Here is a 72,089-nt window from a genome sequence, read left to right as displayed (position 1 = left end):
TAAATAATTATATGCATGTTTATGTGAATTATATTATATTATGATGTTAAATGCATGCATGCGGGTCCACATTTTATCATAGGGGCATTTTGGTAATTTGGCCCGTTGAGGGCGTAATTGTGTATTTTATGCATGTTGATGAACTATTGTTGAGGCCACATAATAATGTGGATTTTTTCGAGTCATTCGGCATGAGACGATCTTTGAGTGCAAGTTAGCGGTTTAGTCATAACAAGATTAAGTTCGAGGCTCGGGTTGAGTCTCGGGGTAATTTGGTGATTAGAAAGTTACCGGGAATTAAAGGGTAATGGGATATAAATTATTGGTATTTGAGAATTTCAAGAAAACGAGAATTGGAGGGTGTTAATTATGATTAACGAAATACGCAGAAAAGGACGGTTTTACCCTTGGGAGCCTTTAGAAAACTTTATTTGACCTAGGGGCAAAAAGGTCTTTTACCTTAAGTCATATTTAAGCCATTGAAGGGTGTAGAAGTTGGCCAAAACAGAGCATCAACACTTTTTTCTTCCGTACATCTTTCCTTCTCTTTTCTTGAGGATTCAAGCTAGGGAAGTGGATCTTAAGTGTAACGCCCTACTGCCTTAGAGCCGTTACTAAGTGAGTTTAAAATGTGCAATTAACTCACTAATCGAGGGTTTAAGTCAAAAGTGTAATTAAACCATAAACAGAGTCTTATACATTGAAAATAATTCCATTCATTGGAAATCATAAAGCGTTTAACATTTGGGATCCCAAAATATTGTTTAGAAATATTTACAACTCAAAAATATAACTAAAGTCGGCTAAACGACAAAATCTAGGTTTGGTACAATCATCTACTAAAAATACCCATGGCCATGGCAGCCAGGCAGGCGAAACATGTACGCGCCGCTTCAAGCTCTCCGTACTCATGGTTGATCGACTTTCCCCTTGCCCTTACCTGCACCATAGAGCACCCGTGAGCCGAAGCCCAGCAAGAAAGTAATATCTCATAGCTACCGATAATTCATCTTCATCATCTATCGTCTCCCATATGTCTTCTAAGGCTGCAATTACAGTAGGATAATCTTTAAAAAGTATACTTACTTAAACATATTGATCCGTAGCTCTCATCATGATTTGCTTAGTTTCTAGGAGGTGACCTATCTCCCTGTAGAATTAGAGTAGTCTCCGAGTGATTCTTTCTAGCACTCCTACGGTGTTTCTTGGTTCTCTAATTCTTTTTAAGGTCTTAATGGCTCGGATATCCTCATAAGTTAATGCTCCATTCATTCTTAACTGAAAACATAGGGCTAAAATGTTAGCAATACATATAAACATAATAACTATAACATAAACACTTACTTGGCAGTTAGATTTTGAGCTTGAGCGTGTGTATCAAGGAGAACTTCATGCGAATGAACCGTTGCTTTGATACCAACTGTAATGACCCACTAATTCTAAGACTTTGGACCATTAAAACTACTTATACATAGATACTACTTTTGAGAAAACATACATAGGAAACATTCAAAAACTTTATTAAAAACACTAAAGTAAATGTTGAAATACATAAATTCGGGGTATGGGATCCCATTGTTTAAAATAAAACATAGTTTTAAACTTTAAATGAATTTGTTTACAAACTAACTGCGGAAAATACATAGAAACATAGTAAAAAGACTAAAAATAACGTCGTTCTCAAATCGTTAACGCAGTCCATTGAATACATTCTTCCTCAATACACAGGCCAAGCTACCATGAATCCTTCTGCCGCCATATCTATTTTCCTGCATACATAAAAATAAAGGAATGAGTCTAATGCCCAGCAAGGAAAAATCTACTAAAAACATAAAAATATACATAAGCTATTTCATAAACATATCCTATAAACATATGTCATATACTACATGGCCATTATACTACATGGGGCTTGTTGACTAAACAAGTTGTATGCCCAATAGATTGATGGGGCTTGCTAACCAAGCAAGTCATATGCCCATAATTTACTGGGGTTTGTTAGCTAGACAAGTCTTATGCCCAAGGTCTTTAAATATACTATACATAATGTAACATAAGATAACATAACATAAGATAACATAACATATCATATAAACATAAAAAATTATATCCTATTTCCTTACCAAAACCGGGATTTATGAGAACAAGGATGGGATTTGGAACATTCCTAAAACCAACAATAAAAATGTGGTATTTCTAAAGAAAGTGATGATAAAGAAATGAACTAAACCACCAAGATGAAACTTATCGAAAAGAATACCTAACCAAGAATGGAAAACAAGGAGTTAGGATTTGAGTAAATAAACAAAAGGAAACTAAAGAAACATACAGAAATGAACTTAAGATTAGGAATACCTTTGGATGTATTAGAATCGAACTACACCTCGATATTGCAAAACACACTATTTATCTTACTTCCCAAGTGTTTAAAAAGCTTAAAATGATTAAGCTTATACCCCAACCCAAGTGTTTATCACTCTATAGTAACCCTAGCAGCTTGAAGGCTCTGAACACAGCTTGAAGAATGAGAGAAATGGCTGGGTACTAGGTCCTATTTATAGAGTTCAAGGAGTGAACTACCTCCTGTTAGCTTGAATAAAATAATAAATATTAATTGAAAAATATTTGAAAATTCGTTCAACAGAGGCTGAAGACTCGGTCAAAACGTTCAGAGGCTAGTCAACAGGTTAAGGAATGAATTGAGCTTGGTTTCAAAATTGTTTGAAAACATAACCCTAGGGCCGATATATCACCCACTATAGGTGATATATCACTTGGGCTTATGCCTCGAGTGCTCGTCAATTTGTTTATGCGAAGTTCACATGTTTTTCGTATTCCCTGTGTGGGGATACATCGGCTCCTAGGCTGCGATATATCAGCATACGTGAATATATTAAACATGTAATTGCTTATTTTCAGCATAATTGAATTGATTAATTAGGTTTGACTGAGTAATACGAGATTCCAGCAAGTTCTGGAAGGGTCTAGAGCTTCTATAAACTTCTATTTTTGAATTATCCACTTAAAAATGCTTAATTCCTCAAATAACAAGACTGTGACAAATGTCATGCTCTTAATGGTCTTGGAAGGTTTTATAGTTTTCTAGAACTTTCTTTTACTTAAACTATAATTAAATCCTTAAATAAACCTGCACACGACAAGTGTCATGATCTTATTAATTCTATTTAAACCTTATAGTATAATAAATAACATCATTATAATCAGTTATATTAATCAAACCTTATGTTATAATTAATATTCTTAAACTATAGGTTAAACTTATAAAATCTATATAAGTGTTGCTACGAGTGTTCAACTAAGTCCCGGCTTGAACTAAAATCCACACTAATAAACATACTACTATCTAGCTAAGTAAACATTCTGGGACTCTACACCCTTCTTCCTGGCCTCCAACCTGTTCTAGAGGGCTACAGCTCAGCAAGAACAATGCCGCGGCCCGACCCTTCGAACCCAGAAAAATCTTCAATTTTTACCATTAAAACCCGACCAATTTACCCCAAAATCAACCTAACAATCCAACTCAATCATCACAACAGTTCTAGAGTGATCCTAGTAGCAAACCCAATAGAAACTAACCCCAAAACTCACCTAAATAATCAAGAGCAATTCTCAACTTAGCTCACATGCAAAACTCTAAAATATCAGTAGAAACTCAAACACAATTCAGATAATCAAGTGCTAGAATCCTTACCTTAACTGATAACTTGGCCCTGAGCTAATCCCCAATCACAGCCAGCTTCAATTCCAAGCCAAAACTCTCCTATGGATCAAAGTCTCCAAGCTTCCAAAGGGAGAAAACTCCAAGAGAGAGAGAGAAAGAAAGAGGGTCGGTTTCCTTAGCTTTTGAATACTTCTCCAACTTTGTTTAATTTGACTTAAGTTTCTAACGTTACCTCAAAGGCTCGAGGTGCAAAAACGTCATCGAGGGCAAAACGGTAGATTTCCCCAATATTCCCCCCTAAGCATTCTAACTTCAAATATATCTCCAAATATTTATTTCCATAACCCGATAACCTAATAAAACATCCAATTACAAAAATACCTCTCGACTCGCCCTAAGTCGGGTATTCGACCCCGTTGTGACTTTCTAGCTAACCGCTCCCTAGGACTGTCTCGGATCGTGCAACACAGATATATAACAAATATATCATAATAATCACGTTTATGCCCTCAACGGGTTAAAATTACAAACATACCCCTAATAACCAAATGGGGCCCACATGCATATTTAATTCACCTAAACATGCATTTCTAATCACATATTCATCAGATTCACACATTAACACATTAAATCACTTATTGCCCTCCAGGCACGCTAATCAAGGACCTAAGCCTTATTTGCAAATTTGGGACGCTACATTGAGGGCTTAGGATTGTGTTCCACCATTGAAGAGGGTTCTAAACTGAGCTTGAGGTAAGGTTATAGCCCTTAAAACTCTGGTTTACTCTGTTTTTATTTTGAAATTCGGCTTGGATTTCTAGGTTGGTTAAAGGGAATTGATGGGAGTTTTTGGCTAGGGTTACTTGGATTGTGATGCCTAGGAAATATGTAGATGGTTTTTGGGTTCATTTGGGAATTAAAATGAGGTTTGGAAGCTTTTGGTTCAGGTTGGAAATGGTGGTGTCGAAGGGGGAAACACCCAGGGCATTTCTGCCTGGTCATAGCGCTACAGCACCCACAAGGGGGTGCTACATCGCTAGTCAGGAGGTTTATTTTCTGCTTAGAGTGCTAGGGGGGTAGCGCTACCCTGCCTTTTCAGAATCCTATTTTGGGCATTTTTAAGGGTTTTTGGCTCGGGCTTTCAATTCCTAAGGCTCGGGATCAAATCTACTCACCGTTAGGGTACAATTCGGGGTCCTGGGAGTGAGGTTTAAGTCAAGACCATTTTATTGTTGATTTTCATTAATGGAAGTTATAATTGGTTATGACTAGGTAACCGCTAAGTAATGAAAAGATCGATCATTCTCAAGAGTCGTTCTTTTACTATTTCTTGCTCGAACCAGAGGTAAGAAAACTGCACCCCATATGTGACATGCATGGATATTATTGATGCATGTTGAGTGTTTAAATGTGGACATTGATTGCATATCAAATCCTTAGCCAATCTTGCTTACTTGTGAATGGTACTGACTTATTAGTCAGAATTGGCAATGGTGTCTGAACTGACTGTGAAGCCATGACATACTAGTCAAGTTCGGCAGTAGTGTTGAGCACTGGTCATAAGATATTGACCTATGAGTCAGAAGCGTCATAAGTGTCATGAACACAGAGCCAAAAAGATGAGATCTAATCAACATCTACATTGAATGACTCATCATGAGCATTAATGCCGAACCGACCTCATGTTCGATGAAAACTAAAAGCGCTTGTCTAGTTCCATGACTAGTCACTCAGAGCCAGGGCCAGAAGGCCCAGGTGACTCCATGTGACATGGCTAAGGGTATGGAACCCACACTAGTGACTCCATGGTTACTCACTTGGTTTACAATAGTGAATCACTCATTAGTCACTCATTTGGTTTAAGCTAGTGACTTCATAGTCACTCATTTACGAAGGGTGCGGAACCCACATTAGTGACTTACAACATCAGTTACTCATTTGTTTGGGGCTATAAGCTCTGGATGATTATCATGATCATCATTTGATATTATATACATGCAGTAATGAATTTTCTTGTTGGGCTTTGGCTCATGGGTGTTATGTGGTGCAGGCAAAGGGAAAGAAAAGCTCACCGAGTCTTGAGTGGAGATCTTAGTTGGTGATGTGTACATATGCGACCGCTTAACCACCATGGCCAAGGATTTTCTTGGAAGAACTAGGGGTTAACCCAATTTTTGTCGCTTTGGTCGGCGGGTTGTAAATTTTACACTGTAATGACCATTTTGGATTGTAAATAACTTGTAAACGTTTTTATGGGCCCGTGAACAGTTTTATGTTTTAAATAAAATATATCCTTTCCTTTTGATTGGTTTTTTCACCTTAACCTATTAATAACACCTAGATGCATGTTTATAACCAAAAAACTCGATTAACAAGTTAAGCACGGTTCAAAGTTCACAGTAACAGTCTTGGAGTAACCAGGGTGTTACAACTTGGTATCAGAGCGTGCCAAGATTTAGGGTTCCCATAGACTGGCTGGGCATGTACACTCACCACTGAAGACACGCTCGACTCATGGCTTGGTAACTATTTATGTAGTTATATATTTAACTGCTTAAATATAGTATAAATGCTTTACCTATTTACATGAGATATCTTGATAAGGTTGTGCCTTGAATACTGCATCATCAGCAAGAACATGCTTATTAGGACTGATATTGCTAGAACATGCTTATTAGTATTGTTCACTGTGAATTATTATTTGATACATGTTAAATGATAAATGCTATGATCATGTATCCATTTTTATACTTGTATTACTATGGAATGTGATAATTATATGCTTGTTCTTGGACTGTGAGGCGGCAAGAGGTTTAGTTATCACTGCCTAACTGGTCGTATTTACTATTGCAGTAAGGTTTAAGTTGATAAGAATGATTCCAAGGTAGATAGATTCATCAGCTGGCCAGGGTGATCAAGGCCAGAATAATAGTCAGGGTCAAGAGAATGACCAGAATCAGATTCCAACGCCAGCTCCTGAGCACTGGCAGCAATTATTTAATGATCTACTGGCCACAGTATTGAGGCAGAGAGAAGAACTCCGCCTCCTGAGACAACAGCAGGTTCCTGCAGTAGCCAGTGTATTTGAGGCACCTCCTGTATTGGTGCCAGCAGTTGAGCAGCTGCCTAAGACTGGAAATAAATGGGAGCCTCTCTATGAAAGGTTCACGAAGCAGCAACCTCCAGTTTTTTTATGGCAGTGCATATTCTACTAAAGTTGAGCAATGGATGAGCATGATTACCACCATCCTGGATTTCATGAGGATGATTGGTAATTAAAGGGTGGGCTATGCCACGTATATGTTTCAGGAGGATGCCCGAATTTTGTGGGAGGTTATATCCCATACCAGAAACATCAATGCCCTGAGTTGGGAAAAGTTTCAAACTCTATTCAATGAGAAGTACTACAATGATGCCATTAGGGCGGCAAAATCTGAAGAGTTTATCAGGTTACTTCAGGGGAGTTTATCAGCGACTGAGTATGCCCTAAAGTTTGATGGATTGGCAAAGTTTTCCTTGGAGCTGGTACCCACTGACGGGACCAGAAGGGAGAGGTTTCTCTAGGGGCTACAACCTAGATTAGCCCGAGATGTTCGCATTACCACTGTGGCTGGGGTTACTACCTATGCACAGGTGGTTGAGAAGGCACTCACAGATGAAAGTGTAGAAAACAAGATATGGCAAGACAATGCAGCCAGAAAAGAGTTTAGGGGGACAGGTTCTCCATTTGTGGGTTCTGGTAGGGGTGGAGGCCCCAATGATCAGAAGAGGAAGGAACTTGACACCTTCCCTGCTCAAGGTCCTAACAGGCGACCCCGTGGTATTTCAATGGGCTGCCAGAGTGGTAGTGATGCCTGGAAGACTTATCCCGAATGCCCTAGGTGCAAGAGGCGTCATTTGGGAGAGTGTAGGGCAAGGGCCTCCTTTTTATGTGGAGTAGTGGGTCATCTCAAGAAATATTTCCCTAAGGCAAAAAATGAAGAACCCAAAAAATCGTATAGCTCGACTCCAGCTCGAGTGTTCGCATTGACACAAGCAGAAGCTGAGGCTTCACCCTCAGTAGTTACAGGTCAGCTTCTTAGTGTTGGAACCCCTTATAATGTTTTGATTGATTCTGGTGCTACACATTCTTTTGTTGCTAGGAGAATTATTGATAGACTGTGTAGACCTTATGATTATTATGTTGTGGGTTTTGGAACTTTATTACCCACTAGGGAGTTAGTAGTATCCAGGAGATGGGTCAGATCTTTGCCAGTGACAGTTGAGGGCAGAGAGTTGTCAGTTGATTTGATTTGATAGAGTTAATTATGACTGACTTCAATATGATTCTTGGTATGGATTGGTTAGTGAAGTATGGGGAAACCATTGATTGCAGAAGGAAAATGGTCACCTTTGAGTCTAAAGGTGAGGATCCTTTTGTGTTTGTTGGCACTGTGCATGGACCCCGTATACCTATGATTTCTGTTTTAAGGTCTAGAGATCTATTGCAAGGAGGTTGCATTGGATTCTTAGCCAGTGTGGTTGACACCACTCAGGTCATGCTAGTGAGACCAGAAGAGAAAAGACTAGTATGTGAATTCCTGGATGTGTTTCCACAAGATTTTCCAGGGTTGCCACTGCACAGAGAAATAGAGTTCGTGATAGAATTGGCACCAGGGACGAAGCCAGTGTCTAAAGCACCTTACAAAATGGGCCCGGCTGAGTTGAAAGAATTGAAGGTACAATTTCAAGAGATGTTGGATTTGGGTTTTATCAGACCTAGTATCTCACCTTGGGGTGCACCAGTTCTGTTTGTGAAGAAGAAGGATGGTTCTCCGAGGATGTGCATTGATTACCGAGAACTGAATAAGTTAACAATCAAGAAAAAGATCCCCTGCCAAGGATAGATGATCTGTTTGATTAGTTGCAAGGTAAAAAAGTATTCTCAAAGATAGACCTTTGTTCTGGTTATCATCAGTTGATGGTCAAGGAGGGAGACATACCAAAGACTGCTTTTCGCACTTATGAGTTCTTAGTCATGTCTTTTGGATTGAATAATGCCCCAGCTGCTTTTATGGATCTGATGAACAGACTATTCAAGGATTATCTGGACTAGTTTTTGATCGTCTTCATCGATGATGTCCTGGTTTATTCTCAATCAGAGTCAGAGCATGAGCAATATCTGAGATTGGTTCTACAGAGATTGAGCGAACACAGATTGTTTGTGAAGTTCAAGAAATGCGAGTGAGTTTGGTTATCTCAAGTATCTTTTCTTGGGCACATTGTCAGTAAGGAGGGGATTAAGGTAGATCCAGCCAAGATCGAGGCAGTCAGAGATTGGCCAAGGCCAAAGAATGCTTTCGAGGTTAGAAATTTCCTTGGATTGGCAGGTTATTACAGGCATTCCGTGGAAGGGTTCTCAAAGATTGCTACTTTATTGACTGAGTTGACACGTAAGAATCAGAAGTTTGTGTGGTCAGACAGGTGTAAGAACAGCTTCTAGGAACTGAAGCAGAGATTGATTACAGCTCCGGTTCTGAGTCTTCCAATAGAACAGGAGAAGTTTGTGATTTACTGCGATGCTTCACATCAAGGTTTGGGATGTGTTCTAATGCAGTCAGGCAAGGTGATTGCTTATGCCTTACGTCAGCTAAAGGAGTATGAACAGAGATATCCTACTCGTGATTTAGAGTTGGCGACTGTGGTCTTTGCTTTAAAGGTATGGAGGCATTATCTTTATGGGGAGAAGTGTGAGATCTATACAGACCACAAGAGCCTGAAATACTTCTTCACGCAGAAATATTTGAATATCAGACAAAGGCGTTCGCTGGAGTTAGTAAAAGATTATGATTGTGAGATTTTGTATCTTCCAAAAAATGGCAATGTGGTAGCTGATGCTTTAAGCCAGAAAGGTCCAGGGAAGATTTATAGTGCGAGGCTGATAGCCAGAGAGTTAGCAGAGGATAGGACCAGAGCTGGTGTAGAGTTGCTGGCGGGCCAGTTGGCCAATATTATGCTACAGTCTATATTGTTGGAAAGAATCAAGGAGGGTCAATTGGGTGATCCACAGCTGATCAAGATAAGAGAGGATGTTTTGGCTGGAGCATCCAGAGATTATACAGTGTCTGATTTAGGCTTGTTGAGATACAAGGGTGGGATATGTGTTCCGTTAGACACTGCTTTGAGGTGAGAGATTCTAGATGAATCTCACACTACACCTTATTCTTTGCATCCAGGCACCATGAAGATGTATCAGGATGTGAGGTCGTTGTATTGGTGGCCGGTGATGAAGAGGGATGTAGTAGAGTATGTGGCTAAGTGCTTGACATGTCAACAGGTCAAGGCTGAGCATCAGAGGCCGGCAGGGTTATTGCAACGTCTGGATATCCCAGAGTGGAAATGGGAGGACATCATAATGGATTTCATGGTGGGGTTACCCAGGACTGTTGGTCAACATGATGCTATTTGGGTTATAGTGGATCGCTATACCAAGTCAGCTCACTTCTTGCCAGTAGGGACTACTTATATAGTTGATCAGTATGCAGATCTCTATGTGAGAGAGATCGCGCGCCTCAACGGAGCACCGAGGTCGATCGTGTCAGATCGAGACCCCACTTTCACTTCCAAGTTCTGGGGGAGTTTACAGAAAGCGATGGGAACGCAATTGAAGTTCAGTACTACTTATCATCCTCAGACAGATGGACAATCTGAGAGGATGACCCAGACATTGGAAGACATTCTGCGAGCATGTGTGCTGGACTTTGGTGGATCCTGGAGTAAGTATCTACCTTTAATAGATTTTCCTACAGCAACAGTTATCAGTCTACCATTGGGGTGGCACCTTATGAAATGTTGTATGGTAGAAAATGCAGATCTCCCATTCATTGGGATGAGACAGGTGAAAGGAGATACTTGGGTCCTGAGGCAGTTCAGAAGACCAGTGAGGCCATTGAGAAGATTAGAGCTCGGATGCTCACTTCTCAAAGTAGGCAGAAAAGTTATGCAGATTCCAAGCGCAGGAACGTGGAGTTCTAGGTGGGAGACTATGTTTTCCTTAGAAACTCGCCATGGAAAGGGTGAGAAGATTTGGGAAGAAGGGCAAGCTGAGCCCTAGATTTGTAGGTCCATTTGATATTCTGGAGAGGATTGGTCAGGTGGCTTACTGGTTGGCCTTACCTCCGGCATTGTCAGCCATGCATAACGTGTTTCACATTTCAACTCTTCGAAGGTATGTATCGGATGTGACTCATGTTTTGAGCTATGAAGATCTGGTGCTTGAGGCAGATCTCTCCTATGAAGAACAGCCAGTCCAGATACTTGACAGAAAGGACAAGGTCCTTAGAAATAAGACGATACCTTTGGTTAAGGTACTATGGAGGAATAGCAAGGTCGAGGAAGCGACCTGGGAGCTAGAGTCAGATATGCAGAATCAGTATCCCGAGCTGTTCAGGTGAATTTCGATGACGAAATTTCTGTAAGGAGGGTATAGTTGTAATGCCCCAAAATCCCTAATGCGGTTGATTGGTTGGATTAGTAGGCCGGGAGGGCCATAATTGATTTATTATGCCATTAAATGATTATGTGCATGTTTATGTGAATTATATTATAATATGATGTTAAATGCACGCATGCGGGTCCACATTTTATCATAGGGGTATTTTTTAAATTTGGCCCATTGAGAGCGTAATTGCGTATTTTATGCATGTTGATGAACTATTGTTGAGGCCACATAATAATGTGGATTTTTCAAGCCATTCGACATGAGACGATCTTTGAGTGCAAGTTAGTGGTTTGGTCATAACGGGATTAAGTTCGAGGCTCGAGGTAAGTCTCGGGGTAATTTGGTGATTAGAGTGTTGCCGGGAATTAAAGGGTAACAAGATATGAATTATTGGTATTTGAGAATTTCGAGAATAACAATAATTGGAGGGTGTTAATTATGATTAACGAAATAGGAGAAAAAGGATGGTTTTATCCTTGGGAGCCTTTAGAAATCTTTATTTGACATAGGGGAGAAAAGGTCTTTTCACCTTAAGTCATATTTAAGCCATTGAAGGTTGTATAAGTTGGCCAAAACAGAGCATAAGCACTTCTTTCTCCTGTACATCTTTCCTTCTCTTTTTCCTTTGGATTTTGAGCTTTTCTTGAGGATTCAAGCTAGGAAAGTGGATCTTGAGGGCTTAGGATTGTGTTCCACCATTGAAGAGGGTTCTAAAATGAGCTTGAGGTAAGGTTCTAACCATTAAAACTCTGTTTTTCTCTGTTTTTGTTTTGAAATTCAGCTTGGATTTCTAGGTTGGTTAAATGGAATTGATGGGAGTTTTTGGCTAGGGTTACTTGGGTTGTGATGCCTAGGACATATGTAGATGGTTTTTGGGTTCATTTGGGACTTAAAATGAGGTCTGGAAGCTTTTGGTTCAAGTTGGAAATGGTGGTGTCGAAGGGGGAAAGAACCAAGGCATTTCTGCCTGGTCCTAGTGCTACAGCGCCCACAAGGGGGTGCTACAGCACTAGTCAAGAGGTTTCTTTTCTGCTTAGAGCGCTGGGGCGCTAGGGGGGTAGCGCTACCCTGGTTTTTCATAATCCTGTTTTGGGCATTTTTAAGGGTTTTTGGCTCGGGTTTTCAATTCCTAAGGCTCGAGATCGAATCTACTCATCGTTTGGGTACAATTCGGGGTCCCGGGAGTGAGTTTTAGGTCAAGACCCTTTTATTGTTGATTTTCATTAATGAAAGTTATAAATGGTTATGACTAGGTAACCGCTAAGGAATCAAAAGGTCGATCGTTCTCAAGGGTCGTTCTTTTACTATTTCTCGCTCGAACCAGAGGTAAGAAAACTGCACCCCATATGTGACATGCATGGATATTATTGATGCATGTTGAGTGTTTAAATGTGGACATTGATTGCATATCAAATGCTTAGAAAATCTTGCTTACTTGTGAATGGTACTGACTTATTAGTCCAAATCGACAATGGTGTCAGAACTAACTGTGAAGCTGTGACTTACTAGTCAAGTTCGACAGTAGTACTGAGCACTGGTCGTAAGATATTGACCTATGAGTCAGAAGCGACATAAGTGTCATGAACGCAGAGCTAAAAAGATTAGATCTAATCGACATCTGCATTGAATGACTCATCATGAGCATTAATGCTAAAATGACCTCAAGTTCAAAGAAAACTAAAAGCGCTTCTCTAGTTCGATGACTAGTCACTCAGAGCCAGGGCCAGAAGGCACAGATGACTGTATCGTCACATGGCTAAGGGTACGGAACCCGCACTAGTGACTCCATGGTCACTCACTCGGTTTACATTAGTGACTTGCTCATTAGTCACTCATTTGGTTTAAGCTAGTGACTTCATAGTCACTCATTTACAAAGGGTGCGGAACCCACATTAGTGACTTACAACATCAGTCACTCATTTGTTTGGAGCTATAAGCTCTGGATGATTATCATGATCATCATTTGATATTATATACATGCAGTAATGAATTTTCTTGCTGGGCTTTGGCTCAGGGGTGCTATGTGGAGCAGGTTGAGGGAAAGAAAATCTCACCCAACCTTGAGTGGAGAGCTTAGGTGGTGATTTGTACATATGCGGTCGCTTGAACACCACAGCCAAGGAGTTTCTCGGAGCAACTAAGGGCTTAACCTTATTTTTTCCGCTTAGGTCAGCGGGTTGTAAATTTTAACTGTAATGACCATTTTGGATTGTAAATAACTTGTAAACGTTTTTATGGGCCCATGAACAGTTTTATGTTTTAAATAAAATATATCATTTCCTTTTGATTGGTTTTTCCACCTTAACCAATTAATAACACCTAGATGCATGTTTATAACCAAAGAACCCGATTAACGAGTTATGAACGGTTCAAAGTTCACAGTAACGGTCTTGGAGTAACCAGGGTGTTACATTTATACTCGCAAGAGCTTGGGATGGAAGAAACCTTACCCCGACCGTTGGATTACCTATGACATAGGTACTCGAGAACAATCCAATGGCCAGAATCTAAAAGACATGGATCATGATCATTTACTTTGCAAAAGGATGCCTTGGGTATGGAGAGAAAGGACACATAGGGTACAAAGTGGAGGTTTTGAGTAGTGGAATAGAGTCATCATTAATTGCACAGAATTATGGGCCCAGCAATGTGGAGTCAACACGTGGCGCTAATTTTCAGAACGAAGTAAGAGGAAGCCCAAGCGTCTCCCCCCAAAGACCTTTTTGAATTACTCCTCAGACTAAGTCTCCACTGTCCGAGGACAAGTGAAGACTTGGGGGGGAAATGTTGTTCATTTTTTGACACTCGAAACGTGGAAATTAGGAGTAATTAACAATAATTTATGAAGTTCTTGGAGTGTGAACTCCTCTAGGAAGTCTAGTCCGACCAAGACATAGGTGTCTCTCAGTGAGGCTACGCCCCGAGGTCTATCTTCGAGGAGAGAATGTCTCCGAGCGTGGCCACATCCCGAGAAATGTTCTCGAGGCGGAGATTTCTCCGTATGAAACTACATCCCGAGAAGTTCTCCTTACTCGCCCATCTTCCAAGTTTATGAATCTAGTCCTCGGCCCAAGAGTGGCTACCATATGTCAGTCACTGCGGGCATGGGCCATCAAAAGATAATCTGACAACTTTTGGTGGACCTCGATTAGTGGTGTCGAGTCCGTACACTCGACAATCGGCATTTCCCACAACCCCGCCTGACATAGGCAAACATGTGCTGCACCCTGACAGTCACAAATATGTTCCCCATAAAGTTGGTGCGTGATTTTCTGCAACAGGCCCTTTAGAATCTGTGTGGGTCGTAGTCTTTGTTTTAGTGCAACCTTTTTTTGTATTAACTCAATATTAATACCCCAGGATGGGGGATCTTGTATTAGTAATAGATGATTAACATTGATGACCCCATCCTCTATAAATAGGGCTAGGGTATCTCATTATAAGGGTTCTAATTTTTAGAGAGAGAAACTATGTAACTCAATGCAATATATACGCTGCCTGAGAACTACCATTAAAGCTTGTAAAAACAAGCTTCAAGATCACTAAATACCATAGACTCGTGGACTATGGCTCTTTTTTAGCATGAACCACGTAAAAACCCTTGTGTTCTCTTATATTGTTTTCTTTATACTCTCAAATTTAGTTGATAGCGAAAAAGGTAGTCAACAACTTATTTTAATTGTTCTAGCAATTAATTGAATAATATATATATTTATATATAGCTTTTATTCACTTTTAAAAAGTTTAAATTAAACAATTAAAATTTGATCAAATAATTTTTTTTAAAATTCATAGTTTTAATTTAGAGTTTCTTAATATTTTATTACATTGAATATTTTTTCTAAAAGAAAATTAGAAAAAAAGTATTTAATTTTAAAACTAGAATAACCATATATAATATATAAATAAAAACATAAAAATACCAAAATTTAAATTATGAACACTAAATTTCAAACTAATTAAAAATATCAAATAATTTACTTTAAAACTAGAATACATCATATTTTTATATGTAAAAATGTGTATCTAACGTATTCTTTGTTTAATTATTTTATTTAAATAAAAAATAAAAAATAAAAATTATCATTTTTTTTTTTTTAAATTATAGACAATATTTTGGTTAAAGTTTTTTTAATATGTTTGTGTCATTGTTTTATAATATATTATATTTTGCTTATTTAGAATTTAAATGATAATTAAAAAATATAATAAAAATAAATTAATACATTTTCTAAATAAAACTAAAGAAACGTGCATTGCACGTTATTTTTACTAGTATATATTATAAATGTGAGTTTAATGGAAATTGTTGTTTTTAATTAGATTTTTTTTATTGTTATCTAACACCGTTAGTTTTAAAGTCGTCTAAATAAGATAAATAAATTTTAAAAATAAATAAAAAGTAATAAAGTCATCTAATAAAGTAAATAAATTGAAAAAAAAGTAAATAAATTGAAAAAATTAAAAAATAATAAATGAGCCATAATAATTTCTCATCGCATATTTTAAAATTTTATATTAAAGTATTTAAATTACTCTAGCAATCAAGTTTTCAAAATTATAACCGAAAAATATTTATGTGCTCAATTTTATTATTTTCTTTCTTTTATTAATTATTTATTTTATCATTAAATGTATTTTGTTTACCCAAACATACATCTAATAGTTAAATAAGACATAAATATACATATTTTCTTTTTTGAAGTTTAGCTCTTTTTAATGAGTGATTACTTTTTTTAATTGCTCTAGTCATTAATTAAATAATAGAATAGAAGCAAGGTATGAACGAATGAGATGCACTAGCATCGAAAATTACACTCATTCCTGAGTGTGAGATAAATAACATGTCTACCACATCCTCATTAGCAATAGCATAGGATTGAACAAAAAACACTTATTTTCTTATAGCCTGGCTAACGACAACCAAAACAACCATGTTGGAAAATAGGAGTCATCCTAGAAGGCCAATAATTATACCATTTCCTTTTCCAGTTTGTTGACTTTAACCATATTATCGTCCTTAAATCTCTTTAGTCCTCTTGCAATTTATTCTCCATTAAGCATCAATTTAGTATTCTTGAAACTCATATTCACGAGTTTCAATATGAAGGGCTGACAACACATAGTCCTTCAAGTTAAGATGACATATTAATTTGGTTAAAATCCACAACTTTTGGTGACTTAGAAACTTGCCGATAAAAAGAATTGGTCCACGTCAACATCACGAACATAAATGATAATTTCTCCATACCTTATGTACAACCATTCACCTATTTGGTATCCCACCATTTCACTACATTCGTAGGTCATTGCTAATCAACAAAAATAACTCGATACCCAACTTGCATTCCAATACTAACAATGTTTTATTGGCATAGGCATCTGCAAGCCACTAGGATCCTATCCCTAATGAATGTATGACATCTGAAGTTGTAGTGATCCAAATTTTTTTATTATTATTTTTTATGTTTTATTTACTTTTTTTTTATTAGAACATAATTTGAATAGGTTTTTTATGGGAATTAGGATTTAATTGATTTATTTGGAATAATTGTGTAACTTGTTTGATTTATTATTAGTGTTACATTTTATGTTTTTATTTAAATGTGTGTGTGTGTTGGGGGAGGGGGGAATAAATGGAAAAATGAAATGGGTTGTCATCTTTTGGGATAAGATGACAAGGCTTATCTTTTGAGTTGGTTCACATTGGGATAAGGGTTAGATGAGGTGTAAGGAGAGGGAATGGTGGGATTTAGATTAATTTGTGGGATAGTAATTGAGCTTTTCACACTTGAGTTCTTTTCTTAGGGTTAGGTCACTAGGAGTTATAAATAGAAGAGAATGTGAACCTTGGAGACCCATTTGGTGGTTGTCGGAGCTTGGAGAGAAAGAGAGAGAGAGGAGAGCATGAGAAAAGAAAGAAAAAGAGAGAAAGAAGACGAAGAGGAAGGGGATTCAAAATCTCTAGGTATGTGTTCTTGTCTTGATTTTGGGTTTGGTTTTTTATCCTCTAATATTAGGTTCCTCCTTCACAATTCTAAGAAAATTGTTTCTCTTTTCTTTGGTGGTGTATTTCGAAATCCCTAGGTGCTTGAGGATTGATTCGCTTTGTGTTCTTGAACACTACCAAGGAGGTAATGGAATTCCCTACCCTTTTGATGATTGGATGTTGATTTGATTCTTGTTTATGGTCATGGATTATTGTCTGATGTCTTGAGAAAATATGTCTATGTTTGACCTTATAGTTTTGAGGAATATGTTAATGGTAATGATCTCTTGATTAGAAGCATTATTAGGTTTAATTAAAATATTAGAAACAAGTGTACATTTTTAGGGTATAAGTTTCGGCCATAGGTTGTATATGGGTTTTGGTATTTTTCTTTTATGTGATTATGTGTGTAAGATGAATCATGAGGATAAATGATTATTATATAGTTTGTTAAATATTTTCATAGTTTTTGTTTTGAGATATGTTGGTGCATGCTAGGTTTGGTAATAATAAGTGGATAATTGTTGCCTTGCTTTGGTGTTTGTGTAGCAACATGCTAAGAATATATTTGTGATGTCTAATATTGTAATTTTGATAAGTATGAATGAAAGAAATGTAGGCAACTCTTGTGTTTGTTCTCCTTGAGGTTTTGGCCATGACATTGGTTTAGGCATGATGAATATTTATGTACTAAAAGCATGCTAGGTTTTGTGTATTATTATTTATTTTTACAAGCATGTTGTACTATGATTCTTGTCTTGAAGATTTGAATAAAGAAACATGATGTAATTTTGTAGTAAACTTGGTTGTTAAGTCCTATGTATATTTTGGCCTAGGTATGACATTGCTGTAAATGTTAAATAAGATTGAGGATTATTAGGGACTTGCATAAGATGTTAAAAAGCATGTTAGACCTATCCATGTATTGTTGGTATATTATTACAGTTTTATTGGTCATTTTATAATTCTATGTTACTTGCTGAATTTTATTGTTTATATATTTATTTAGCAAGCATGAGTAAACTAGGAGTGAGTTTGATGCTATGATTTCATGATATATATTAAAGATGAAAATGAGTAGTTTCATATATTTTGCTCTTTCATTTCATTAAGAAACCCTATGATTTTATGTGAACTTATATGCTTAAAAGATAGAAGCAAATAAATGAATGACATGCTTAATTTTATTTTTAGGTTTATGAGATTAGTAAGCATGTGTATCTAAGAGTGGTTTTTGTGCCATGATGATATTGTATTTATAACTATGAATTTTAAACAAATTTGAATAATTGTTAATGCCATGATTTTATGTGATTAGGCGTTCTAGAAAGAGAATTAAAAATAATTACATTTTTATTTAGAAAAAGTGTTATTTCTTATTTTGTGGTTGAATTTGAAAGCATTTTTTTTTAGGAAATTTTGAAAGCATGTTAGAACTTGATTAATTATTTTAGTAATATTATTTTTAAAAATAAATTATGAATATTAGGCAAGTTGGTATATATATATTTGGATTAAAGTTTGGTATCATTTGCCTATTGATGATTTAGAGCATGATTAGTTTGTGAGTTTTGGCTTTGATTTTTGGGATTAAGTCTTGATGCATGATTTCCAATGGTTTTAAGATGTCACAATGGTAGTAAGTGTGCTAGGAAAATCACTAAGTTATTCATTAAGTATTAATAATGTTTGCTGAATTCTTGTTAAATTGTTAAGAAATAAGTGTATGATATCATAAACTTTGGCATAGTTTTCAAGAATGGTCATATGTATACATGTTACATGCAAATGCATTTTTACGCATAATTATATGTTAATTGAGTAAGTCTAAGGTCCTTTAAGTTTGATATGTGTATCGGCATTATTTTTCATGATGTTATGTGTCACATGCAATCATGATTTTGTGTATGATTTATGCTAGAATCTAGAAAGTGGTACAACTTGCTATGAGATAAATGTCACGAGTGCATGACCCATGCACACGTGAAATATATTTAGACGCGTTCATGTGTGTTTTACATGATATTATGATAAGTGTTTTGACTATTATTCTAGGCTCATTGTGAAGTATTCCTGCTCTTATTTTGCTTGGACCTGAGTAAAGGAAGTTAGCTAGATTTCTGCTTCTTTTGAATGGACTCTAATTATGCGTTATGTATGGATTTGTTGTGTTTGATTAACCTAGTGTTGTAGACGTGCCTAAGATTTCTAGTTCTATCAGGTCTCCTTCTAGTTCTACGTCCTCAATTTTGATCGGTACTCCTCGTACTATCCGTGATTGTAGGACTCCTTCGCCTGAAGGCAATTCTATCACAAACCTAGTTCTAAATCTTTCACAAGGTTTGTCTAATTTCTCTTTCATTCCTAACGAGATATACGAGTGTGTGGCTCCCGAATCAAATAATATTGAACATACATTATCGAGGACAGGAATATGACCTGTGACCACTTTATTACTAGCTTTAGCTTCTCCCTGGCTCAAGGCAAAGACTCTGGCAAGAACCATCTTGTTGTCCCTTTTCTCGTCTTGCTTGAGTTGTGGACATTCTTTCTTCTGGTGACCCTCCTGACCACAATTGTAACATCCTTTGGTGTTTGCATGGCACTCACCAGGATGTTTATTTTGGCACATAGAGCACTGCGGGTATTCTACATAACCCGACCTACTACCTCCATTGTTTGTCCGTGCTCTTTTATCGTTGTCAGATTGCTTGTTATCAGGATGCCTTCTCTTCTGACTATTATTGTTGCTATGTTGATGGCTGTTTTTGTGGTGGTTGTTCCGACCATTATGAGGTTCACTCTGCTATTCAGGCTCAGGCTTGCTGGCCTCCTCCTTACTAACATTCGCCTGAAGCCTTTCTACTTCTATAGTCGTTTCTAGAGCATCGGCATAAGTAGTAGTTCAAGGGTTTTCTAGCTTAACCCCTAGCTCAATCTTTGGTCTAAGTCCTCTTACAAACTTGGTAACCCTCAGAAAATCAGTTGGGACCAGCTTTGGAGCAAACTTGGCTAGTCGATCAAACTGTCGAGCATACTCTGCTACCGATAAGTTACCCTGTTTCAGACTGGTGAACTCCTCAACCCTTGTAGTGATGACTGGCGAGTTGTAGTACTTCTTTTGGAACAACTCCACAAATCTTTTCCTTGTCATGGTGGCGATGTCATGAGTCTGTTGAACTAGGTCCCATCATATTCTAGCATCTTTCTTTAAAAAATACGAAACGGAGGATATGCAATCTGCGTTGCCGAGGTTCATGTGCGCTAGGATCGGCTCTACATTTCTGAGCAATTCTTCCACCTCGAAGGGGTCCGTTGTCCCTACAAATTTTGGAGCGTGTTGCTTACAAAATCGCTCGTAGATTGGCTCCATGTACTAAGCTGGGTAGGGCGCATAGTTCGCCATTGGCCAACCCCCATAAGGACCTACTTGTTGGGGTGCTTGAGCCATTTGCTGAGGCTGAGGCTGAGTCTGAGTCGGTGGCTGTGGCTGGGCCTACTGTCACTGTTGCTACAAAAATTCTTCCTCTTGTTGTCGTAGCCTGACAATTTCTGCTTTGTTGTCAACCGGAGGTGGCGGTGCACTTTGATTAGAAGCAGCAGTGGTATCATGCGCTCCCCTTCTGCGAATTCATTAGTCTCGTGAGCGGCGCTGGAGGCATTAGCGTTTGTGCATGCAAACCTTCTGAGTGACATCTTTAGTAGAGTTCTAACAGTCGATAACAACATGTTAGAACTTACCCTAATAGGCTCTAAGGCAAAACTTAGTCTAAGCAAACATAACTCGAACCTATTAGTTATGATTTCTTATGAAAAATTATGTAAGCCCTCTTTTATAATTAGGGTGTGTTTCTATACTTAGAAAATCAGCCATCTTTATTATTTTCTAAGTCTGTTTCTAATCATCCTATGTGACTTAATTCTTAGGCTCGAAACTCGTCGCTGTTCCAAAGTTAACCATATTGAGGGAGGGTTGGGATCAGTAAAATCATTCCCACGACTATGGCTATAATGACCCAAAATCACTAACATGGCTTAGGGGCCTTGATTAGTGTGTCGGGAGGGCATAAGTGGCTCATGTGTGTGTGTGTTTATTAATTTAATGCACGATTATATGATAAGCATGCTTGTATGGTTATATGAATGTAAATGTGATTATATGCTATAATTGTGAGAACCACATTATCATGTGGGTAAATCTGCAGCATGCGACTTGAGGCGATCCTAGGGAGCTGGTTAGCAGGAAAGTCACAACGGGGATTAATACTTGACTTTGGGCAAGTCAAGGGGTAATTTAAGTACTGGAAGGTTATTTAGATTGGCGGGTTATGGAAATAAATAATTGGAGATATATTTGAGGTTAGGAAGCTTAGGCGGGAATACTGAGGAATTTTACCATCTTGCCCTCGGGGATGTTTCGGCACCCCGAGCCTTGGGATTAACTTAATCACCTAGGGATAGACTAAGTAAAAATCTCATGACATAGTGGAACACAAGCAACCGACCCTCCCTCTTTCTCCCTTTCTCTCTCAAAGAAAAAAACCACAGAAAACTTAAGGAATTCAGCTGGGAATTCAGTGGTTTGGGCTGGAATCTTGAAGGGTTAGTCCAGTGTTTAGATAAGAAGTTCAATCAAGAACTGAGGTAAGATATAAGCTTTGTGCATGGTGATTAATTCTGTGTTTTGGCTGGGTTTTAAAGTGTTTATGGTTTTGAAATTTAAGGATTGAATTGAAGTTAGAAAGCTTGGGTTTTAGCTCGGGAATCGTTAAGGGAGTTGGTTCTGCAGTGGAGGTAAGCATGAATCTATGATCTAATGGTTGAATTCTAGTGTTTCATAGCTGGTTTTTATGTTCTTGAGCTTCTGGGTTTCAGAAATTAAAATGGGATTTTAATGAGATTCTAAGTTAGGTTTTTCCTGGATTATGTTGCTAGAATCATGTTAAAAGTTTTGTGATCAATGGATTTTGGAATTAGGATGGTTTATGGTGGTTTTGAGCAAGGTTGGGATGTTAAAAATGGTGGATTTTCTAGGCACGAGGGGCTGGGCCGCAGCTCTGTTCTAGAGTGTCGCGGCCCTGCGAAGCAAAGAAGAGCCAAGGAGGCTCTACAATATGGAAGCACCGCGGCGCCACAGGGCAGGGCCGCGGTGCGTGTCTGTCTTCGGAGAGGCCTAGCCTCTGTTTCAGGGGCGGGCCGCGGCATGGGTTTCAAGGGTCGCGGCCCTTAAGGGCATTTTTGGTTATTTCAAGGTTTTAAGCACGGGAACCTAGCCTAAGGTTCTCGGGATCGATTCCACCATCGTGCTTGTTGGAATTCGATGTCCCAGAAGCTAGAACTTCACCCAGAAACCTTTATTCGAATATTAATGGAATCCCTTATCTTGGTTGTGACTAGGTAAAAGCAAGGGCTCGGGAGACGGATCGTGCTCAAGGGGCATTTCTGGTAATTGAAGCGGTTGGAAATTAAAGGTAAGAAAACTGCACCCGGTTGTGAATTCATAATGGGACTAAGGGTTCCCTGTTTTGTATGCCTTATAGAGGATGGTATTATGCCATGTAAAAGGTAGACAGATGGCCTAAGAGTGCTGATGTTTAGATTAGCGCACAAGGCGCAGCTCGGCCACTAGTAGCTGAGGACAGCTTAATATGCACTGAGCTCGGTTTAAGAGGGTCGGAGTCAGTGGGGTAAACAGAGGGTGGGACCTAAGGGTGTCGACCCTATTTGTTGTGTAATCTAGTTGTTGTGGTTGATTGTTGAATATGATATGTTGAATGGCTAATTGTTAACTTGTGAGTCCATGTTTATGTCAAAAAGTTATATGTTTATTAGGGATTGCTAAATGTTTAAACATGCTTAAAGAGTTTATGATTATTATCAGTACTTGTGTTTTGATATTGCGCTTTCTTGCTGGGCCTTGGCTCACGGGTGCTTCATGGTGCAGGTAAAGGCAAGGGCAAGCTTGACCAGCCTTAATTTGGAGAGCTCTGGGAGCGGAATGTACATGAACAGCTTCTCAGTTACCACGGTTAAGGGGAGACAGGGGCAGGAGAACCATAACCATCTGTTTTGCCTTTAGAATGGCTAGTGGGTGTCTGTACACCAGAAATTTTGTAAACAGACTTTGAAATGCTGTCTCTTTTGGGATCCCATGTATAAAATGTTTAATTGTATGAAAAGTATCTTTTGAGACCAAAACCTTTTAACCCTAGCACATTAATGACTTTAGCAAACACGTTGTTAACTAAATGACTTGATTAGCAAGTCCTGCACCTTTATAAATACACAGTGTAACGGTCTTGGCTATCCAGGGCTTTACAACTTGGTATTAGAGCGTCCTAGGTTTAAGGGTTTCATGAAGATCGGCTGGACATGTACATTCGCTGCCAGAGGCAAGCTCGATTCAGGGTTTAGTAATGTTTATATATGCTTATATGCTTGTATGCTTGGAATGAATTGTGAATGTTGTTATTTGTTGGATTAATAGGAAGCATGAGATACTGATAGGGCTTGGCCCTTGACTGTTGTGTGAAGATATGGAGGCATGCTTATTAGCATTGTTGTGCATGTAAATGAATATTTTAATGATTAATTTTATATTGTGTATGGATGGGTGTTTATATCTTAGCTGCTGTGTGGAAATGTTGGAGCATGCTTATTAGCAATGCCGGTGCATGTGAATAAATGCTTATATTTTGATTGTTTGTGATTGGTTATGTTCCTTTGGTGGATTTTGGAGAAACTTTTACCCTGTCATCATGGTCTGATTGCCGAGTCGTTGATTGCATATTAACTTGGATAGCTATGTGTCCAAGAAAATCTATGCGACTAGCCAGCACTAGGTCTAGGACCAGAGGTGATAACCAGGGCCAGATTCCTCCGCCAGTCCCTGAGAACTGGCAGCAACTTATGGCAGATATGCAAGCGCGATTACAGAGTCAAGATGAACAGACTCGTCTACTACGACAGCACGCTCCATCAGGGAGTGCTGCCCTTATTGTACCACCTACAGTGGTACCAGTTGTACAGCAGAGGTTGGGAATAGGTGGGAGCCATTATATGAGTGGTTCAGGAAGCAGATGCCCCCAATCTTTGAGGGAGGACTTGATCCATTGAAGGTCGAGCAATGGCTGATTATGATTACCATTATTCTGGATTTTATGAGGATAGAGGGACATGATAGAGTGGCCTGTGCCACATATATGTTGAGAGAGGATGCCCGCATTTGGTGGGAAGTGGCATCAAAGACCAGGGACATCACTGCTTTGAGTTGGGAAGGATTTAAAGACTTGTTCAGCCAGAAGTATTATAATGTTTCCATCAGGGCAGCAAAGGTTAATGAGTTTGTGGGGTTGGTTCAGGGCAGTATGATCGTTACTGAGTATGCCCCAAAATTTGACAGGCTTGCAAAATTTGCACCAGGCCTTGTGCCTACTGATGTAGCCAGGCAAGACAGGTTCATTAGGATGCTTAATTCTATGATAGCCCGAGATGTTAGGATCACAACGGTACTTGGGGGAACAACTTATGCCTAGGCCGTTGAGAAGGCTCTTACCGCGGAGGAAGCGGAGAACAAGATTTGGAAGGAAAGTGCAGTGAGGCGCGAGGGTCGCAAGGTGGTGCCTCCTTATTCTAGGCCAGGTAGGGGCGAAGGCCTCAGTGATTTTAAGAGAAAGACCCCTGACACTTCGACCGCTGCTAGTCCTGATAGGAGGGGTCGGAGTGGTCAGGGCGGCCGTCAAGGCAGCAGTGAACCATGGAGGAGTTATCCGGAGTGCCTGAGGTGCAGAAGACGCCATCAGGGTGAATTTCGAGCCAAGGCTTGCTATGTGTGTGGAGCGGTGGGGCACCTTAAGAAATACTACCCACCAGTGAAGAAGGGGGAAGCAGGAAAGGTGGACAGCTTGACTTCAGCTCGAGTGTTCACTTTGACACAGGCAGAGGCCGAGGCTAGTCCCTTGGTAGTGATAGGTCAACTTTCTAGCGCTGGCTCTCCTTTTACTGTATTGATTGACTCTGGTGCTACACATTCCTTTCTTTCTAGCAAAGTGATTGATAGATTGTGTAGACCTAGTGAGTATCAGACTGTGGGGTTTGGGACCTTATTGCTTACTGGGAAACTGGTAGTTTCTAATAGATGGATTAGGGCACTGCCAATGATGGTTGATGGTAGGAAACTTTCAGTTGACTTGATTGAGTTAGATATGGAGGATTTTGAAATGATCCTAGAAATGGATTGGCCGGTCAGGTATGGGCTACCATTAACTGTAGGAAGAAGATGGTGACTTTTGAGCCTGAGGGCGAGGATCCTTTTGTCTTCGTGGGTGCATTATGTGGACCCCGCGTACCCATGATATCAGCATTGAGAGCCAGAGACTTGTTGCAGGAAGGATGCATAGGTTTTCTGGCCAGTGTAGTGGACACTACCAGGGTTACGCCAGCAGAGCCGCGGGAGACCAGATTGGTGTGTGAGTTCTTGGATGTGTTTCCTAAGGATCTACCAGGGTTGCCACCGTGCAGGGAGATTCAGTTCGCTATTGAGTTAGCATCGAGGACAGAACCAGTATCAAGAGCACCATATAAGATGGCACCGGCAAAGTTGAAGGAGTTGAAGATACAATTTTGGGATTCATCAAGCCGAGTTACTCTCCATGGGGCGCTCTAGTTTTGTTTGTTAAGAAGAAGGATGGGACTTTGAGGATGTGTATAGACTACAGGGAATTGAACAAGTTGACCATTAAGAATAAGTACCCTCTACCAAGGATTGATGACTTATTCGATTAGCTGCAGGGAAAGATAGTGTTCTCAAAGATTGATCTTCGAGCTAGTTATCACCAGCTGAGAATCAAGGATGAGGACATACCGAAGACAGCCTTTCGGACGCGGTATGGGCACTATGAGTTCTTGGTCATGTCTTTTGGTTTGACCAATGCTCCGGCAGCTTTCATGGATCTGATGAACAGGGTGTTCAAGGACTTCTTAGATCAGTTCGTCATTGTCTTCATCGACGACATCTTAGTGTACTCCAGTTCAGGGGCAGAGCATGAGCAACATCTTTGACATATTTTACATAGGTTAAGGGAGCATCGGTTATATGCCAAGTTTAATAAGTGTGAGTTCTGGTTGCCAGAGGTGACTTTTCTTGGGCATATAGTTGGTGCAGAGGGGATTAAGGTGGATCCATCCAGGGTGGAAGCAGTGAGAGATTGGCCGAGGCCAAGGAATGCCTCGGAGGTGCGAAGTTTCCTCGGGCTAGCAAGTTATTACAGGCGGTTTGTAGAAGGATTCTCGAAGATTGCTTCACCAATGACAGAGTTGACACGGAAGAACCAGAAGTTTGTTTGGTCAGAGAAGTGTGAGGACAGTTTCCAAGAATTAAAGTGACGGCTTATTACTTCGCCTATACTAATTCTTTTTTTGGAGGAAAGAAAGTTTGTAGTATAATGTGATGCATCGAGAATGGGTTTGGGCTGTGTGTTGATGCAAAATGAGAGGGTTATAGCTTATGCATCACAGCAGCTGGAGGAGTATGAACAGCACTATCCTACCCATGATTTGGAGCTGGCAGCAGTGGTATTTGCACTGAAGGTTTGGCGGCATTATCTGTATGGGGAGAAGTGCGAGATATACACTGACCATAAGAGTTTAAGTATTTCTTCATCCAGAATGATCTGAACATGAGACAAAGGCATTAGTTAGAGTTGGTTAAGGATTATAATTGTGATATCCTTTACCACCCAGGGAAAGCCAATGTTTTGGCAGATGCATTGAGCCGGAGGGGCTCTAGGCAGTTATTTAGTTCTGTTCAGATCTCTAGATAGTTAGCAGATGAGATGGCCAGGGCAAAGATAGAGCTGGTGGTAGGCTGATTGGCCAATATTACCTTGCAGTCGACCCTGCTAGAGCGAATCAAGGAGGGTCAATTGGTAGATGCACAGCTACAAGAAGTTTGACAGAATTTCTTAGTGGGGATAGCTAAGGATTATTCTATTTTTGAGACTGGTATGCTTCGATATCAGGGGCGGATTTTTGTTCCGGCAGATGAAGGGATCAGACGAGAGATACTAGAAGAGTCTCACACTACGCCATACTCGCTTCATCTGGGTACCATGAAGATGTATCAGGATCTACGGACATTATATTGGTGGCCCGGGATGAAGAAGGATGTGGTAGAGTATGTGGCCAGATGTTTGACATGTCAACAGGTGAAAGCTAAGAATCAGCGACCAGCAGGGTTGCATCAGCCTTTGGGTATTCCTAAGTGGAAGTGGGAAGACATTACGATGTACTATGTGGGAGTTCTACCTAGGACAGTGGGACTTTGTGACTTGGTGTCGGTAATAGTGGACAGATACACCAAGTCAGCTCATTTTCTGCCAGTGAAGTCAACTTACACAGTGGAACAATATGCAGAGTTGTATGTGAGGGAGATAGTTCGTCTCCATGGGGTTCCTAGGTCTATTGTATCTGATCGAGACCCTATCTTTACCTCCAAGTTCTGGGGAGCTCTGTAGAGAGCTATGGGGACTCAGTTGAAGTTTAGCACAGCTTTTCATCCTCAGACTGATGGACAGTATGAGAGAACGATCAAGGTGTTGGAGGATATGGTTAGGGAATGTGATTGATTTCGAGGGATCTTGGAATAAGTATCTCCTGTTGATCAAATTTTCGTATAACAATAGTTATCAGTCCACGATTGGAGTGGCTCCTTATGGGATGTTATATGGGAGAAAATGTAGATCACCCATTCATTGGGATGAGATGGGTGAGAGGAAATACTTGGGGCCAGATATGGTTCAAAAAATAAGTGAAGCTCTTGAAAAGATTCGAGCCAGAATGCTTGCTTCACAGAGTAGACAGAAAAGTTACGCTGATCCCAAGCGTAGAGATGTGGAGTTCCAGGTTGGGGACCACGTGTTTCTGCGAGTTTCACCACTGCGAGGGGTAAGGAGATTTTGAGTAAAGGGCAAGCGGAGCCCTCGGTTTGTTGGACCTTTCGAGATTCTAGAAAGGATTGGACAGGTTGCTTATAGGTTGGCTTTGCCACCGTCATTGTCAGGAGTGCACGATGTACTTCATGTTTCTATACTGCGAAAGTATGTTTAAGATACAACGCATGTATTGTAGTATAAGGATTTAGAGTTGCAGACAGACGTTCCCTATGAGGAGCGACCGGTTCAGATTTTAGATCAGAAGGATAAAGTTTTACGGAATAAGACGATTCCATTAGTTAAAGTATTATGGAGAAATAGCAGGGTCAAGGAAGCAACCTGGGAGCTTGAAACAGTGATGCGGGATCAGTATCCTGAGTTATTCAGGTAAATTTCGAAGATGAAATTCTCAGTAGGAAGGGATAGTTGTAACGACCCAAAATCACTAATATGGCTTAAGGGCCTTGATTAGTGTGCCGGGAGGGCATAAGTGGCTCATGTGTGTGTGTGTGTGTTTATTAATTTAATGCATGATTATATGATAAGCATGCTTGTATGGTTATATGAATGTAAATGTGATTATATGCTATAATTGTGAGAACCACATCATCATGTGGGTAAATCTGCAGCATGTGACTTGAGGCGATCCTAGGGAGCTGGTTAGAAGGAAAGTCACAACGGGGCTTAATACTTGACTTTGGGCAAGTCAAGGGGTAATTTAAGTAGTGGAAGGTTATTTAGATTAGCGGGTTATGGAAATAAATAATTGGAGGTATATTTGAGGTTAGGAAGTTAGGCGGGAATACTGGGGAATTTTACCATTTTGCCCTCGGGGACGTATCCGGCACCCCGAGCCTTGGGATTAACTTAATCACCTAGGGATAGACTAAGTAAAAATCTCATAACATAGTGGAACACAAGCAACCGACCCTCCCTCTTTCTCCCTTTCTCTCTCAAAGAAAAAAACCACAGAAAACTTAAGGAATTCAGCTGGGAATTCAGTGGTTTGGGCTGGAATCTTGAAGGGTTAGTCCAGTGTTCAGGTAAGGAGTTCAATCAAAAACTGAGGTAAGATATAAGCTTTGTGCATGGTCATTAATTCTGTGTTTTGGCTGGGTTTTAAAGTGTTTATGGTTTTGAAATTTAAGGATTGAATTGAAGCTAGAAAGCTTGGGTTTTAGCTCGGGAATCGTTAAGGGAGTTGGTTCTGCAGTGGAGGTAAGCTTGAATCTATGATCTAATGGTTGAATTCCGGTGTTTCATAGCGGTTTCTTATGTTCTTGAGCTTCAGGGTTTCAGAAATTAAAATGGGATTTTAATGAGATTCCAAGTTAGATTTTGCTGGATTATGTTGCTAGAATCATGTTAGAAGTTTTGTGATCAATGGGTTTTGGAATTAGGATGGTTTGGGGTGATTTTGAGCAAGGTTGGGATGTTAAAAATGGTGGATTTTCTAGGCACAAGGGGCTGGGCCGCAGCTCTATTCTAGAGTGTCGCGGCCCTGTGAAGCAAAGAAGAGTCAAGGAGGCTCTGCAGTAGGGAAGCGTCGCAGCGCCACAGGGCAGGGCTGCGACACTTGTCTGTCTTCAGTGAGGCCTAGCCTCTGTTTCAGGGGCGGGCCGCGGCATGGGTTTCAAGGGTCGCGGCTTTTAAGGGCATTTTTGGTTATTTCAAGGTTTTAAGCACGGGAACCTAACCTAAGGTTCTCGGGATCGATTCCACCACCGTGCTTGGTGGAATTCGATGTCCCAGAAGCTAGAACTTGATCCAGAAACCTTTATTCGAATATTAATTGAATCCCTTATCTTGGTTGTGACTAGGTAAAAGCAAGGGCTCGGGAGACGGATCGTGCTCAAGGGGCATTTCTCGTAATTGAAGCGGTTGTAAATTAAAGGTAAGAAAACTGCACCTGGTTGTGAATGCATAATGGGACTAAGGGTTCCCTATTTTGTATGCCTTATAGAGGATGGTATTATGCCATGTAAAAGGTAGACAGATGGCCTAAGAGTGTCGATGTTTACATTAGCGCACAGGGCGCGGCTCGGCCACTAGTAGCTGAGGACAGATTAATATGCAGTGAGCTCGGTTTAAGAGGGCCGGAGTCAGTGGAGTAAACAGAGGGTGTGACCTAAGGGTGTTGACCCTATTTGTTGTGTAATCTGGTTGTTGTGGTTAATTGTTGAATATGATATGCTGAATGGCTAATTGTTAACTTGTGAGTCCATGTTTATGTCAAAAAGTTATATGTTTATTAGGGATTGCTAAATGTTTAAACATGCTTAAAGAGTTTATGATTATTATCAGTACTTGTGTTTTGATATTGCGCTTTCTTGTTGGGCCTTGGCTCACGAGTGCTTCGTAGTGCAGGTAAAGGCAAGGGGAAGCTTGACCAGCCTTGATTTGGAGAGCTCTGGGAGCGGAATGTACATGAACAGCAGGTCAACCACCATGGTTGAGGGGAGATAGGGACAGGAGAACTATAACCATCTGTTTTTCCTTTAGAATGGCTAGTGGGTGTCTATACACCGGAAATTTTGTAAACAGACTTTGAAATTCTGTCTCTTTTGGGATCTCATGTATAAAATGTTTAATTGTATGAAAAGTATCTTTTGAGACCAAAACCTTTTAACCCTAGCACATTAATGACTTTAGCAAACATGTTGTTAACTAAATGACTTGATTAGCAAGTCCTGCACCTTTATAAATACACAGTGTAACGGTCTTGGCTAACCAGGGCATTACAATGGCCCCCTAACTCTCAATATAGAACCCGATCCATTGATTTGTATCCACCCTCACCGAACTCAGTCATTATTTATTAAATTTATTATTTATTATGATTGTAAAAGAAAATCAAACTCATGCATGTCATTCAAAAATAACAATAATATTTATTTGGAAAAAGGTTTTCACTAAATACAATCATAAATGCAAAAATAAATAAATAAATAATTAAACTAATCTAAAAATCAGGATCTTCTACATCTGACCCTTCATCTAACATATCATTATCTATGTCCTCATAATCATCATTCTCTTGAGCCTCAAAATTTCCTCAGGGAAGATTCATAATGATTCTATGTTTTTGCCATTGGCCATCCCCCATAAGGACCTACTTGATGGGGTGCTGGAGCCATTTGCTGAGGTTGTGGTTGCGGTGGAGGTGGAGGCTAAGTTTGAGTCTGTTGTTGTTGCTGCATTAATTCCTCCATTTGCAATCGAAGTCTGACAATTTCTGCGGTGTTGTCAACCTGAGGCGCACTTTCAGTAGCAGCAGCATTGGTTGCACACCTTTCCCTTCTTCGAACTGGAGGGGCTTCATTAGTCTCAGGAGCAACGCTGAAGGCATTGGCATTGGTGCGTGCAGACCTTCTGAGTGACATCTTCAGCAAAGTTCTAACAGTCGAGAAAACATGTTAGAACTTACCCTAATAGGCTCTAAGGAAAAAACTTAATCTAAGCAAACATAACTCGAACCTATTAATTATGACTTCTTCTGAAAAGAATTATATAAGCCTTCTTTATAATTAGGGTGTGTTTCTAAACTTCAAAAATAAGTCATCTTTATTGTTTTCTAAGTCTGTTTCTAGTCATCCTATATGACTTAATTCTCAGGCTCGAAACTCGTCGTTGTTCCAAAATTTACCATATTGAGGGAGGGCTAGGATCAGTAAAATCGTTCCCACTGCTATGGCCCCCTAACTCTCAATATAGAACCTGGTTCATTGATTTGTATCCACCCTCACCGAACTTGGTCATTATTCATTAAATTTATTATTTATTATGATTGTAAAAGAAAATCAAACTCATACATGTCATTCAAAAATAACAATAATATTCATTTGGAAAAAAAACTGTTTTCACCAAGTACAATCATAAATACAAAGATAATAAATAAAATAAATAAAGAAACTAATCTAATCTAATCTAAAAATCAGGATTTTCTACATCTGACCCTTCATCTAACATATCATCATCTATCTCCTCATAATTATCATTTTCTTGAGCCTCAAAATTTCCTCAGGGAAGATTCGTAAAAATTCTATTCTTTTGTTCATTGGTGAATTGGAATCCCATCTTAGAGGTGAACCTAATTTTGATAAAATAATATCTCATAACTAATGGTATTTTCCCTTCATCATCTATTGTCTCCCACATTTCTTCTAAAGCAGCAATTACAATAGGATAATCTTTAAAAAGCCTAATTACTAAAACATATTGTTATGTAGCTCTCATCATTATTTGCTTAGTTGTTTGGAGGTGAACTATTTGATTATGGAATAAAAGAAATCTTTGAGTGATTCTTTAGAACACTCCTACTGTATTCATTGGCTCTCTAATCCTTTTTAAGGCCCTAATGACTCGGATATCGTCATAGGTTAAGGCTCCATCCATTCTTAACTGAAACACATAAGGCTAAAACGTTAGCTAATAACATAAACATAATAGCTATAACATAAACACTTACATTGGCGGTTAGATTCGGAGCTTGAGCGTGTGTATCAAGGAGAACTTCATGGATATGGATCATTGCTCTGATACCAACTGTAATGACCCAACTATTTCTAAGACATTGGACCATTAAAACTACTAGACATAGCTACTATTTTGGGAAAGATACATAAGAAATAATATAACTTTATTAAAACTCAAAATATTGTATCAAATACATAATAATAGAAAATATGACATGGGTACCCATTGTTTAAAAGAAAAACATAAAACATAACTTTAATTCAATTGTTCAAAAAAAAACTAAATGCGGAAATGATATATTTTATTAAATACATAAAACTGTTCATGGGCCCACAAGAACATTTACAAGATATTTACAACTCAAAATGGTCATTACTGTTTCAAATTTACAAACCTGTCGACCTAAGCGGCAAAAATAGGATAAACCCCCTAGTTCCTCTGAGAACTCCTTGGCTGTGGTGGTCAAGCGGCCACATAAGTACACATCACCACCTAAGCTCTCTACTCAAGGCTGGTTGAGCTTTTCTTTCCCTTTACCTGCACCACAAAGCACCCATGAGCCAAGGCCCAGCAAGAAAACACAATATAGCATGATATAATATCAACAATGATCATAATAATCATTCATGACTTTCAGTCCAAAACATGTAAGTGACAGAGGAAAAGTCACTAAGGTGGGTACAGCTCCCATAAGTCATGTGACGATAGGGTCACCGGGCTTAACAGATAAGTGAACCTTTCACTAGCTTAAACAGGTTATAGGTGCATGATGACTAGTCACCAACATAACCTACCTCATGACCATAGAGTCATAACCATGGAACTATGTTCCCTAGCCATGTGACAAGCAGTCACCTAGGCCTTAGGCCCTAGCTCTGAGTAACTAGTCTTAGACTAGCCAAGCGCTTATAAGTTTCAACGACCTTAGGGTCGGTCCAGCATTAATGCCTTAGGGTCGGTCCAGCGCTTATAAGTCATTCAATGCTGATATCGATTAGATCTAATCTTCATTCAGCCCTACGTTCAGGACGCTTATGCCGTTTTTTACTCTTAGGTCAGTGTCCCTGACTAGTCATTGCCATATACAAGTAAACAATATTCACTAGCATTTAATATGCAATCAATGTCCACATTTATCAACCAACATGCCTCAACAACAATCATGCATGTCACATACACAGGGTGCAGTTTTCTTACCTCTGGTTCGAGCGAGAAATATAATAAGAACGACTCCTGAGAACGATCAACCTTTTGATTCCTTAGCGGTTACCTAATCACAACCAATTATAACCTTCATTAATGAAAATCCACAATGAAAGGGTCTTAACCTAAACCCCACTCTCGGGACCTTGAAACATGCCCACACGGTGGGTAGATTCGATCCTGGGCCTTAAGGATTGAGACCCCGAGCCAAAAACCCTTAAAAACACTCAAAACGGGATTATGATGGAACAGAGTAACGCCACAGCGCTGCTCCCTAGCACCCCAGCACTATACTCAGAACCCCCAACCGCCTAGAAACCATTCTGTGTAGCGCTATAGCGCCCTCTGATGGGCGCTGTAGCGCTACCCCCAGACCAGTTTCCCCCTGAAACTTCCTTCTTCGACTCCTTCAATTCTAACCTATTTCCAATGCTTCCAAATCCCATTTTTAATACCAAATGAACCCAAAAAAACATCCCCACATACCCCAAACATCAAAACCATAAGAACCCTAGCCAAAACTCCCAACAAAACCAAGTATTCAACTTAGAAATCTCAATTGCAAATCAGAACTAAAACAGGGCAAACCAGGGAAGTTCAATGGCTAGAAACTTACCTCAAACTCATATTATGATGCTCTTCAATGGTGGAACACCCTCCCAAATTCCCAAGGCTTACTTCCCAAGCTTGAATCCTCAAGAATGGTTCAAAAATCACAAAGAACATGGAAGGAAAATTGGTACGGGGAAACTTCAAGTGATACTCTGTTTTTCTCTACCTTTCTACAGCCATAAATGGTTTATATCTATCCTAGGGGTGAAAAGACCAAAATACCCCTAGGTCAATTAAGGGTTTCTAAAGGCTTCCAAGGGCAAAATTGGCATTTCCTACTTATCTCGTTAATCATAATGAACGCTCTCCCATTCCCGCTATTCTCGATAATCTCAAACACCAATAATTTATAACTCGTTACCCTTTAATTCCCGGCAACGCTCTAATCATTAAAATCACCCCAAGACTCATCCCGAGCCCCGAACTCAAACCTGTTATGACTAGACCGCTAATTAATATTCCAAATCGTCTCATGCCGAATAGCTCGAACAAACCCACATTATAATGTGGTCTCAACAATATATCACTGACATGCATACAAATATACAATTACACCCTCAACGGGCCAAATTACCAAAACACCCCTGTAACGAAATGTGGACCCACATGCATGCATTTAACATCATATTATAATATAATTCACATATACATGCATATTATCAATTAATGGCATAATTAAATAGTTATGGCCCTCCCGGCCTACTAATCCAGCCATTAAGCCGCATTAGGGATTTCAGGGCATTACACATATGAACCTGTTCTCTGATACCAACTGTAATGACCCAACTATTTCTAAGACCATGGACCATTAAAACTACTAGACATAGCTACTATTTTGATACAAACATAAGAAATAACATATCTTTATTGAAAACCCAAAATATTGTATCAAATACAAGATAATATAAAAATATAAAATGTGATAGATATGGTATGGGATCACATTGTTTATAAAATAGAAAACATAAACTTTAATTCAATTGTTCAAAACTAAGTGCGGGATTACAAAATAAACATATTCAAAAGACTAAATAACGTCATCCTCGATCGACACGCACTCCATTCATTCCATTCATCCTTAACACACAAGCCAAGCTGCCAAGAATCCTTCCGCCTTCCATAATCATTTTCCTACATCAAGATAAAAATGAAGGAGTGAGCCTAAAGCCCAGAAACGAGAATCTACTAAAAACATACATCATAAATCATAAACATAAGACCTTAATATAAACATACACTATAAAACATATCACTATAAAAACTCATATCATATAGGATTACAATATTAATGGGCATGAACTCATTAACATGGCATGTGATAAACCATCTAAGTCCTCTGTCTACTAATCGAGGTAGGTTAGATCACATGGTTGTATATGATAACCCATCTAGGTCCTCTGCTAGTCGAGGTAGGGTAAATCATAACTCTAGACCATGAAAATGATAAATATTCTTGGTGTTGGCTATCTAAGCAACTATAAGCCCCAAGCGACATAAACTATTGCGGTTTGCTATCTAAGCAACTATAAGCCCCAAATGACTACAAGACATATTCATACATAAATATACATATCATAACATAAAACATATAATAACATAAACATATAACCACATATAATTTATCCTATTTTCCCTACCAAAGCTGGGATATTTGGGAACAAGAACGAGATTAGAACACTCCTAAAAACCAATAGTAAAAAAAATGGTGAGTTTCCAAAGAAAAAGAGATGAAAAGAACACTAAACCATCCAAGTAGAAACATACCGAAAAGAACCTTAAGTTTTCTAAAAACTTAAACACCTAACCAAGAATCATAAACAAAAGTTAGGATCTGAATAAAAGAAAACTAAAGAACCATAAAGAACTGAACTTAAGGATAAGAATACCTTGAATGATCTTATGGATTGATCTAAACCTCAATACCGAAATCACACTATATCTCACTTCCCAAGTGTTTAGAAAAGCTTAAAATGATAAATCTTTTAACCCAAAACCCAAGTGTTTACTCTCTATAATAACCTTAGCAACTTGAAGGCTTTGAAGACTTCTTGAAGAATGAAGAAAATGGCTGAGTACTAGGTCCTATTTATACAGTTCAAGGAGTGAAACTAACCCCTTTTAATTTGAATAAATAAATGATTATAAAATAAAAAAGATTTGAATTTTCGTTCAACAGACGCCCAGAACTCGGTCAAAATCGTTCAAAGGCAGGTCCAAGTGGTTAAGGGTATTTTTAAATTCAAAAATCATCAACATTTAAAAACACATCACCAGGGGCAATATATCGCCTACCCTGGGTGATATATCAGCTCCATCATAATCCCGAGCCCCGTTCGTACGTTCGTGCAAAGTCGACGTGTTTTTCGTATCTCCTGCAGGCGATATATCATCATAAGTTGATATATCAAATACGTATTTGCACTTTTTCAGCATATTTTGAATTGATAAAACAGCTTTGACTGAGTCATAATACGATCCTAACAGTTTTTGGAAGGTTCTAGAGCTTATGGATCTTTCTTTTTAATTAAACTATTTGTCAAAATACTTACATCCTTAATAAACATGATTATGACAAGTATCATGCTCTTAATGGTTCTATCTAAACCTTAGGTTACAATAACAATATATCTAGGACCAGCAATATTAATCAAACCTTATGTTATAATTAATATTCTTAAACTATAGGTTAAACTTATAAAATCCATAATTGTTGCTATGAGTGTCCAACTAAGTCCCGACTTGAACCAAAATCCATGGAATTTAACATACGACAAACTAATACTAACTACTACTACTATCTAGCTAGCTAAGTAAATATTCTGGGACACTACATCTTATGTTGTATGCTTATGATTATGTTGCTTATGACCTTACATTGTATGTTTATGCTCATGATGAAAATGATATTATGGTTATGAATACAATCTTATGATGTACAATTATCCTTATGGCGCAAATAGTCTCGTGTTTATGACTATGACTTGCATTGATAGTGATTTCTATAAGAAAAGTATGTTAAGAATGTATGAGATATGTCGCTTATGCTTGTATATCTTGTGTGTACTACCTTACTGGGCTTTTAGATCACCCCTTACTTTTTCCCCTTGCAGGTAAAAACTAGGTAGACTTGTTTGGCACGCAAGGTGAGCTGAGTCAGTTTTCCATATGTATGTGTGAATGCTGCGGGGAGCCAATGAACGAGGAAATGATCCATAACATTGTAGTACCTTAGAGTCTTTCTTATGTTAATTTATCAGTGGGATGTATTTTTTTTAGTTATTTTTAAGACTACATCAAACTCTCTTTTGTTTTGAACATTGGATCCAAACTTTGCATGTATTTCCAATAAAGTCTCACTTGTTTTTAGACAAAGTTATGAAATATTTTGAACTATTATTAAAAGTAGTATTTTAATAAAGATAGGCAATTATGGGTGATATAAAAGTTTCCAAAATGTTTAAAGGCAATGGTACTTACAACTAACGTCACATTCGCCTATGATACTATAACTAATAATTTAGTGAGGAATAGATGTTTTCTATATACAAAAAAAATTTCATATGAAATTTTTTTATTTTAAAACTAAATTTAAAATAGCTAATGACATACTCCAAGGTATTTAAACATGGTGGTCTGATACCATTTTTCTGTCACGACCCGAGCCCTAGGCATTGACAGACGTGTAATATTCATAACTTGGGTGATCAACAGTCAAACTTTGACCTTTTGTTGGAAAATAATGCTTATAACCAATCCTTTAGTTTATACGATAAACTATAATATTCATAAGTCCAAAAATAATGGAATAGCTCCTATAATTATATAGAAAATAATAGTAATAAAATTGGGATCACTCTCATCATATATACGTTTAAAAGTAATATTCTCACAGTTATGTGATCACCAAATAGTTAAATTTAATAAGTCACAAATTATGCAAACATGCTTAGCATCTGTAATTCGTGAAAACTAAATAACATAGCTAAATTCCAATTAATATACCTTACTAGAATTAGGAATAATTCACGAGTCATACATTTCGACTTGAACATGAAACCTTAAAGAAAACTAGATTGGACTAAACTAGGAGAACTCTTGACATTGGATCCCCATCTATCTTGGTATTAATCAATCTTAAATTGACCATTTCCTGGAAGGGATAAATAGGGGTGAGCTTATACAGCTCAGTAGGAAAACAACTAATCACAAAGGACCCATATTTTTAATAAAAATCCTTGCATGATTAGCTTTTAAAACAAAACTTATCATCATCATGTGTAAACTAAAACACAAAGACCAGAAATCATCATAAGAGAAAAACTACATGTGCATATCACACCGTCCACTAGATCCCTAGTTCCCGATACCCATCATAGAAAACGACATCCTAAATCGAGTAGTCGTGCCTGATAACCACCAAAAGAGGTGGCTCAGCTCACATCCTATATACAGATACCAGGTCTTTACACCTACTGGTGAGTGAACACCTAACCTACCTATGATGACACAAAGACTAGGTCTTAAAACAATAATATGGACAAATTATGATCAATATGGCTCTCAACAGTATAATAAAATGCAGACAAATATAATGACAAAAGAACATATTACCTTTATTTTAAAAAATTAGGCAGCATAACATATGAATAAAACCCAAAAATTATAACCTGCGTAGATAAGCATATGAAAATGTATTTGGCACTCAGTGCCCTTAGAACAGTCTAGAAAACATGTAGAATAAGTTTTCTATTACTCAAAAAATTTATAAATAAAAAATTGGAATATGTCTACTGTTATTTTATACATATAAAACAAGTCCAAGAATTAAGTTGAGTCTCTACCTCCTTAGAATTGTCAAACCAAGTCCAAAGCGACGCTCATAAGCTTAACGATGATCCTAGAGTGATTTAGTCTAATTTTAATATCATGTTTTTCCTATGTGTATCAAATGAGCAAAAAATTATCATCAATGCATTCCTTATTCAAAATCATGTCCAACGACATATATTATGACTATATTTAATATTTCAAGTTCTGAAGCCTCACCCAAGCGGTGCACAGTGGCGGTTGGTGGCGGCAGTGAGCGGTGCACAGGTAATGTCGACGAAGATAGGTGTGGCATATACCAAAACGATCTCCTCAACGAGTAGATCACGATTATACAACCCATTAGTCTGAACAATCACCAGTGTCGTCGAAAAATTCTCCCAAAGGGACGGAGAGACCCAAAATCTCGCCGGAGAAAAATAGCGAGTTGACTGGAATTACTTAGTGGGTTTTGTTCCTTTCTCCACGCTGGTTCCAATGGTACAAACCACTCATCGAGAGGTGTTCAGAGTTGACCAGAAAATGCATTAAAAGTTTGATTGGCAAAATTTTGACTAGCGACTCCGAGAAAAGGACAGTGAGTGAGAGGTTGCCCTTTGGTGCTTGGCTTTGTCGGCATCTGTTGAACACTTATGGATAGCGCATGGAAGCAGATGGTGGCCGAAAGTGGTCATCCATGGTGGTGGCAGTGGCTTCATTTTTAAGAGAGAGAATCGACAAAAAATAAAGTATAATGGAGGATAAGAAGATTGTCGCACAAGAGAAGGAAATGAGACCAAAATTTTGAACAAAAAGGGTGGGTCCCACCACATACAAAATAATATATATAATATTTGACAAAAAAAAAAGGTCTTGGTCTTCACAATGTAATTACACAGTAATTATGTAATTAGACGTAATTGAATGGTCCCAATTACACTCCAATTTTTATAGCCCCCATGATAATTATGTGTGATTACTAATTACTATCAATTTTAAAATGTAATTATTACATAATATAATTTTTCAGTGTAATTATCAACTGTTTTGCCAAACATGACAATAATAATTCATAAGTAATTACCACTTAACATCCAAACACACATTGTATTTTAAAATATAGTGTAATTACTCAGATATGTAATTACTACCCTAGTAATTACACGGCCTAATAATTACATTGTTGTTTCCAAACACGCCCTAATTATTGAGTCTTTTGTTTCTGGGCACACATAGAAATTTTCACTGTCTGAATTATGGTTCAGTCTATTTTCAAAGCATCCTCACCTTAAGATGGTTGTTCTAATATATGGTTGTTCCAAGAAATGAAAATCAGAGAATACCGAAGGAGGCGATTGGTAATGAAAAGATTCCATCCATCCCTATAATGCAATCCATCCCTGGAATACCATCAATTCCAGGGATTCCCAAATTCTTATCAATTCTTGTATTCAAATCTATTTTAGGACTCTCAAATGCACCACCTCTCTTTATTCCTCCTGGAATGCCATCCATTCCCGGAGTTCTGTCCATTCCCAAAATTCCAGGGATATCGTCCATTCCTGAAATTCTGCCCATTCTTGGAATCCATTCTAGGAATGCCATACCTTCCTAATATTCCTCTATTGAACCCTCTAGTCCCTGCCACTCCAAAATTCATCATTTGTAGCGCACCAAATTATTTTTTTCGTTTAATTAATTTTGTGCTTTATTTTATTATTAATTGTTAAGTGTTAGGAAATTATTTTTAATTGTTTGAATTTTTTGGTAGACATTATGTGTAATTATGTTTGTTAATTGTTTGTTTTAATTATTTTAAAATATAAGTAAATTGAGTTTTGGTTGTATGCACCAAGGTGCATGGTAAGTAGAGATACACTTGAGCACTTGTGTGTGTGCATGTGCATGATTGCATGGTGAGCATGCAATAGTTTTCCCATGCATTATTCTAGAATTTTCTTTTTCTTTGTTATTTAATATTTTATTTAATTAAAAGGAAAATAATGGGAGAAATAAAGAGAGAAGTTAGTGGGTTGTCAATTTTCAAAGGGATTTGATTGGCTAAGTATAATTATTAATTGATTTTATTTTTTATTTCAGAAAAATAAAGGAAAAATGATAATTACCTTTTCCTTAGCTAGGTTTTGGTGATTGGGGCATTTAAATAGAAAATAAGAAAGAGCTTGAATGCTCATTTGGGTCTTGGCTACCGACTATAGAGCAAGAAATGGCATGAGCTCGTGGGAGAGGAGAGAAAGAAAAAGAGAAGGAGAAGAGAAAGAAGAAGGGAAAGAGAAGAGAAAGAAGAAGCCAAGGCTAGGGATACTAAGGTATGGGTTAAGGTTCATAGCATTACATTATTTTTTCCTCTACATCTTGATTCTAAGCAAGGAAAAATGATGGTGATGATTGGTTTGGATTTTGTTGCAAGAACGTAGATGATTGGAAGCTGGGGTTCGAAATCCCTAGTGTAAGTATTTGGGTTCATAGTGATGTTGTTAGATTCTACCTCTTCTTGAATCTAAGATCATGTTTTTTTTTTCTTCTCTTTAATGTGGTGTATTCAAAAATCCTTAGGGGATTTGACCAAGGTGGTGGCCATTGTTTGGGTCCTTGAGTTCTAGCAAGAGAGGTCATGGAAACCTTGCTTTATGGTGGTTGTTCTTGTCACTTTGGTTCTTGTAGTTTTGTTTTCTTGCGGATATTGATTTTGAATGTTGGAATGTGGTTTTATTTTTAAATTGTGGTTTATGGTAATATTCTATTGTTGTGGCTATGAGGAATACTTGTATTGTTTTGATAGTTTTGGTTAGAAGTGTGTTAGGTTTTAAATTGAAAAAATGGAAACAAGAATGGGAATGATGTATGTTTCGGCCTTGTAGTATGTTTTAGAGTATGTGTTGTTTTCTTTCATATTCTTGTAAGCATGCCAAAAATGGTTGAGTTGTGTGACTCTGAGTATTTCGGCCTCTTAGGATTAATGGCCTAAAAGCATGTAAAGGCATTTTATTGGTTTTAAATAAAAGTACAATTTTATTATATTTGAATGTTATAATTATTGTATGAATTAATTATATATTAATATCAAGAAAATTACATAGTCATTCATGAGAATATGATATTGTATTTGTAGGAGAGCATTAAGATCATATATAATGAATTAAATAGTCAGTAACATATTAAAGTAAGCAATCTTTAATGAATGGTTACTAGTACAGTTTGCTAAGCATATGAGATGCAAGTAATCTAGATTCAGATTACCGATGTGGATAGACATCTTAGTAAAGGTGTTGTATATAATAGAGATTATATATGACAGGACCGATGAGAATTAATTATCTTTATAAACTTGCCGTTTGACTTAAAGATTTAATTTTTATCATAATAGATGATCATTTGTAGAACAGTCTAAATCCTGAGTATTCATGAACACCTGTTTATGTTTATTGGATCTTTTCATTCACTTGTTAAGGTCTCTTTGAATAATGATGCTAATGACTTTTGTTTTGGAGATTCAATATCATGGATGGCTGGGAACATGAATTTCAATAATGGAATTTGTTGACGATAAGAACTCGTCTACTAAGTTAGATCAAGAACTTTGTGAGTTGTAAAAGAAGTGAACTTAAATCGATTGAACTGGTTTCAAGAACACAACACGTAAATGCTAGAATTTTAGAATGGAAAATTGATAACTTCATTTTAGTGTCGTTTGAGAATATGTTTTTATGGTAATCTTGAGTCTTTGTGTGTCTTGTGCAATATTACGCTTTTGTTTGTCTTTGTTGTAGGTTGGTGCGGTGAATCATGAGAAAAATGTAAAAAGAAGAGAAAATGGTGGAAAACAATGGTATTGGCGGTTATTGGACTCAAAATGATGCTAAGGATGATTAAAAGTCTGTTGTTGATGAAGAGACAAGTTAAAAGACCTAATTTGAGAAAAAATGGAATTAGAGTGCGACTTGAGCCTATAAGTCGCGACTCTAGGCAAGTCAGAAACACATGGCTACAGGAGGCAATTAGTGTCGCGGCTTGACCTTATAAGTCATGGCGCAAGGCAAAGTCAGAGGCTAAGGGGACATTCTTGACACGGGCCGTGACTTGAGATGTTTGAGCCACGGCGCCTGAAGACTTACACAGAATCGAAATGCTTCAAAAATTGACACGGGCCGCAACCCAGAGAAGGCCAAGTCGCGGCCCGCACATGAAAAACATAGCCTTTGTAATTTTTTTACTATAAATTCATAAGGGTTTAATTAGGTCATTAGGTCAGTTTTTTATTACGTTTTTTACAAACTAATTTTGATTCTTAGACTAGTATTCTGCATTTTTTATATTTTTCTTTCTTCTTCAAGATGTGAATCTTATGTTTATGAATTATTATTTTGTTGATTTAGTCATGTCTGATATGAACTAAACATTTTTATCTAGGGTTTAATGTAGTCACTTGGATTTCTATCTAATTTAATTATCAAACTCTCCCAAACTTACTCTTTGTTCGCCCTCGAACAAAGGACTCAAAACAAACCTAGACTTTAACCACTAAGACAACTTCCACAACATGAATTATATCAACAACAACAATTATGCCTCAAAATCATGAATGTTAATCATATAATTCTCATAAAACTACTCAACAGTTTATTCAATCTAGAATTTTGATCGAAACACTCCATCAACACACTTTAGTCTACTAACATTTTGGATTATCAAATCATGATAATTAAATAAATGTATTTGAAATCAATTATGCTTACCAAATTCTTTCCAAACAAACCATTCAAACCAAATAATTCCATAAGCTCACATTACTTGCCATTCTCCACTAATATAAATCATGATATGCATAAGAATCAATAGAATTTGTATAGGCTTGTAATGATGGTTTAGGTAAGGGTACATGAAAAAGTAATTTTTAAGCTCACTTTACTATAAGCACATGACCCAAAAAGCACCGACTTTACTTCCATAGTAATACAATCTCATAATCCCCTTCCTTGTTTTTCTTTAGAAAGATGTAAAATATTTTCTTTTTTTTCAATAATAACTAAACTCCCCCAAACTTGATTTTTCTATTTATTCATATTAGGAATGTATTGAAAAAAAATTCAATATATATACTTTCTCTAATTTTGTTCACTTTGCATTTTCTAAACCCAATAAAGTCACAATTAAACTCCATTACACATCAATCCCCATAATTTTTTCTCAATCATATGCTCATAGTATATTAAAGACGAATATAAAACCAAGTTTCAAGTTTTAGGCTTAAATGATGGTTTAGAACAAAACGATACAAAATTAGGCTCGAAAGGGGTAAACAAAGGATCAAGTAATTTAAGATCGGCAAGAAAAGCTCAAACAGTCCAAATGATAGCCTAAATCATATTCTTAAGCAGACATGATATATTATTTCGCCTCAAATAACAAGTAAGCAAGTTCTAGAATTTTAGAAAATAATTTCCACTTTCCATTCATCATTCCACTAACCAATCTCAGCAAGCATAACCAATATCAAAAACATAAATTTAACATCATGACAAGATATTTAACAAATGTTATCTAAACTAAAAAGAACTAACGAAGTGTTCAATCAAGCACACAGATTTTTTTCAGATTTCATTTTCTTCAATTATACTCATACATTCACTTTATTCTCATCGGCACTTGTTGTCAGTCATCATTCATGTTGGTACTAAACACACTAAAACAAAACTCCAAACACTAAACAAATTAAACAAAACAAAACTAACAGAAAAATAAGCTCCCTCCCCAAACTTAAAATAAACATTGTCCCCAATGTTTAAAAAATAAGTAAAGAAAGAAAATTTACCTCGTGTGAATCACTTCAAAAAGGTGGTGGATCTGGAAAAGGATGTCAAGGTGGTGGATGAGGAAAATACTGGCGGTCCACCTCCTGATTTGACCATCGTTAAACCAACTCATTTTGTCTGTCAACCTGAGCTCTATGATAATCATGAAGCTCTCCAAAATATTTGTGAGTATGCTGGTTTTTCCAAATGATATAATCCAATCTGGCCAAGTGCGGATCCGTTGGAGCCTCAAGTGCCAGAAATGGAGGATATTCTTCTCTCCTCTCCTCCTCAATTTCCCTTGAATCGGCTGGTTGATCATTGGTAGGTACAGGTTCCTCAGCCGCATCTATTTCCTCTTCAACTCTCATGTGCCTAGGTTGTGGTACTGGTGGCTCCAAAGATGGGTCATTAAATTTATACACCGTAGCACGAGAAATAGACCCCATTGCCTTCCTATAAATATCACTAGGATATTTAGCTACCTCCCACACTTCACATAGATCAATAATCATTGATCCATGCCCCAACCCTGTAGTGGTAGTCAGTCGATATAAATCCCTGATGCTTTGGAAGATAACTCAACCAATATCGATAGAGAGTCCCATCATAATAGCATAAACCAGAAGACACTTATCAGTTCCCACTTCAGACAAGTGAGTGTTGTGCATAAGCTGTGCACTCACAAAGAGAGTACAAACTTTGGCCACACAATTCATTTGATATCTTCGTAAATGCTTCGGTTCCCCATTTTACATGACAAAAGTAGCACCATGAATGCATAATGTTTCTGCCACCTCAGTCCAATCAATTTCACTATTATACGCCAATTGATAATATTCATCATCGTCTTGTGACAACATAGGTAATTGGTATAGGGCATCAATATTATCAATATCACATTCTACCAGAACCCCTCGCACAAACACCTTTCTATTAACTGCCCCAGGAAAATTGGCTTATAACTCATAAACTATTGAACAATAAGCCTTAAGCATTTTTTTCATCCATAAAAAGTTTCCAACGACGGTGTTGAATTTCAGACCGAATGATATTATAAGTTTCCTGAGTGTAAGGATCTTCTTGATATTCCATTCCTCTCTCTAGAATTACTGGACGCTGAGATAACCTTTGATAGTGATCAAAGGCATCCTTATTAATAAACCTAGTTGGATCAAATTCTTGATTTGGTTGAGGTGTTGGTGGGATTGGCTGAGATTGGGTTGGTTGGTGCAGGATGTGAAAGGGTGATTAGCGTTCTTAGATGAGGCAGCCCTACTAGGTTGTTTTCTTGAACCCATACTTACACAATGTTTCAATTAAAACAAAATAAAAATTTGGCAGCACTTCCCCTAATTTACTGTAATTTCCTCCACTGAATAACTCCAATAAATTAAAGTGGAGTTATTAACGGCTCCAAAAACACAAATAACTCCCAAATCTAATTTTTAATTCCATAAACATCCAATTAATCATTCGTAACAACCATGGGGGTTGGTGGAATTTGAATTCAAAGGGTGTCTCTAAACTCTATAAATAAGAGTCTATTGCTCACTTGTAAGACACAACTTTTCTATCCATTAGAGCACTTGGCTTGAAAACACCTAGAGGCTTGATTATTCCATAAAGCATTTCCAAAATCTATGAGAGATCCCTTAGTGCTTGAGTTAGGGTGAAATAATATTTTGGAGAAAGGTTTCAAACCTTGTTTAAGTTGGTGATCCCCAGCACTCTTCACTTTGGTAGTGTAAGTGAGAGTTGTTTGTCCTTTGTTTCTTTTTCTTTTCTTTTATTTTATTGCTTTTAATCTTCATTTTCTTCTTGTCTAATTTAATTGTATTTCTTGTTTAAGAGTTGTAATCTCTCATTTCTTTTGTTACAAACATTTTACTTTATTTGTATCTTTTGCTTAGAGTTGTATTTCACCATTCTCTTCTTCTAATTCTTTTCATATTTATTTGTATTTTCAGTCATAGAGTTGTAACATTATTTAATCAATATTGTTTATTTGTAATATTTTGTCTAGAGTTGTAATGTTTCTTACCAATTTCCATTAATACAACATATATTTTCCTAACAATTATCAATTGGCATATAATAGTGAAATTGATTGGACTGAGGTAGCAGAAACATTATGGATTCCTGGTGCTACTTTTGTCATGCAAAATGGAGAACCGAAGCATTTAAGAAGATATCAAATGAATTGTGTGGCCAAAGCCTGGACTCTCTTTGTGAGTGCGTGGCTTATGCACAACACTCACTTGTCTGAAGTGGGAACTGATAGGTTTCTTCTGGTTTATGATATTATGACGGGACCCACTATCGATATTGGTTGAGTTATCTGCCAAAACATCAGGGATTTATGACAACTGACTGCAACTGCAGGGCTGGGGCACGGGTCAATGATTATTGATCTATGTGAAGTGTGGGAGGTAGCTAAATATCCTAGTGATATTTATAGGAAGGCAATGGGGCCTATTTCTCGTGCTACAGTGTATAAATTTAATGACCCATCTTTGGAATCACCAGTACCACAACCTAGGCACATGAGAGTTGAAGAGGAAAGAGATGCGACTGAGGAACCCGTACCTACCAATGATCAACCAGCTGATTCAAGGGCAACTAAGGAGGAGAGGAGAGAAGAATATCCTCTATTTCTGGCACTTGAGGCTCCAACGGATCCGCACTTGGCCAGACTGGATTATATCATTCGGCAAAACCAGCATACTCACAATTATTTGGGAGAGCTTAATGATTATCATAGAGCTCAGGTTGACAGAGAAAATGAGTTGGTTTAACGATGGTCAAACCAGGAGGCAGACCGCCAGTATTTTCCTCATCCACCGCCTTGGCATCCTTTTCCAAATCCACCACCTTTTTTTAAGTGATTCGCACCAGGTAAGTTTTCTTTCTTTACTTATTTTTTAAACATTGGGGACAATGTTTAGTTTAAGTTTGGGGGAGGGAGCTTATTTTTCTGTTAGTTTTGTTTTGTTTAGTGTTTGGATTTTTGTTTTAGTGTGTTTAGTACCAACATGAATGATAATTGACGTCAAGTGCCGATGAGAATAAAGTGAATGTTATGAGTATAATTCAAAGAAAATGAAATCTGAAAAAAAATCTGTGTGCTTGATTGAACACTCCGTTATTTCATTTTAGTTTAGATAACATTTGTTAAATATCTTGTCATGATGTTAAATTTATGTTTTTTATATTGGTTATGCTTGCTGAGATTGGGTAGTGGAATGATGAATGAAAAGTGGAAATTATTTTCTAAAATTCTAGAACTTGCTTACTTGTTATTTGAGTCGATATAATATATCATGTATGCTTAGGAATATGATTTAGGCTATCATTTGGACGGTTTGAGCTTTTCTTGCTGACCTTAAATTACTTGATCCTTTGTTTACCCCTTTTGAGCCTAATTTTGTATCTTTTTGTTCTAAACTATTATTTATGCCTAAAACTTGAAACTTTGTTATATATCCATCCTTAATATACTATGAGCATATGGTTGAGAAATAATTATGGGGATTGATGTGTAATGGGGTTTAATTGTGACTTTATTGGGTTTAGAAATTGAAAAGTTAAAAAAATTAGAGAGTATATATATTGAAAAATAAAAAATAAAAAAACTCAATACACTCCCAATATGAATATATAAAAAAATCAAGTTTGGGGGAGTTTAGTTATTATTGAAAAATATATATATATATATATATATTTATATCTCTCTAAAGATAAACAAGAAAGGGGATTATGGGATTGCATTACTATGGAAGTAAAGTCGGTGCTTTTTGGGTCATATGCTTATAGTAAAGCGAGCTTAAAAATTACTTTTTCATCTACCTTTACCTAAGCCATCATTACAAGACTATTGTGGACCTTATATTCATATTGATAGCTGAGTTGGTTGTTCAGAGGGTTTTACTATCCCTGACATTCCTAAGTCGGAGGCGGCGCTGGTGGATTTCTTCCTTGATGCGGACCCTTCAACAAAAATGATTGCCCATCTTTTTACTGTGGCCAACCTCAACTATTATTGTCTTTCCAGGGTTTCGGAGCCCGTCCTACTATGACACAATTATGAACGAAATAAGACGGCTCCGGCAGAACCTCACTCAGACAATGCTGATGTTGAATGGGTGCTTGAGGAGACTTCTCTTGTAATGCCCCAAATTTCCTAATAAGGTTTAGGACCTTGATTAGGAGGCTGGGAGGGCCATAATTGATTTATTATGATATTTAATTATTATATGCATGTTTATGTGAATTATATTATCATATGATGATAAATGCATGCATATGGGTCCACATTTAATTACAAGGGCATTTTCGTAATTTGGCCCGTTGAAGGCATGATTGTGTATTTTCATGCATGTGGGTGAATTATAAATAATACCACATTATGTGTGGATTGGTTTGAGCCATTCGGCATGAGACGGTCATGGAATGCAAGTTTTCAGTCTAGTCATAACAGGATTAAGTTCAGGGCTCGGAGTGAGTCTCGGGGTAATTTGGTGATTAGAACGTTGCCGGGAATTAGAGGGTAACGGGATATGAATTATTGGTATTTGAGAATATTGAGAATAGCGGGAATTGGAGGGTGTTAATTATAATTAATGAGATAGGCGGGAAAGGATGATTTTACCCTTGGGAGTCTTTAGAAGCCTTTATTTGACCTAGGGGCAAAATGGTCTTTTCACCCCTAAGATTTATATCAGCCCTTGAGTTTAGAAGGCTGTGGAATTGTTGAAAACAGAGCATCCTCATCTTCATTTCTTCTCTCCTTCCCGTACACCATTTCTCCTCCTTTTTCCTTTCAATTTTTAAGAGTCAACTTGAGGTGTCAAGCTAGGAGATCAAAGGTGGGGGCTTAGGACCTTGGTTCAACCATTAAAGGGGATCTAAATCAAGCTTTAGGTAAGAAATTCAGCCATGAAAATCTTTGGTGTATACTCTATTTTTTTGTTAGTTTTTAGTTGAGGATTTTGATGTGTTAGTTGGGAACTAATGGAAGTTCTTGAGGTTGGTTGCTTGGGTTTTGATGAGGGTGTGATGTAGATGAGGTTTGGGGGTTGAATTTTATGTTTTGATGATGTTTGGGATTGGTTTTGAGGCTTGGTTTCAGGGGGAAATCGTAGGGGAGAAGACCAGAAACTGTTTCTGGTCTGTTGATGGCGCCCCAGTGCTAGGCAGGGCAAGTTTTGGGGCCTCTCTGACTTTGGGGCAGCGCCCCAGCGCCACTAGGCAGTGCCCCAGCGCTAGTGATTTTTCCAGCAACCTATTTTTAGGGCTCGAGAGGACTTTTAAGGCTCGGGGGTTGGTTCCTTTACCCCGTTTGGGTAAATTAAGTGTTCCGAGAATGTGGGATGGATCCCGGAAGTGAGGTTTTAGATTATAAACCTTTTTATGATTTATTTTATTGCTGGGATTCCATATTTGGTTATGACTAGGTGACCGCTAAAGGATCAAAGGATTGATCGTTCTCAAGGGTCGTTCTTTTACTAATTCTTGCTCGAACCCGAGGTAAGAAAACTGCACCCCATATGTGACATGCATGGTTATTCTTGATGCATGTTGGATGTTTAAATGTAAACATTGATAGCATATTGAATGCTTGGAAATCTTGCTCATTTGCATATTGTTATTATTGAGGCATGCTGGATGATTAAGTGTGATGCATGTGATGCACGAGAAATATGTGATTAGGGCATGCCATGAGTATTGACTGTGAGATTGATCAGAGCTTGAGTCTCTATGTTTGTGCATGATCATAATTATGCTAGCAACTGTTCAGTAAGCATGTTGAATGCCCTACGTTTGAATATTCGACATATGATATATGTTTGTTAGCAATTCTTACTTGTGCATGGTACTGACTCATTAGTCAGAATTGGCAAAGGTGTTAGTATCAACTGTGAAGCTGTAACTCATTAGTCAGGTTCGGCAGTGGTACTGGGCACTTGTCACACGATGCTGACTCATAAGTTAGGACGGCCTTAGTGTTTTCAATGCAAGCCAATAAAGATTAGATATAATCGATATCTGCATTGGATGACTCAAAGAGCATTAATGCCGGACCGACCTCAAGTTCGATGAATATTATAAGCGCTTGTGTGACTTACCTATCAGTCACTCATATGTTAAGGCTAGTGGCTTACCTAGCAGCCACTCTTCTGTTTAAAGTTAGAGACTTACCTATCAGTCTCTTGTCTGTTTAAGGCTAGTGGCTTACCTAGCAGCCACTCTTCAGTTTAAATTAGTGACTTGCTTGTCAGTCACCCAATATGGTTTTCTAGAACCTAAAATTGATATTCACTCATCTGTTTAAGAGCAATAAGCTCTGTGTGATTATAATGATAATCATTTGATAATGTTTATATGCAATACTGTGTTTTCTTGCTGAGCTTCGACTCATGGGTGCTATGTGGTGCAGGTAAAGGCAAAAGAAGGCTGGACCATCCTTGAGTTAGAGAGCTTAGGTGACGATGTGTACATATGCAGCTGCTCGACCGCCACGGCTGAGGTTTGAAGGAAAGGAACCAGGGCTAAACCCTATTTTGCCGCTTAGATTGGCTAGTTGTAAATATTTTTCTTATAATAGACCTCTAAATTATATTTTTGGGATCCCAATGTATATATTAAACGTTCTAGTGAAACGTTAAATCTTAACCGAAATTTTTAATCCCTAAACCGCTAATCATACTTAGTTACACGTTTATGGCCAAATGACTCGATTAGCGAGTGTAGCACTGTTTGCAATGTGCACTGTAATGGTCCCTGGAGTTGGGGCGTTACATCTCCTAAATCAAAACGTCCAACCGAACTATTCCAGCCTTTAGGGGACGCCCATCTTCTGTTCCTATAGACCGTGACACGACTTCTCATTCCCACAGTTCACAGTCCATGCAAGGGCGATTTTTTCAGCCTTCTTACGATAAATTTTACAATCTCCCTTATGTCCCCACTAGTCATGGCTATTCTAGGTACCATTCATCTAATGCTCTTGCGCCTCCTCCTTACTCGATGAGTGGGTCATCTGTCCCTGCTCACCCGAACGCTCCTAGTTTGGAGAGGATGTCTTAGGTGAGTCGCACATCAACCCCTTATGTGCAAAGGTATGCTCAGGTTTCCAAGGATATCCTCGAGACCGAGTGGAGAAGTCTTGAGAATTTTAACATGGCGGAGGTTGGGGAGACCCTTATGCACTCCACTACTTAGGTGAGTTCATGCATCTTACATTGATCTTTTTTGTGCTTTGGGTTTCCTATTTGCTCACTTTTTGCTTCCGTGCAAACTTCTCTAGTGGCTCAGTGCTTGATAGACTCGGCACAGGACCTATCTTCGTCCAATGCTGAAAGGGATCGTCTTGCGACTAGAGTTCAGGAGCTTGAGGGACATATTGTTGATGACAATCTCAAGCTGGAGATAGCCCTGGCGAAGGCCTCATCGTCATCCAAAAAGAAAAAGAGAGCGGAAGCCCAGGCTGAGGTGTTGCAAGAGAGGATCACCCTCCTAGAGGCCGATCTAGAAGAGGTTGAAATAAGTATGTGGAGCGCACCATGTATGGAGTGTGGAGACAGAATCTTGGTTTCGACTTGTCATCCTTTGGTGATCATGCCATTGCCAAGGCGGCCAAGTGGAATGCTCGCGTCGGGAGGCCTTGAGATTTCTTTTCTACATCTTTTATTTTCCTATTTCGACTTGGTTGTATAAGTATTCAAACGTTATTATACCAGAGAGGTTTCTCCAGGTTCTTTGCTTTTTCCTTCAGGAACTTTTATAAGTCATGTTGTGGTTGGTGCTGACTTTATCCTGCAGCATTATCACGACTTTTTTTATACATATATATATGTGGTCTTTTAATATTGTTTCTTTATGCTTGAGGACCTTTTGAGCATGCTCCTATATGTAGGAGTAAAATGGGTTCGATAAGTCTCTCTTTTTTCTGATAACTTGTTGATGTTTTATCTAGATCGGTAACGATAGTCTCTTTGGTGAACCTTGACTGTATTTGTAAGGATATATTGACCATTTGGGTTCTTACTATCCTTTTATATATTTTTACATGCACTTGTGATTTTTGCGAGAAGCGTCCTTCTTGTCATTATGTATAGTACTATTTTTGCAAGGGTCCACTTTGGGACCCTTTTTGGCTAGACAGCTTGACTGCCTCTCCAGAATTATTGGCAGACGTTCTCCTTGAAGTCATACTCCTCATGGAGGTACTGACCTTTTCTAGGAGGTTATTTCTGCCTATTTGCTAGGCCCCCTTATCATCCACAAGGGTAGTTTTTCCTCATTAATTCAGGGAAAACCTTTGGCTTGTTACCTCTTCATTCAGGGAAGTTACCCCTGAAGAGCCTCTTGGCTCTCCTGAGATCCATGAGGGTAGTTGATCCTCATGAACCCAAGAGATGCTTTACGAGGCTCTTTTTTTTTATACCCTCCTTATGGCTCCTTTGATACCCATAGGGGTAGCTAATCTTTATAAATTCAAGGGATGCCTTGCGGGGTTTTTCATCATCATTTATATATCTCCTTCCTGCTCCCCAAGTTGCCAATGGGACTTTTCTCATTGAGCACTTTGGTCGTTTTATCCCCATTATGTGTCCATATCTGTTATATGGGTGTTTTCATGGAAAAAAAAAGTAATGACTGGGATGGAAAAGGAAATATTCTCGTCAAAGATAGGTAGATTACAAAGGTGCTCATGGAAATATTGCATCTATTGAGGCTTTTGAGATAACCTCCTTAATTCTTAACTATTTAACCCGACATTGCATACTCAGACAAAGTATAGACATTCTTGCCTCAGATATGGAGGTCTTACTGATAGTATTTTTTTAGGTGTTCTGCGTTCCATACTCTAGGTACCATGGTTTCATCCAAACATGTTAGCTTGTAGGTGTTAGGGGGCACTACCTTGGCAACCTGGTAGGGTCCCTCCTAGTTTTCCCCTAGTACACCCATTCTTGGGTCACGAGTGTTTGGCAGGGCTTTCCTTAACATGAGATCTCCTACCCTGAATGCCCTATCTCTCGTACCTTTGAGTTATAGTACCTTGTGACCTGCTCTTGGTACGTTGCCAACCTCAACTGTGCCTTTTCTCTTCTTGCCTCCAACAAGTCCAAATTTTTAGCCAACGTTACGTGGTTAGCTTGATCATTGTATGCTTGTACACGGAAAGAATTGACTTTCATTTCTATTGGAATAACAGCCTCACACCCATAGGCTAAGGCGAAAGGTGTTTCTCCAGTAGTAGAATGGGGGTGGTCCTGTAAGCTCAAAGCACATTACGCAGTTCTTCGACCCAGCCTCCCTTCAACTTTTCCAATTTCGTTTTCAGGTTCTTCTTAAGGATCTTGTTGATGGCTTCCACTTTTCCATTGGCTTGCGGGTGTACTACAGCGGAGAAACTCATCTTGATCCCCTTTCTCTGCAATATTCGTTGAACAACCCTCCTTCAAACTGGGTGTTGTTGTCAGAGATTATCTTGTAGGGCACCCCATACCTACAAATGATAAACTTGTTGAGAAAGGTGATGATTTTCTTGGCCGTTATGTTGACTAGAGACTTTGCTTCAACCCATTTGGTAAAGTAATCCACTATTACAATTGCATACTTTGCTCCTCCTCTTCCAACTCGTAACGCGCCAATCAAGTCGATCCCCCACACAGCAAAGGGCCTCGGACTGGTCATTCTCACCAACTCATTTGGTGACTATCTAGGATAATTTGCATCCCATTGGCACTTGTCGCATTTCCTTGCGAAGTCCCTCGCGTCCTTTTCCATGGTAGGACAATAATACCCCTATCGCATGGCCTTTTTTGCCGTGGATTTCCCCTAGCATGATTTCCACATTCTCCTTCGTGTATGTCTCGTAAAACCTTCAAAGCTTCCTTCTTGTTTATACACCAGAGGAGTGGGGAGGAGAAGCCCATTTTATACAATTCTACATCTACTAGGGTGTATCGGGCGACTTTGTAAACCAGCTTGTGGGCAACCATTCAATCAATTAAAGAACACAATATTTAGTCAATTTCAAAAACTTGGCATATAAATAAGATTAATATATTATATAATTTCTTAACTATTAGAAAGAAAAAAATTCAATCCCTAAAAGTTATTCTTAACTAGCATGTTATTCTTTTTCAGTCATTTTATTAGGCATGTGTTTCAAACAACTTGAGTGCATAAGAATATACAAACAGAGAAAAATATATGAAGTGAAACCAAATGAATCTGTTCACTATTTTTATTTAGCCAAAAGATACAACCATCTAAAGGTCATAATTCTTTACCAAGAAAATAGGAAGAATCATCATAAAGGTCATAATAAATCAGATTCTATACAACTGTAACAAATAGTGGAAATGTTGTTGCAAGAGAAAGAAGCATCAATCATACATAATTTACTTGCAAGAAAAAAGCATTTATATTTGTATGACTGTCTTTAAACAATGACACCCAACCTTTAGAATCTAGCAGTAGTGAAAAAAACACAAGAACACCAAAAATCAATACACCAAAAAACCTTTACGTTTCACTTTTTCATTTCCTTGAAAGACTGCTATATCAGAAACAAATTGAATTAGACAAGCCTAGCAAACAGAGATTGATGTTGCATATGAATATCCTCAATCAAAGCAGTTCCAAATTTTCAAATAATCTGCAAGATTTATATATACATGTATATATATACTAAAATTACATATTAACTAAACACTAAGGATTTGGTTTTCAATACCAAATATATATAAGCACATATATGTATATGCAATAGTCAAAATTAGAAAAACTTCTAGTCTAAAATAAATTAGAAAAACAACCATAAATTAGTATAAATAAACAATATTAATAATTAACCATGAAAATATTAAACTAATTTATAATCTAGGTTAAGAGAATAGCAAAAGCCCCAAGAAGTTTGTGTTTTAGGGTTTTCAATTTACAAACCTCAAATCTTACAAAAGTTCTTACAAAAAGTTAAATTTAATCCATTACATTCCTATAATAACAAATGGGTAACATTAATATTGAGTTTAAAGAAATAAAATACCTTCAAATCGAAGAAAAAATGGTGAAATATGGGTATGTGCAATGTCGGACATAACACCAATAGTAGAAACAATCCCCAAGAACAACCTACAAATTCAAATAAAGCACATGGAAACCAATGTTTATTGATGGAAAACACAAAACTTTGAACCAATATTACCTTTACAGACTTAATAAAAGGCTGTAAAAATAAGAAGAAGAAAAATGAATAAGATGGTAGAAGAAGACCACTGGAAGCAAAATGAAGAAATGGAAGAAGAAAGGGATCTGTCGTGATCCCTTATTTTTATGTACATAAGGAAATGGGCTTAGCCCGTTTACATTGAAGGCTACATAAATGGTCACTGACCGTTTCCATTAATATATATTTAAAAAAAACTAAATCTATATATGTTTTAAAGAAACTAAATATATAGGACCCCGATTTAGTCCCGCCTAGCCGAGAGACAGAACCTGTTTTGTTAGTGAATCTGGGTCGTTCGTTTATTTTTATCTAATCCAACGGCTGCAATGTTGATTTATAGATTAATTCCAGCTGTTAAGAGGATCGACGAATGGGGTGCAAAGGAAGAAAAAAGGTGTTCAATTGACATTGAAGTGACTTTTACAGTCTAGTAGGGTCTTTATTTATTCTTGGTAATCGATTGCCTTCTACACCATTACAAACCAAGACTCTTTAGTTTCTTCACCATTGTTCTCTGTTTTGAAGCTATTGTGCATTTATGTGAAGACAGAAGAGGAGACGGAAGGAGGTTCACGCTTGTGAAGTTAAAATCTAGTCGGAGCAAGCAGGATTCCGTGTGTATCCTCATCTAGGTAAGTAATTTTTTTCAGACCCATATGTTAATTCTGGTGTGTTATCTCATTTTTTTATGGGTATTTTACGTTCAAACACATTTTTTGTTTTTTTTTTAATTTTCAAAAATCCATTAAAGGAATATAAGCCCTATAAAAATTGACATAGATTATTAACATTGTGTGATTTGCATTTTATTTTATTTTTAAAATATTTTCTAGAGTAATGGGTTTATCTTTTAAGAAATCAATGCATGTTCAGTCAAATTGTTTATAGGGTTCTAGAATAATATAATTTCGTATGTCTTAAATAGTTAAGCTAATGGGTTTCTCTTTTAAGCACCCAATGTATGGTCAAGACTTTTTAGGTGTGTTGGTTATTATGATTGCTATGCGAAATTTATATCACCCATCTTCAACTAGTTTGGTTACCGAATCTGAGATATAGATGTCCTTTCTGTATGATAATCTTTATTTTTTCATTGTTATTTATGAAAATCATAAATTTAGATTAATCTTGAAAATTTTAAGAATAAGATTAATTGAATGATGTGGTGGTTAAATTGTTGGTTATCTTATTCATATTTGGGAAATGTGAAAAAAGGACCTTACAACGCAAACAAGGAGGTGTGGGTAGGAAACAAGATACTGGTGGCAAGAACGATGAGGATGGTGATCTAGGGTGAGTAATTGTTTTTTCTTGTCCCTATAAGTTTAGTATTGCCTTAATGATTGTGGGTGATTTAGTTATCGGCTTGATTTCAGGACATATAGTCTGGCAACAGTTAAGAAGGAGACATCCAAGCTCGAAAATTTGCTAAGGGAGAAGAGACGACTAGAGAATGCATTTTTAAGCCAACTTTGAAGAATTACATCCTTGATGTGCAAGATTTTTTTGTATATTGTTTTACTGTTTAATCACTTATTCGTGTACTATTGATTTTTTTTTTTTTTTAGATTTAGAAGGAGCTAGCAACCCAATGGAGGTCTGCCCTAAAGAGCATATCGGCTGGTAAATCGAAAAAGAGGAAGGAGGTGGCACCAATTGATTCCGATTATGATTCTGAAGGTGAAGACCAAGATGAGACTAATGATGATGACGATCATGCAGAAACAGAATTGGACTCTCGTGAGATTGGGTCACGTGACATCGTGACTCGATGCTCATTTGAGAGGGTGTCTCGAATTGTGAATAAATTATCTGATGAACAGAAGGCCATGGTGCTTGAAGCTGGATTTGGAGCATATTTGAGAGTCGACTTCCCTAGTATGTATACTCCTTTGGCGTAATGGCTAGTTGAGTCAGTCGATGTTGAGAATAGTTGTATGAAAATTCACTGGAAGATGTTTCCCATTTCTGGTGATGTTTTCCAACGTGTGATGGACATTCCAAACGGAAACCACATTATTAATGAGAAAGCAAAAGTTCCTGAATGTCAAAATAAGAGAAGAATGCTTGCTGGAAAGAAGCGTGTGTCATTGTTAAGCCTAGAAGCACAATGGGTAGAGTATGTGAATGCAGACGAATTTTTCTTTGCAAGTTTCATTTTGGTGATCATTGGTAGCGTCCTCATACCTGGATCGGGCAACCAGTTGCACACAAGTTACATAAACACAGTGCGCGATCTTTGTAGAATTCCTTGTCAGAACTAGGCCACCCATAGTGTCCAATGCCTTATGAAATCTATCAGAAAGTACCAAGCTGGTAACTTGTTCCACTTGAATGGATACACTGCTTTCCTTCAGGTACTTATTCTTTCCTTTACTTTAAATTTGGTTTAAAGGATTATTTTAATATGAAAGGGACAAATAAATTGTTGTTTTGTTTTATACTATGGCAGTTCATGTACTTTAACCACATACAAGTCCCCAACACGTATGTTGACCGATTTGTTCCAACCATCACCTTTTGGACTGATGAACAGTGTAAAAAAGTGAAGGGCTAAATATGCCATCGTGGAGGTTTTAGTAACTGCAAAACTGTATGTGACTTATTATTTTTTATGTAAGTTGTACATTACACACCTTTCTTGGTGGACGAATTGGTAGCTTGTCGATTCTTATCTTTTTTAATAGGTTCGCGTTGTCACTGAACTTAGTATTGGCCCTCAGCAAGGACGGTCTGGCCATAGTGGGGACTATAAGGGAAGTAGCATACTGATGGAGAAGCTTACAAAAGTTGGCCATCAAGTGGAGGGGTTGATGGAACTAGTTGTTTCATTACCAGATAAGTTGAGGGCTATGGTCACTCAAAAGGTAACTAAACTATTGGGGCAAAAAAACTTTAGGAGAGGAGAATGTCAATCAGGGAGGAAGGAATCCAGTTGATGGAGAAAAACACAATGATGTTGCAATGGATTTGTCACAGGAATTGCTAGATGTGGTTGTTGAGGCAGGGAAGTCAATTGCTAAACCCAAAGAGCCAAATCCTTGGGGCGTCGCTGGGCTAGAACATTTTCGTTCTAATGAAGGGCTTGCAGTAGGATCATTCATACTTGCAAACCCTACTTCCCTACAGACATACAAGATGACAAATTATATTTTCAACCATGAATTTGAAGATTAGTATGTATAAGTTATTTAAGTATATTATTCGGCTATGATTTTAAGCTTTATTGATGTTAATTAATTTTTTATGCAACGCTCTAATTTGTGAATATGATAGATTGGTTATTGATCGCGAGTGCATGCGGTCATTGGAACTTGGGAGATGGGTTCAGGGAGAGGCAAGTATTAAATTTAACTGACTGGCATTTTTTATATGAAATCCAATTTATCTAACTCGAATAGTTAACTTGTTATGCAGATTGTTTCCGCATATGCCAGGATATTGACTAGAGTTGAGCATAAGAAACAACTAGACGAAAATGCAATCGTATGGTTTATGCCTATGAATGTATCAGTGAGTTAGATTTGTATAAACATTTGATCATGTTTATTTATATTTGCCTTGTAATGACCCAACTATTCTAAGACTTAGATCATTAAACCTACTAGACATAACTACGACTTTAAAGAGAACATACATGAGAAAAATTCATAACTTTATTGAAAACTTTAATAATAATATTTGTAATACATAAATGAGCTCATTGTTTTAAAATAAAACATAACTTTAAATGAAATTGTTTACAAAGCTAAATGCGGAAATACATAAAATAGAATTTTTTAAAGACTAAAAAAAATAACGTCATCCTCGAATCGACACGCAGCCCATCCACTCCATTCATCTCAACACACACACCAAGCTTCCAAGAATCCTTCCGCCCTTGTATCTATTTTCCTGCATCAAACTAAAAAATAAAGGAGTGAGCCTAATGCCCAGCAAGGAAAATCTACTAACATCATAAAACATATACATAAAATTATATCATTAACATATACTATAAACATATCATAAACATATACTATAAACATATCATAAACATATCATAAACATATGTCATATGTCATATACTACTACAATGGCCATCATACTACTTGGGGCTTGTTTAACTAAGCAAGTCATATGCCCAATAGATTTGTGGGGCTTGCTAGCCAAGCAAGTCATATGCCCATAAATTATTGGGGCTTGCTAGCTAGACAAGTCATGTGCCCAAGGTCTATAAACATATTATACATAATGTTAACATACAACATAAGATAACATAACATATCATACAAACATACAATATCTATCCTATTTCCTTACCAAAACCAAGATATTTGAGAACAAGTGCGAGACTTGGAACACTCCTAAAACCAACAATAGAATAGTGAGTATTTCTAAAGAGTAAAGAATAAATGTGGAAACTAAACCTTCAAGAAGAAACTTACCAAGAAAGATCTTTAAGTTTCAAGAGCCTAATCGAAAACCAATATCAAAATTTAGGATTTGAATTAAAGGACTAAAGAAACTAAAGAATTTTAAAGGATTGAACTTAGAGAATAAGAGTACCTTAGTTGACCTTATGGATTGGTCTAACTCTAATACCGAAATAACTAAACCTCACTTCCCAAGTGTTTGATAAAGCTTAAGAATGGAAAAGTTTTTCCCCAACCCAAGTGTTTATCACTCTTAAGGTCTCATTAGCACCTTGGAGTCTGATCACAACTGAAGAGTGAATGGAAGGGCTGGGTTCTAAGTCCTATTTATAGAGTTCTAGGAATAAAGATCTTCTTTTTGGCTTTGAATAAAAATAATGAGTTTAATTGAAAATATTTGAATATTCGTCAGTCAAAGGCTTAGGACTTGATCAAATTGTTCAGAGGTAGGTCTAAGGAGTCAAAGCTTGTTTTTGAAAATTAAAAACAAAAAAATAGAATCCTAACTTCTAACTTCCTAAATCTCGTAACTCTAAACTCACCTGCAGTAAAATCAATATAACTAGAGTTGTAGGAGTCCGATTTATACCATATTTATACCGTTAGAAAGTTAATTCAATTATCTACAACGTTCTAGAAATACTATTTTTCGTAATTCATAATATAACTAGGTAAAAAATAGGTTGGAAGTTACAGTACCCTAAAGTTACGGAAAATCTATTTAATTATCTAAATAACAACCTAACCATAAAATAACAAACTCTAATTCCCTAATAATCATGCTTATGACAAGTGTCATATTCTTATTGGCTTCATCTAAACCTTAGGTTATAATAAATAATACACCTAGGACCAGCAATATTAATCAAACCTTATGTTATAATTAATATTCTTAAACTATAGGTTAAACTTATAAAATCCATAATTATTTCTAAGAGTTTCCAACTAAGTCCCGGTTTGAACAAAAATCCACGGAATCTAAAATACTACAACTACTACTAACTAGCTAACTAAGTAAATATTCTGGGGCTCTACACACCTGATTGAAATTATAATGTTATATAACTAGTTTAATGAAGTGTTTTTATATTAAAACTAATTGCAGCAAAAACATTTTGGTAAAGGGTATTCAATTAATTGTGTTGCACGAGAAAACAAATGGAGAAAATACAATTTTTCTAATTTTGGAAAGTGCCAAAAGGTGATTTATATTGTAATTTGTTTAGTTAAACTTATATATTGACTATGTTTTTCATTACCAATACAAACTTGTATGAGTTTTTCATAATTATTCTTTGTATATTTTAGATGGTGGTTCCGATAATGAAAGATGGAGATCCGGGAGCTAGACACATGTTCGTGGTTCGATTGGATCTTTTAGGCAGAACCACTATGCTCTGGGATTCTTTTGTAGCAAATGGGGATATGGATGATAAATTCAGTTGTACTACAGAAATGATATGAGATTTAGTTTATTCAAAATTGATTGCATGATTGACTGTCTAATACTTTGTTATATGTGGATATAGTTGGAGACCTTGGGCACTTTATTTGCATTTGATATTAATGTCACTCAAGAGAGCGGATGGAAATTTGTTGGGTTTGAGATTTCAGTAGAAAAAAGTTTGCCTCGGCAAGCTAATAGCTACGACTACGGAGTGTTTGTTTTGAAATACATGGAGACCCTTAGTGATGGAAATGCCACTGCGTACGAGGTATGTAAACTTTAGTTTAAAGGATGTGTGGTTCTATTTATTTTTCCATTATATTGTTATTTATGAAATTGACCCAAAAATTATATACATAGTTTGATGCTAGTGTGGAGCATTTTCAATTTGGAAATCTTTTGGTATGTGATGAATTCAACAAAGGAAGGGAGCGGGTTGTTCATGAAAGTGAGGATAATTATAATATATTAATCAGCTTGGATGACAATGGCGAAATTGACATAATTGGGAATAAGAATGGTGAAAGTTCCTAGCCACTTCTGAGCCCTGTTAAGTCACAGTCTGATAGCCGTTTTTAAACCAAGAAAGCTAAACGTGCCAACATGATTCCAACTGTGTCTTCTCGAACCAGGAGTGCTAGTCGTAATGAAATTACTCGAAAGCTTCAGGTTTAGGTCGTTAGAAGTCTAGGCTGTCATATCTAGCTTTATACATTTTCAGTTGCATCTTAGACAGTTGAATTTTAATTTTGAGTCTTCCTGTTTATGGTAATCTTCAATGTTTTGATGATGGAAGAATGAACTATGCCTATATATGTTCTTGATGGGTTGGTTTACTAAAAACTAATACTTGTAAGAGACTACCTTTTTTTTGCCAGACATATGGACTTTGTTCCACTTTGGATCATAGACCTGGACATTAATGGTTAATATTTTGGTTATGCTAGATGGATTAAAGGTATGAAGAAGCAGTTAATATAGCTTCCTATCTATGAATTGGATTTAACTTTCAATCTCTAATTTCAAAAAATAACCTCTAAATTGGACAAAACTTTGTATTTGTAATGTTAAGCCATTGACAAGAGGAATATTAAAATTTTGTATTTCAATGGCCAAGTACATGAGTTATAGTTTAAGATGACTTGAAAAAAAAATAGTGGTAGTAAAACACATATTGGTATTTATAAGCAACTTCTTCAAACCATTATGGTACTTGTCGATTAAGTGATCACCAAATGGCTTGATCAAATTCTTTAATTTTAACAATACACCCCAATATTTATTTCAAATAGTACTTATTTGATTGACAAAAACGAGTACAGTTTATGGTTTTGATGGGAACCAAGTTTTAGTAAAGTTTGTGCACAAAATGGATAGTTCAAAAGGCAGTTATGTACTAGCACAACACAAAACATTTTAACTAATAATAATTTTAACTTTAGCATTTTGGACTCATTGACGTAAACGTAATTAGAACATAACCATTACACAAGAGAATACAACAGACAAACATATAATAAATAGCCTAAGCCTCATGCATTCTTTCTTCTTGTTTGCGCAATTTTCCTCTGCCACTTTTAGACGCTCGATTAAGATGCACATTGCTTCCGTCGACCTATTAGACAATTTAGGTTCACACCAACTAAAGTGGCCACAACCAACTTGATCCAGGGTGGTCTGTTCAGACCATCATAATTTGTAGAAGATTATGTTAAAACAGAAGAAACAAAAAATATAAACTTGTAACAAATAAAAGAGAAAGTTAGCAAGAGGAAAGCTTACATAATTGGGACAACCATAGAACCGTCTGCCTGGATTTTTTGTGGTCCATGATACTTGGATCACAACATCCTCTCCACAACGACATTTTCTTACATTATCTAAAAAGTTGCTACATCCCATACTAAGTGAGCCTTCAATGTTCGTCTCGCTATGATAGTTCACATTATTTTCACATTGCACGCCTCCCTGGTGGCCAACACATCGTAAGTTTAAAGGGTCAATGTTTTTTTAATGTTCCATGATATTTTGACAGAGAACCACTACAAGTTAAAGATGTGAATGGTAAATTTATAAGTGGTGAATTCATATAAATTCATAGGCAAATTTTGATGGAGGGAAACTGAAATTTTGGAGGGGTTGTCGATAAATGTGCATCTCAGACTAGAGAGTAGGAGTAGTCAATTGTTAAAGTTTGGTAATTGATTGGACTGCACAGTAAAACATTATCTCTTTTAGTACTTTGAATCTAAAGCACTGTGTAAACCCATTGGTAAAGAAACAGAGATATAAAAAAATTTCACATTATAAAAATGTATAGCCATAATCTTAGTGATATCACACGTTTTATCCCATGTTGATAAGTCCTCACCTACCTCTCGCATAAAGTAAGGCTTTTTGTGAAATACACGTTAAAATAATACTGCTACCATTTCAATAAATAGCATTGTTAATGTTTAATTAATATAATCCACTTGCATGATAAAGTTTTAATACTTTTACGTTATGATATTAATTTTATTCTTTTCTAACATTTTTAATAATTCAAAGTTACCCCTGAATACTTTGGGTCACAAATATTTTATAAAAAGAAAATCTTGCTAGTAAATTTGCTTTTGTCTTGTCTACTAATTCAAATTTTATATAAAAAATTATTAGTTGCTTAATTTGCAGAATAAAAAGTAGTATAAAGGCAAACATGGGATCTTATAATATAAAGCTCCTAATTTTACTACACCACTTGTTAGGTTTCGTTAAATTTTTTGTTACATGTATAATACCTGAACTCAATTAAATTTATAAATGTTTTGAACTGAAAATGTTTAACATAAAATTAACTTATGTAAACTACATAAGCCAAGTCCAAATTTCATTTCATTTTATTCATGTTAATGGTTGGCATAAATTTAGTTAATATAAATATTATGGGGAGGGACCCTAGATTCTAATGCAACGAGTTCGCCCTTGGCCTCGTACCCCTATCACTCAATCATGTTGCTACTAGTGGGATACAAGGCAATTTTTTTTCCACGAAGAGGTATATGGGGAGGGACCCGAGATTCTAATGCAACGAGTTCGACCCTGGCATCAGACCCCTATCACTCAATCATGTCACTACTAGTGGGATAGAGGTCGAGATGATCCACGAAGAGGTATATGGGGAGGGACCCTAGATTCTAATGCAATGAGTTCGCCCTTGGCATCAGACCCTTATCACTCAATCATGTCGCTACTAGTGGGATACAGGGAAAAAAAATTTCCACGAAGAGGTATATGGGGAGGGACCCGAGATTCTAATGCAACGAGTTCACCCCTGACATCAGACCCCTATCACTCAATCATGTCGCTACTAGTAGGATAGAGGCCGAGATGATCCACGAAGAGGTATATGGGGAGGGACCTGAGATTCTAATGCAACGAGTTCGCCCCTGGCATCAGACCCCTATCACTCAATCATGTTGCTACTAGTGGTATAGTGGCTGAGATGATCCATGAAGAGTTATATGGGGAGGGACCCGCGATTCTAATGCAACGAGTTCGCCCATGGCATCAGACCCCTATCACTCAACCATGTCGCTACTAGTGGGATATGAATGTAATTGTGATATGTTACCATCTATTTATATTCGATATCAATTTAATAAATTATTAATGTTTCATAAAGGTGTGTATGATTTGGACAATTTTCTATTTCAGCGACCAATATATGGTAATTTTACATATCAATACACGAGGCCCATCATTGGAGGCCCAATCCACTATATAGATGGAGGAATTGAGCCATCTTACTAAAAATCAGGCACGTTGAAAACAACGTTAGAATACTATTCATGTCAGACGAATGGGGTATGCTGGAAGTACCTCTCCACTATGACCCGTTCCCCAAGAATTAAGAATGACTACTTTGGATACTTCACGCTTACCCTACTAAGTTTACGTCTGCCATTTTCATGTCATTTTTTTGTAAATAGGTTGTCACTATTCAAACTACATGTCAGCTCCATACAACCATGCAAGATACAAACCAGCTAATAAAGTTCATAGCTCTGAGTTTGATTATATAATCTTTAAAAATAAGAAATAGTCGAATTAAAAAATAATACTTTGACCAAAGTATATAAACTTGACAGTGTCATGATATCACGTGAATATGTTGAACTATGAACAACATATACAAATTTAATTGGACCACGATGCCACTATATAAGGCCACAAACTACATCACTCTTAAATTTTCGGAAGAGGGTAGCCAAGTTTTTGCCTCGCTGTTAGTTTGAACCATCAAGATGGAAACCACTAATGGAAGTGGGTATGACCAACCATGTGGAGTAAGTAACATATTAATTAAATTATATGAAGTGAAGGGAGAAGCACGTCAGCTTCCATGGTACGTGAAGGAGACCAAGAGAAAGGTTACAGAACTTGGGAAAATTGTTGAGGATGCAACTAAATATCTCGACCAGGTTGGTTCCACTAAACTAGGCGAATATAAAGGTCCTCATGAGCTCTTCACGACAATCATTGTGGAACTTGCAAAGATATGGCTGCTAAATTATAGAAGGCAGATAGATGCATAATGGAGACTAGGAAACTAATTGAAATTTTTAAGATAAAGAAAAGGGGTGTTCTGAGGCATGTTGATGGTGTCAAGGAGACAATTAATGATTTTGTTTCTAGTTTCGGGGTCTTAGAGGAAGTTGTGATAGCCACTAGCAACGGATCTGACTCTACTGAGTAATTATCAGCACTTTGGGCTAGTCGTATACACAATCTTATAATGTCTTTACGATTGGTGTTTTTTGTAATGGTCATGCTTTATTTTATTTTTATTAAATCATGTGATATATTTAGTTTTGTTTTGTTTGTTCCTACGCATAATACACGATATTATTGGTGACATGCAATAATCTTCCAATAATTTAAATCTACGACACAAACATGGATCCTCGAGCTACGTAATGCCTATATTGGCTAGAGTTAATGCATCTTTCTTTTGAACTTGACATGAACTTGTCCTATAATTAATGAGGCAGGCATAAATTAAGTCATCCATACTGGAAAATAAGAAACATAGAAAAAAATAATTTAATACTCATAAAAATGATCATCTTTTGGAGGAACATGACCCACCAATATAAATTGGCTTGTGTTAGTCATCTTTTGCACAGTAATATAATATTAAGCTTGTTTTTCTAAAACTCTAGTTCATTCTCCATTACTCCAGTCAAGATGTCCTATAGAGAATTCACTACTCCCACCCGAACCCGCACAATCACCCTAAACAGTCCGAGTCGCTTCGGAATCGTTCGTCGAGCCACTCCAGGATTCGTTCGTAGCCGCCGTCTGCAATCAGCTTCTATAGCTATATGTACCAACTACGTGGTGCATGAGTCTCTCTCCACTAGGGAGGGGTGTCTTCATCTGTATGCTGCTAGTAAATCATTGGAGACAAATCGTTTGTTCCTGCGTCTCGCCACCATGTTGTAGCGCCTACTCCAAGGGCAACAAGAGGCAATCAATATTCTGAGGGAGATGGGTGATCTGATTGAGAGTATTTCAAACGTCCACGACATGGATGATGAAGGCTGAGACATTATTCACATTGAATGAGCAGTGTGTGATGAGGATTTCCCTACCTGTTATATACTTTACATGGATATATATTATAAAAAGAAGGATTCTAGATGTGAACATTTGAATGTGGGCTTTAGTTATGTTATTTTTTTTACTGTCCTTGATGCTATTCCATGAATCCATAGTTATATTTTATACTAATATTCATGTATTAATCTTGGTGTACATTCTATGTGTTATGCATATTAAGGCTACACATTAAATGTATGGTGGGGAATTAGTTTGAGTGTCTATGTATTAATCAGTACAAGTTAATGAAGTATAATTTTTAACACCGTGTTGGTACTGATGATGTTATTAATGAATGCAAGTCAAATCATTTATATTGTAAATCTAAAATGGATTACACATAACAACTATGTTAATAATATGGAGTAAAGAGACATATTTACCAAAATAACATTAGAACAGTCAAATAACAAACCATTGGAAAATAAAATATGTCTCCATGCATAACAACTTCCAATGGCAAAACTACAGAGTAGATAATAATATATCTAATTTTTAGAATTTCTGGAGTTGTTTTCCACGCTAGTGTCGTGATCATCTCCTGCATCTTCTTTGGTAGCAACCACGTCGTTAGCAACGGTAGACGATTCACCCTTGTCAAATGGCAGTTCCTGCTTATTCTCCTCCGAGTCGCTGTCGTCAAACTCAATTTTGTTGTTGCTATGGAAAGTATGAGTGCCACTGATACAATTACAAGGATTAAATGAGTCTGTAAGAGGATTAAAAGACCCTATCTTTGTACCCATTGAACGCAGTAATAGCTTGGATAAAGCATTTATAAGGAACTAGGATATTGTCCTTACTCTTCTTGAACTCCTCGTATGCAGCTCTCCATTCATAATAAATGCTTGATTCATCTCCCTTGAATAACACATAGAACAAATTGCTTGATTCCATTTTTCTTGTATACATACGAATTTCAAGTGACCAATATTGCCACTACTTTTTTTAAAGAGTTATACAGGGACAACTGACTTAAAAGGTCATATTAACCCATTAATATTTTATTGTTTTTGTAGGGATCATTTAATGAGCCGATTGTGATTAGGGTTTTCTATATTATTTTACACTATATAATTAAATCACTAGTCCAATTAAGGCAAGAACCAGTAAATCTTTTACATGGTACTTGACAAAGATCCTTAAAAAAGGGTTCGTTGATAAGACATTACAAACCCCTAGTGAAGCTAGTATGATGTTGTAGACAAATAACACCAATTTAATAGGGTCTTCAATCCGTTGTATGCTTCCATATCGTAATTGTTTCAAGGAAAATTTTTAGCTAATAAAAAAAGGTTTAATATAGGGTCTCATTTATTAAGTTCTAGGTTAACGGGTGCAATATTAAAGACTTGTAATTTACTACTAAACCTACCTTCTACTAAGTAACATTTTATTGAAACTAGTATAAATGAACAACATAAGTTCATTGTTGGGACTAACTTTCAACAGCCAATACACTCTAAATCTTCTTATGATTCGTGAGCAAAACAAAATCAAGTGGAGTTCGTCATTTCAAAGCAATTTCATTTTAGTGACCTCTCCATTTTCAAAATATTTGGTGGTAAGTACCTTAACAATCATAATTATTTAAAGAAAAAACACTCGATCAGCACCCAAGAAATTATGATTTTTTTTAATATCTTGTTAATCTTACAGTTACACGTAGGAAGCTGCTCATTCAGTAGAGGTTGAGGAGACAAGTATTGAACACTACAAGATATAATAGAGATCAACCAGCTCAAAGTGCTAAGGTATATCCACAAGTGCTAAGGTTAATTATTGATATTGATTTTATTAACTTAAACGTTAATAGTCCAACATGAAATGGGCTTACTGAAAAGATCAGCCCAATATATTAGCAACTTCATAATAGGCCTAGTGTCCAACTCACCATTTAAGAAATAATTAAGGCCCAGAATGGAATTTTTTAGAATGATAAAACATGTGGAATACAACAATTAGATACATAAATTAATAAAAAAAAAAAAGTATTTTTAGGGGAGGTGTGACTTTGTATATACCAAACACATAACTGTTCCTTAACTGACAGATGGTAGATGTAGACCCAGTCTCCAACCCAGAGTGGACAACAATAATAGGAGAACTGCTAATCACAAAAACTATCAAAGAAAATGAAAGTAGTGATATTAAGGGAAAGTATCTAGATTCAGATGAAAAGTGGGAGAAATTTTACGAAATATATTCAAAGTGGATGGGTTTTGGCAAAAGGTCAGATGACGTTAAGAGAAGAGAAGGGAATGTGCCAATGAGACGGTGATTTTATTCAAATGAAGGATTTTGACGGGAGCAATATATCAACATGCCCAATCGTAAGAAGCGACCAAAACCAGTTACAAGAACCGGCTGTCAGGCGGCTCTACGAGTGGTTAACATGAAAGGAAACAACCTATGGTTGGCAAAGGAGTTTAGCCACACGCATAATCATGAGATGGTATCAATTGCAGAGTTACAATTCTTAAGAGTGAATCCTGTTGTGTCTGATGGTCTGCTAGCACAAGTTCGTTCTATGAACTCAGTTGATATAAAGACATCTCAAATAATGTCATAACTTGCCATGCAATCCGGGGGTCACGAGAGAACACCATGTCAAATAAGAGATGTGTACAGCAGGGTTGCAAGTGCGGTTTGAGAAGAAAAACTAGAAACAAATGCCGAAGGTGCTTTAGGATTTCTCGATTGTTTGTCTGCATGAGATCCAAGTTTTTTTGTGTACCACCAGGCAGACACAAAAAATAGGCTTGCCAACATTTTCTTGGTTGATGGTGTCGCAAAAAGAGACTACGTGGCTTTCAGGGATGTCAAAGCTTTTGACGCAACGTACATGAGAAACACATACAACAAGCCGCTTGTGATCTTAATGGGTGTGAATCACCACTTCTCCACTTGTATTTTTGGTTTGCACTACAGGTGGACGAGAAAATTTATTCTTCTACTTGGATGTTGCGAGTATTCCTACAATGTCACAATCAAAAGAGACCATCGATTGTGGTCACAGACGAGGACAATGCCATGCGCGAGGCAATAGCAGATCTTATGCTAGAATCAACACATTGTTTATGTGCTTAGCATCTTAGCACAAATGCTTCTAAAAATGGCAATGGTCTAGAGTTTACAAAGGGTGTTGTTGATTTAATGTACACATACTACACCAAGGAGATATTTGAAATAAAATGGAAGGAATTCATAGATTATTTCAAAATAGAAGGTAACATGTGGTGTCAGCTCCAATACCATCGAAGGCACATGTGGGCAGAAACCTTCCTCCATGGCCAATTTGTGGCTAGAATGAGGACAACACAGCAGTGTGAGTCTATGAACTTTTGTCTGAAGAGGTTTCTCTTAAAGAGATATAGTTTACGCAAGTTTGTTACTGCAATTGACATTGGAGTTACTAATTTGTGTCATACAGAGAATGAAAATGACTACCTCAGCAAGCACACAATCCCCCAAATCCCACCCCAATCAGAAGCATTGCAGACCTACTACGAGCAGTGTGCAAAATTCTACATGAGAGCTATGTATGAAAAAGTGGTCGAACAGATCAAAAAGGAGAATGGATATTTCATTAGTAGCCACATAGACCACCTTAATTGCACTATATTTTGGGTGGGCAACTTTCGAGACGGTCAAACAAGATATAGGGTCACCCGTACCCTAGGAACGGACCACTTTACATGCAGTTGTTTATTCTATGAGACCAATGGCTACCCATGCAGACACATATGGGCTATTATGAAGTCTTGTTGTGTGAGAATAATTACAAATTCACTTCTCCTGAAGCGGTGGAGCATTCATGCAAAATCTGCAAATGAGAATATAGAGGAAACTCAAGCAACAAATGAACACACAGTGCATGTGAGATGTCAAGATTTGGCGCACTCAATTCAGATGCGACAATGATGAACTTTTATGCCTCAAAATCACCAATCTACTTTCAAACTGCAAAGAACGAAATTGCTCGACTCACAACAATTTTCAAGGAAGGTTTCGAGATCCACAGAGACGCAAATAACGCCCATGGAACATGTACCTATCGAGACAACCCAAACATAATACAAGACCCTATTCGGGTGAGAACAAAGGGTCAAGGGAACACAGGACCATGCAGGGATGTCGGACCAAATATTCCATCGGATGGAACAGGCTACAGACAAAGAGCATGTGGACAATGCGGTGAGCTAGGCCATAACAGCCGCACATGTCCCAATCGGGATGCAGGATTGGGACGAGGAAGAGTGGAAACTACCAACAGCCAAGGAGTAGCACGATACATAGAATCAAGGGATGAATTCATGGAGCGTGACACTAAAGTCCATTATT

General features: G+C 37.4%; 1 long non-coding RNA gene across 1 annotated transcript; it reads right to left on the bottom strand.

Annotated features, from left to right (window-relative positions):
* Positions 1-35,220: 35,220 nt before the first annotated feature.
* LOC133801698 (uncharacterized) lies at positions 35,221-56,309 on the bottom strand. Its single transcript, XR_009876915.1, has 2 exons — positions 56,058-56,309; positions 35,221-35,504 (listed from the first exon to the last, which is right to left on the bottom strand). It is a non-coding gene; the product is annotated as an uncharacterized LOC133801698 (long non-coding RNA).
* Between the last annotated feature and the right edge of the window lie 15,780 nt (positions 56,310-72,089).

Source organism: Humulus lupulus, chromosome 9 (genome assembly GCF_963169125.1).
Source record: "Humulus lupulus chromosome 9, drHumLupu1.1, whole genome shotgun sequence".
Lineage (NCBI taxonomy): Eukaryota > Viridiplantae > Streptophyta > Magnoliopsida > Rosales > Cannabaceae > Humulus > Humulus lupulus.
The sequence above is the reverse complement of the archived record's forward strand: the minus strand, read 5'-3'. Positions and strand labels throughout refer to the sequence as shown.